The following is a 70,644-nucleotide window of genomic DNA, read 5'->3' on the forward strand; positions in this document are numbered from 1 at the left end:
GTTGAAGTGCGAACTGGATCGGATCTTCAAGTTAGGATGGAGCGCAGTTCTTCCCAACGAAGACCAGAATCTCGCCGGAAAATGACCGGCGAATTTGTCTGAGAAATCGACGAGGTGAAGTTTGTAGATTTGCGCGTACGTGTATTCGAAATGAAGGGGTTATAGTATGCGAGTTTGTGCGCGTCAACTAATGATAATGGAGATACATTAATTCATTTTTACAAGAGAGACAAAAATTGTAAACAATGATTCTTCCTATACAATTAAATTAAACTAAGTCTTCCATTGAAATTGATCCATAATAGTTGGTTTGATTTTAATTTGAGGATGATTATATTTAATTTTTTTCGTAGTTTAATAAATTATATCTAATATTTTTTAAGCTTATTCCCGTCTGTCAAATATGTCCCTTTATTCGTGAAAATTCACTAAATTTAGTGATATTAGCTTAAAAATTGAATGAAAATCGATATATGCCTCAATTGACTTATTACAAGTCAAACAAGTCTTTTTGTGACTAAAATACACTCATAATGGTAAAAATATACTTCCTCGCGTGCATTAACGAGTGAATATGTATAAGAGTAATTTAGTAATTAAAAGTATTTATCTGACTATAATAAATCAATAATAAGTTAATTGGAAGCAAATATGAATTTTTATTAATTTTTTTATTAATATTATTAAATTTGGTGAATTTTGACGAATAGAAGTAACTTAAATCATTTTCATCCTTCATAGTTTAATTTCAATAATTATTTATTCCATTACACACAAATTTGCATGTACAAAAGTAATAGTTTGGTCAAATATCAGTAGATAGGAATAATTAAATTTCCCTCTCTTGTTAGAATAGATGATCATAAAGCCAATTAGATTGGCTATTTTGTAATCTATTTAAGTATTTATTTTCATTTTTGATATATTAAATTAAATGAATAAGAGTAAGTATTCATTTGGCTTTATTTTGTTGTTCTTACTCATGTAATTTTCATACATTACAACAAAGCCCACAGATCACTAATCAGCCAATAAAGTTGGAGTGCGCATTTGATGGCAACTTGAAACCAACTTCCAAGGGTTGGATTTGAAACGTTCCAAGTTGAGAGCTCCGAGAATGGGCATCGAGGGTTCTATTGAGACATGCACTAAATATTCCATCCATATGATGGGTAGCGCATTTTATAGGTGATAGACGTATGACGTCTGTGCAAATTTTAGTGGGTGGTTGACAAACGTTGTCATGCCGAATGAACTGACTCGCAAGGAATCATCATATGGAAGGTCATGAGGCTGATCGATATGACTTGAACTCCTCGGCTTCGATAGTACGGGGTCTAGTCCTCAGACTTGAGGATCTACGCAATCTCATATATAGAACGATTGTATTTAAAGCTTGGTAAAAGATGACCACGTTCTGATGTGGCTATTATAAGCCTTGTTCTAGTACGGTCAGAACATGTATGAAGTTTAGTAAATTCCAAGAGAGGATTCGTCACCAATCATGAGATAATACCAATCCTATGCATCTGATGTATGTTGTGCTTTTGGGCGTCTGTGGCCACAACGGGTGATCAAATAGGAAATTATTTTTCTATATTGATCAAGCGGAGAAACATAATCAGAATATTAAGTATAAATGTCTAGCCCAAGATAGAAATCGATGACCAATTACATGTTCTAGACTAAGATTAGGAGATAACTAATGGAAATACCATACCTGTATTGCACTTGATAGCCTTAAGGTTCACGCTATTTTTTCCTACTCTCTAGTGCCATTGGCTGTTGGTAGACGGCCAGCTATGGTGACAGGTGCTTTCAGATGTAATGTTAATCAAAATTGATTAATTGGATATGATTTAATCAATCTAGTGCAAAAATATTTACCAATTAAATTTTGTGTTGGCAGAAACATAAATCTAATTAGGAGTGAACCTACAAAGTCACACAAAACACCACTCAAGAAAGTAGTAGAATTAATATTGAATTAATTCTAGCAGGCATGAATTAATTTAAAGAGTTTAAATTAATTTGAGATATTAAACGATGTGACCATTTAAATGGGAGAACCTATGTGATGGGAAGCTCAACATTTAATCAATGAGATTAATTAAATTTGGATTAGTTTTAATTAATTTGATTAGATCAATTTTTATTGAACCGGATGAATGAATTAATAGGATCAATTAATTAGAGTTTTGACTTGATAATTTAATGAGATTAAAAAAATCGGGTTAGAATCAATTATTTGATGGATTAATTAATTGGGCTATGGGCTATAATTTATTTGATAAGATCAAGTAAATTTCATTTGGGCTTTCAAGAATTGATTGAATTAATTCTATGGAGGTCAAGCCTATGAGTTTAATTTATTTTTGAATTAAGCCCAATAGGATATATATAGCCCTAGATTCAATATATATATGTATTTATATGTGATATATATATATGAGGTTGTAAGGATGAGGGAGTTATTGCTTGAGTACTTGTGGTACTAGTAGGTATTGTACTGTGGGGACACACATTGTATCTATTCCTGACTTGACATGCAACTATACATATATACATACAACAAGTACATAAGATGTCTATTTTATGATTACATTTCCATCACTCTTTGTTACAATAGCCACTTATTGTATTTCAAGCTTGTTTTATGCTTGTTGAGTGCTAAATGCCTGGGATTAAGGGACTAGTTCCTTTTTTGTTTAAAATTTAAATATGCTTATTTTCATGCTTCCGTTGCGTTCTTACCAAGTTGTGACGTCTATAGGATTTTATGAATAATTTAGAGACTAATTGATAATTATTAAGTAAATTTAAATTTTATTATAATAAATTATAGGATGAAATTTGAATATAATAAAATTTGAATGGAGTAAATTATAGTTCATTATAATATTTAGAAGCAAATTATATTAATTAAGAAATTAAGTCGAACGTAAAGAGAATTTTGGTACTTTTGGTCATTCCATTATCTTTTTAGTTAAACTTAATGAAAATTTCATTTCAAGTGTATTTTTCTCACATTTCGCGGAATTTTTTAAATTGTAATCCAATGCATCTATTTTTTTTTATTTTTCTTCAAATTTCAAAAGTGAATAAATAAAAAGAGTAAATTTAAGCAATAAATTTTAGAAAATAGAAAATAAAAAAATAGATGCATTGAATTACTATTTGAAAAATACCACGAAATGTGAGAACAATACACTTGAAATGAAATTTCCGTTAAGCTTAACAAAAAAAGATAATGGAACGATCAAAAGTGCCAAAAAAATCAAATTTTGAGAATGAAAATTACGATCATAAATTATTTGAAAACTAAAATCACAATAATAACTATATTTAAGAACCAAAAATATATTTATCTCTATTTGAGTGGTCAGTCGTTGGCAGATAATTGATTAGCATTTACTTTCCCGGGCATAGAAGAACCGGGTTTAGAATATGGAAAGCGGCGACCCGGTATCAGCTGCCGGTCCTGAAACCCTCTCGCGTGAAATACCCAGAAAATCCTCAAACCTCACTGTAATTCGGTGCCCCCACTCCCAACACTGAATATCAAGAGAGAGAGAGAGAGGGTGAGAGAGAGAGGAGCTTTAGACATTCGCATTGAGCATTTCTCAGATAATCTGGAGGGAAAATGGCGTCGGCGTTGAGATCCGCTATACTGCGCCACGTTCGGGTACCTATATCCCAGTCCTTGTCCCTGAACGGATCCCGACTGACGGCGGTCCGATCGATGTCGTCGCACGGCGACGATCATCTCGACAAGAAGGAAGTAGTCGACCGAGTTCTCGACGTTGTTAAGAGCTTTCCCAAAGTCGATCCTTCTAAGGTTTACTCTCTTTGTTTCTGGCCTCCCACTTGTTTTGAAGTTTATTTCCCTTATGTTATGTATTTGGATACTGATTTCGATCTTCTATGCAAATGTTTCTTGATTTTTGTCCATGAAATTGTGATTCTGTTTTTGTGAGATTTGATTGAGGGTTGAAAAGGTCTGAAATTATCTAAATAATCCTGGGACTGTCTCTTCCCTCAATTTAGAGGTGTAAGTAGATGCAGATATTAAGTGCAGGGACAAATTCAATTAGAATTTTGTATATTGTACTTACTTGGAATAGTTGAGTGCTTGACTTATATTAGCTCTTAAGGTTTTCTGAAAGGTTGTTGTACGATTGGATTTTGTAAATCTTGTTCCATAAATTTTAATGTTATCTGTGTACATTGAAAGGGAGCAATGGTCCTGTTAGTTTTTAAAGTTGTCTTGAGGAATGCTGTTGGCAGTTGGCACTGAGGCTTTATGCTTGGATACCAGGGATAATGGGGGTGTTGAAACTAGAAAGAGATTGGACAAATGACTTTCTTGTTTTTTTGGCCTGTAATTGGTAACTATGGAAGTCTATGCATCAAATTCTCTTGATTTTTGTATGGGAATGCAGTATGAGTGACATAATTTCTTTTACTAAAGCATGGATTAGAATGTATACTTGCTAGCAAAAGCAATTCTTCTTCCCCTTATTTTATCCCACTATTTCCAATGAAAAGAAGAAGGGAAGAAAACAAAGACACTTAGGACTGTTTATGAAAAGAGAAAGGCTGCTGCACAGCTTTTCATTTATCTGAAGATCATCTTATCTCACTGGATGTGGAGATGTGACCTTGGTATTATTAGTCTGTCATATATATGCACTTCTGATGTTTATAACTTTGCTTTCTGGTTTAAAGACAAGAAAAATAATCTGATTGCTCTATTGTTTTTTGTGCATTTCATAAGTTTAAAGAGAACCTGTCACTAATGTAAAAATTCACATCCTTCACTTGTCTTGAAGGAGGATGCATTTCAAATTAACTAATCAATTGGGCTTGTTTGTCTAATTTGAAGTTACATATATAGTTTAAATTCTTAAGCACCCATTTTGTGGTATTTTCTCCATTATTATTTGGGCCATTTGAAATTTTAGCCATACTTTCCTCGAATTCGAATCCCTTCATTCAAATGCAACCTTAGAAAAGTTAGTAGTTAATTATAAAGTGTGCAAGCTTTACTGAATGTAAGTTACATGCAGGAAAAAAATTGTACTCACGTTCTTAAGCATTTTTATACAGTACTACAGTGTGTTAGAATAATTGCTTTTTCTGGCATTATTGTAGAAATATGATTTTGATTCTGCATGTTATAAATATTAATGAATTATTGGATGTGAGGACATATGAATGCATTCTAAACTAAAGTATTGAATAAGGTCGAAACTGGTTCAAGTTTGCCTGGTCCATAGATGCGCGGCTCAATTTGCCAACATGGTCTCACCTGTTTAATGAATTCGCCCCACATTGATCTTTTGTGCCAAGCTATCTGATGTGGTTGATATGGAATTGGGTGGATAGAAAACACCTGCAGATCATAACCATGTAAGAAAACAAACCTTTAGAGGAGCTGGGACGATTCCGTGTAAAACTCGGCAGGTCTATGATAGGTGGTCAAGTTAGTATTACTGCTCAAAGAAATAGTTGTCTATGATAGGTGGTCAAGTTAGTATTACTGCTCAAAGAAATAGTTGGCTGGAATCACAAATTATCAAGAAATGAAGCAGAACTTACCTTCTTCCCCTAAATGAAGATATTTATATTGCAGTGTAGCCAAAAGTTGTGCTACACCTTTGGTAGGTACGAACTGCCAGAACGCCATATAGTATTAATGCAGTTGCACAAGTACTACAACTACAGCCTGAGGTGGAGTATTAATATTTTACCAGTTCAGAATTCAGCCACGAATTCTTTGAAGTAACATCTAGAGAACTTTTGTATGATTGTAGTAATGGTTGATCCTTTGTTATTTTCATCTGGTTGATATCATATTGATTATTCATCTCTGTTTACATAACTTTGGTGTCTCTTTCACACACTAACATCTTTCTGTAGAAGCTTGATATTGTGCTTTTCTATGGTCATCATTCTGATGTTTCATTCTGGGAATTAGCAGCAGAAACGTCACCAACTTCCGTTCTAATATCTGCAGGTGACTCCTGACGTTCATTTCCAGAAGGATCTGGGCTTGGATAGCTTAGACACTGTAGAGATTGTAATGGCCCTCGAGGAAGAGTTTAAGCTGGAAATTCCAGACAAGGAAGCTGATAAAATTGATTCCTGCCCTCTTGCAATCGAATATATTTTCAACCATCCTATGGCTAGCTAATATACTAATGGTTCACTGTTTTGGGGTTTTCATCTCATTACAGCAACAAGAAATTGTATCCAGTCTTTGCTTGTCTGTGGGATGCCGCAGAAATTTGATCTAGGATGGCAAATAATTTACCCTTTTTGATAATAGGTGTCCCTAAGTGGAGTTGATTGTAAGTCTCTACTTGTATTGTTTTGACAAGATGCTGTTGTTCCTTTGTTTTTTGTAGAACCTTTCACTACAAACTGAAATGTCAGCAATAATCAAGAAATGATAGTCGAATACTTCTCTGGAGTTCAGTTTTGAACGCAATAGTTACGCTCTCCATGGTGTTAATAGATGCTGAAACTTGATCATATGTTGTTTCCACAAATCGAGGACAGATCACTTACGTGAAAAACATACTGACTAGGTTCAATCAGACAATTCTGTTAGATTTTAGATAATCAGATCATGATTCAACATGTACATAGTGATTTCTTGAGGTTTCACCTCAAGAGAAGTAAACTCATCTTGGCAAACTTTTTTGCCTTGGGGGCATTGAAGATCACCTGAACCCTGATGAAAGGAAGTACTCAACTTCAAGTCACTCAAATAGCTGAAGAATTCCAGCTGCACAAACTTTCAAATCAACCAAGACTGATCCATATGCATATACTTAACCAACTAATTAAATCAAGAATGTCAAAACAAGTCATTCAATTCCATTTACAGACCACAAAGAAAGAATATATGACACCTAAAACCTTGCAGCAACAGAACATGCATAAACCCGGATGATTACACTAATCACCCTGATCCTGCCTGAACCATATGCATAACAGAAAGCACCACAGCTGAAAGCTGAAACGTGTCGTTGTTTCTCTTAGTCAAAGGCGAAAAGGCACCTCCCTTCTCCTCAAACCCATCTTCACACGTCGTGGCAGCATCCATGACCGAACTTATCTGCACATTGGCATCATCGAACCTCTTCGCACTATAATATCTCATGGCCTCCTCTACAGAAGAGACAGCATCAGAGAAAAGCTCGAAGCAATCACTCAAACACTGCCTCGTATACAGATCCCATGTCTGGTTTTTCATCAGCTGTTTGATGAAACACCGTGTATCGGTTACGTTGTCACGTGTCAGCCGGATGGAAATCGTGCCGAGGCCTTGGAGGGTAGCGCACCTGCTTGCCGGGGCGGCTTGCAGGGATGTTGTGCAGAAGTCATAGTTGATGTTCGGATCATTGATCACGGAAGTTTTGCAAGTGGAGTTGATCATGTTCTGGCCTTCTATGGCCTTGAGCATGATCAAGAAGGGAAGTAAGAGGGCTAATGGAGTGAAAGATGAACATGGCTTCATTGATTCTTCTTTCTTGGGGGGTGGTGGGGTGGGGGGAGGGGGTACTGTTTTATAGCCTCCTTGTTTCTTGTAATGTGCTATCTGATCTTTTACATGAGAGATGGTGATGTATATATATAGATAGAGATGAGCTGGCTGGACTAGTGATGGCTTGGTATGTGGAGTTGAACTGAAAATGTATATAATATGTAAGGAGAAGATTGGTGATATGGTATGCTAAATCAGACAAATGAAACAACATCTGATTTAATTTGTATCTATTTAGACATATGGGGTGACGACAATATTCAATCTAAAATACTTGACAGCTCTGTATAACTGTTTTGTGGAGATTATGATTGTCAGTTGATAATAGAATGGACTGTTGCTGAACCTTATTATTGAAGGAGATCATGGGATTCTGACAAGGGATAGAGACAGAAATCTTGGAATTACCAGTATTGCCTAATGCAAACATGAAGGTAAACCCTCCCATGATAACTAAAACTAGCCATCCTTTGTCCCATATTACAACATTAGACTTAGTAAATATGTCCGAGCATCGCTAACGACCGATTGCTAAGAACTGAAGATGATTGCATTGTTGCAAGTATCATCATACTTATCACATGATTGATCATTTTTTTTCAATTACATAATACGTACAATACACTACTCGTCTATGCCCAATCGAATCTAAACTACAATTTCATGAAGGGAACTTTTCTTATTGTCCACAAATAGCACAAGTCATAGATGGATGAAGAATTCCTTTTTCTAGTACAAAAGTGAAACCATGAGATAGAACTGATTCCATGAGGGAATTTATTACGCAGTAGTGAGAACTCACGTGATAGAGCCCAAAAAGGAGAGATGCCGTCTCTTCTTCAACCTCTCAACATGTGGGGTGGCCTTGGCCATACCCATTCTTTGAAATAAGTTGTAGTAAAAGTCAAGAGCGTTTAAAAATTACGATAAAAACTAGAAAAGAGATGAAGTTGTAGTGTTTGAAAAAACCATCTTTAATAGTTATAATTTTACCAATAAGATATAAAAGTTTGATGGAATGATTATAGATTTCAGCTTAAATTAATTCAATTTAAACAGTTTAGAAACATAAGCTCTAAACTAAAGAAGACATTAGCAAAAAGCTTAAAAGAAGCTCGTCCAAACACCCTTTTGTTATTTCATTTCGCGACATAGTTATCGTCCACTCATTCGGTATTTTACAGACGGCGACTTGTGTTCTCATCGACAGGTGACATGAAATTCTCTATGCAACGTCTCTAACCCCTTCCTTGAAAATTCTTATATACACCGAGTACTTCTATTGCCATGTCAATTATGAACTTATCTTATACTGACGTGGCATGATTTTCATTGTTAGTGTTGAACATTTATTGCAGGCAAATATTGTCTAATCTAGTGGGTGCCGTGCGATTTTTCTTCAACTCATCTGCATCGATTGCATCAAATACTTGAAAAAGATGATATTATGTTAGTGCAACTTTGCAAGTTGAAGCATGGGTCTCTAAAGTTCGTAACAGAACATTTTTTGTTCTATTTAATATAGAAAAGATATTCCATAAAATAAGTTTGTTTCACTTTTTATTCCATTCATTATGGAATTAGTATTTTTATTTGCATAACTTACAAAAAGTACATTCTTAATCATTATCCACTTTTTGGCTACTTTTTTTAACAATGGTAGTCACATGCCCAACACATTGTCGTTAAATTCTTTTCACTTGAGGGGAAATTGGCATATTAGTTAGGTTTAGAAATGGAAACCTCCCATTTGCCCTGAATCAAAGGCAACTCAAAAACTCTCAAAATCAACCCGCAAAGTACCTTGAAATTCACAACGAAAATCTTGAAAAAAGGTGAGATTCCAATATTGGAGAGGTAGAAAACAACAAGGATTGTTGACGAGATGAACTTGCGAGACCCCAAGTTTCATGGGGATCACCCTCCACTCGGCCTACTTGATTCACTTATGGAAAACATGATTTTTTGTTAGCTTCTATTCACTTCATATTACAATAATACGGGAGGGATGTGATTGAATTTTTATGAGAGAGGAGAGCAATCACCTTTTCTTTCCCTAATTCTCATCAATCTTTGTTTTTTGCCCTCAATGGTAGTTATATTTTCGCTCAATAATGTTACCAAGCTGAAAAAGACGCAATTTTCCCCTCCAACAAAAAGAGTCAACGCTATGTGTTGGGCACGTGGCTATCGACGTAAAAAACTAGTGGAAAATGACCAAAAGTGTTTAATTTTATCAACTACAAAACTACAAGTGCTAATCCCATAACGAATGAGATCAAAAGTGAAAGAGACCTAACTTTTAGGATAAAAAATGTTATTTCTCCTTTAATATATGCATATTACTAGATTTTTTTTAAAAAACAAAATAAATAATATAATATTTATACACGTGATATATATATATATCAAATAAAATAGAAGACGTAGCAAGACCTGGAATACAAAATGCAAAATCCATGGAGCAAAAATTAGTCAAGTCAACTGTATCTGGATGACAAGATTATAAACAATGGAGAAATAGAGAATTGTACTTAACAATATTCTGAACTGGTCGATTTTGAGTCACCCATATCGCACATAGTGTGGGGTATGTAAAAAGAGTAATGCAACTGTAGGATGCATTTACACTGATTTTTTTACTATAAATTTTGTTGCATATTTATTATATGTGTGCATAATGATTTTTTTGTTGTGGAAATAAAAGTTATGTGCGAATTGTGTATTATGAATTCGATACAAGATTTAGATTTTTTACTTTTAAGATATTTATTGTCCTGTTTTGGTGCTAATAGAAATAATAATTTGTGTCCTAAAATACAATGACTTACAATTTCTAAGTAGTAGGGCTACGAACTTCGAGAACTATGAACCAAACAATATTTTGGAGCTTTTTTAATAAAAGATAAAAAAATTTTATTGCTAACACTTTGAAATGCTCTAAGAATAATTTTCAAGTTGATTTAATGAAACAGAATGGGGGAATCTATTTATAGAAGTTGAAACTGTGTCATTGAATGGACATGTCCAATCGAAAAAGATGTTTTTAAAAGGTTATGACTTTTTATCTAAATGGACGTATCATTTCGCCCAAAAGACATACTATTTCACTAAGATGGATGCATCGTTTCACCAAAGGGTTTTATCCAATTGATACATTATTTCAACTAAAGAATACACATACTCAGTTGATTAGATACGGTTGGATAATGATTGGGTATCAGCAATCATCATCCATGTAGCACGAGTTTGTTATCGTCGCACATCATAATCTATCACTTGTTATGATTTAATCGGATCAAAATAAATTAAGCTTAAATACATAAAACCCCCTTATGTTTTGAAAACTCAGCTAAACCCCCCTCCCTGCGGTCTTCTTGTTTGCTTAATTGTAGCTCAATCACTTTTTTTTCGTTAAATATAAATGCCATTAAATTTTTGGCTAAAATGCATAAAACCCCCATGTGTTTAAAAAAAATCCGCTAAAAACTCCCTTTTGTTTTAAAATATAGGCGAAATACCCCTCTCTGTTTTGTTAAACATAGCTTAATCTCCCCTATCTATTAAATCTAACTAACACTGTTAAGTTTTTTATAAAATGATTGTTATAACCTTACGTAATGTATATTATATTTTATTTTAATGATCATTGGATCTTCTTTAATTAAATAATAATCATCAAATTTTAATCAATTAATCTCAACCTTTGGATTTTAAAAAAATAAAAGGCCTAAATCAACAAATTATTTAATTTATATTATCTCCATCTCTGCACACCATCCTTATTCTCAGAAAAAGGGGTCAAAATACATGTAGATAAGGCCTGACTCGATCTTATCAACAACTCACCTCACAACAACATGTTTTTGCCTGGGGGAGGACTCATTGCATGTGAGGACTCCTATTCTGCAGGACTCCCTCTAGGTTTAGGAGTCCTGGGTCTTGGGGGCGCCTCTCTTCTCTTGGATTGTCCTAGTTGGACGCTCAATGTAAGCCTGCGATTTAGAAAGTGTTTACCAGGCCTCCTTCTTGGGTCAGGTCCACGGTCAATCTGGTGAGCTACCTTCTCCTTGGACTGGTGGGCTACTCTCAAGAGGTCTTGGACTCCATCAACTCCCTTTTAGGCCGAGTCTTTTGGGCCATACACATCATTGTGGATGTTGTCCACGACTCCAAGTCGTGGTCTCCATCCACAGCTCGATTTTTCTTTAAATAATTATATCTAATAATTAATTAATAAAAACCATACAATTATAAATTTAAATAATAATTACAATACATCATAATGTTAAAATTGTATTAACTAAAATATTTAAAATGTCCGTTCATTCCACAATTGCGTGTGTGGCGTTGAAGCCGACGAGAACACAGAAAAAAGACTCGTAGGTTTTCTTGACCTATTTGTTATGAGGGCAGGTGTCCTCTATTTCACCAGGAAATTAGTCTTCGGTACGGTATGGAATCAATATGCTGCTTATCACCATCTAAACTAATAAAAAGGCAAAATGCGCTCTTACTGCAAGAATGGCTTGTTAGCAAGAAAATGCCTTCTTAGCAAGTGAATCAGAATATACCTGGAAAGCTACCTCTTGTTGTTCTCAAAAGATGGAGAGAGGGTGGTCGTAGATTAGCTAAGGAAAAGAACTGAACCAATAGACGAGGAAGAATAGAATATGGACAAATTGATGTCTTCTAATTCCTCGCTCACGTTCTGTATTAGCTCATTTTGTTCATTATTATCATCACCATCGAAATTAATGTGCAACCGACTTGATGATGCTGTAGAATTGGACTCCACATTATCACGATGCACTAAATGATAGGAATGGAATTGAAAAATATTATATCCTAGTGCATATGGTTGATTAATGCCAAGGCAAGGTCAAGATCGACATGTGAAGAATAAGCTTCTGTACTGCTTGGCATATATGGAGCCGATTGAAACCAACCATCTTATGGCAGTTGAGGCACGTACTAATCTTGAGGCGATTGAGGCATATAGTAATCTTGAGCGTATATACTGTAAAAAGACCAGCTATATCCACCCTAAAATCATTATTCAACTGAACCAATAGACATTCGACTAGAACTTCTCCTTTGCCTATAGGACGTGGTGGGAGTATTCGAATGACATTGCAATTTGTTGTGGCTAATGTGTTAGCGCTTACTTAATAATTTGTAATCTATGTGCAAATTGATCCACCAATTGGCGGTACCCTTTAATATCTAGTAGTCTAGATTGACAAATTGCCTCAAAGGCATTTACCTTTTGTGTCTGAAAAATATAAAAAAAAAATAATGAATTTTTAATGTAAAAAAACTTTTTAAAATAAAGTATGTGATATTATATAATATACCACAATTTGCAACATAGTTGCATCTCCAGATTGGTATCCATTTTCCACACTCCTATCAGCAAATGACGACACGAAATGACGTGTTATGTTGTTGTACCATTCCCAATCCCCTAGTTTTGTATCTCTTCTATTGGGAATGGGTGACCTTTGTACAATCGTGTTATATCGTCTTTGCCATCTAGTGATGTATTGTACGTGTTTCAGGTTCAATATATGCTTGTATGATTGCAACGGGAGATTTTATGCAGGCTATCTACCGCATCTGAAATATTTTGCCTCATCCCGAACTGGTGAAAACCTATTCGGGATGATGCATTTCCACTGTTGGTGAACGGCGATGTGGTATTTTGACGACCAACATATCAAAATGCATCAATAGAGTTTTGAAATAGGTTTGTCGCCTATTGGTGACTGCAATAATTGAATAATGCTTCAAAATATTGTCTGTATTTTTGTGCCAAGGAGGCGACAATCGTGTAATGTTGAGCAACAGACAACTATTGACAATTTTTGCATGCAAGATGTTCACAAGTTGGCAAGAAAAATCTGTAGAGCAGTCCGCCTAGATCGTTACAAACGCCAGTATGGACATGGACTCAAACCCATATTGTCAAAATTGACAACCGAGAATGTTCATGTGACGAGTGGACTCAATTTGGTATCCCTTGCTCTCGGGCTGAAAAAATATGCGTTGCATACAATATTAATATTGCAGCAATGATTAAGGATTATTATGATTTGATGATTTACAGAAATACATATTTTAAGTCTTTTGAACCTTTGGAAGATTATTGGGATGTCCCGAAATTTAAATTGGTCCACGATACTACTATTCGCAACTCTACACTTTATGGTCAAACCAAACATAACATATTGAGAATAGGATGAATTGGCCGTAAATGCGCGAAAGGCAACAAGTCTAACAAAGAAAAGATTCTTTAAGATGATCAAATGTGTCAATGCAAAGTTATTCACAATAATTGTATTTTGCATTTGTATAATAAAAAAATTATACACATAAATTGTATTTTTTAATTAGTATAAGTTTAACATTACGATTATTATAATTTATCATTTAAATTTTGGAATTGTATGCTTTTTATTAATTATTTATATATTTAAAATTATGTTTAAAAAAATTGGAGTCGTGAATGCTCTACGACTTAAAGTCGTGGGTGATATCCACGACTGGTAATAGTGAATAACATTCACTCCACTCCACGATTCGGCCTTTATTTTTTAAAAAATAAATCTCGCGGTCGAATCGTGGACACACAAGTGTGTTAATACATTTAAAAAAAATATTTTTTCTTATAATTTTTCTTTTGTTTTTTTTTTTATAATAAAATAATAATTAAGCGAAGGAACCCCCTCCTGTTTCTCCCCTTCTGCCTCGTCACTCTCTTCCAAAGAATGTCTCATCCTACTCTCAGATAAGGAATCACACCAAACCCTCTTTCCTTCATATCAAGGAGAAGCGGGACCCAGAAGCAGGGGAGTCGCCGGCGACAAAGATTCGTCGGAAAAATGGCGGATTTGAGGACGGCAATGGATGCAGCATTCTGGGACCTGAATGTATCAACTCCACATGCCCTTGATGGTGTTTCTAAGGCTGTTCCGGGGGATCCCGTACCCCTAGGTGGTGCAAGAGCAAGTAGAGCAATTAGGGTTCAGCAATTATCTGTATTGGGAAATGGGTTCCCGTTGGGCATCATTCCATCTATTTCTCCAACCTCTAATCACAAGGAGCTGGGCTCTTTTGCGCTGCAGTCCCTCCTCGGCAACGTGGATATCGGGGGCTGGTATGGTTCCGAAACTTTGTGTAGGTTGATTTGGTGTGGATATGTGTTCGTGTTGTTGGAATACTGTTAAAAAATTTTGGAGGCAGTGGAAAGCAGGGTTGGAATTTATGCTCTATGATAATCAAGTAAGAGTGGTCAGTGGAAATTTCATTGCGTTTGCATCGACAATTGTTTGAATGACCTCATTAATGTATATGCAATGTGTGACCTCAGTGGTTTGATATGACTCAAGATTAGCATGAATTTTAGTTTCTCTCGTTCAAAGGCATATTTTAATGGCAAATGTGCTTATGTTTTATGTAAATCAGTTGTAACTGTAATGAAATTGAAACCTGAATAGGTAACTGTGGCCTGTGGGGGTGTACAAGTGTACATGGACAAGACAAGATGGTTTCATGCACACACAAAAGAGTGTGTTGTGTTGTGTGCATGTATGTATGTAGTTATGTAAGCATGCATGTCCCATAAATGAAGACTCAACTTTGCTTATATATCAGTTACGACCATTTTATGTAGGTGGGTGGGATTAATTGGGCAATTTCGTCCAAAGAAATTGATATCATCTATTAAAGCTGAAGTTTGTGCTGCAGAAGAGTGGGAGCTGCCTTTGCTTAAAGATGCTGCTAAGCATTTCCTGGACAAATCACTCTATGCTATTGGCCTATGCTCGATGATACCATTAACATCATCATCATCCTTACTTTTGAGCTCTGAGAAGCATGGTGAGAGGAAGAGGAGACAGACCAAAGCCGTGTTCCTTCACGAGGCAAGATTCTGATTTGATGTGTTAGCTGCCTAGACATGTTTGCCGTGGTTTTCCTTCAATTTCACTGCTCAGTGATCCGTACTATTTTACTATTGTTTTGTTAGCATGATTTGAGTTTGTTTTAATGTTTCTTTGTCTTGATCATTTGAGTACTACAGCTGCAGCCTGTAGGTTAATAGGAACTCTGCACTTGAATGATTTCTGCTATAGTTTAACTCCCAAAGTAACTTTAGATGCAACTATAGCTATTATGACCGGCCAGTGCCTTAGAGTTGGTGGTCTTAAATAAACTCTGGAAGTACACAAATTGAGACGAGGCGTGCTTATTTTGCTGCATATTAGAGGACAGAATGGTTAAGTTCTCCATCAATCTAGAGATCTTTAAAGAGATAGGTAATAGCTTAGCTAGTAGCAGGAGCTTAAAGAATATACTACAAGCTGTTGGGCTGAGACTTTTGCAACAAATTCTGCAAAAATGCTCACAGTTCAGAAGCAGGATTTTTGTGGATCCTTTGTCTTTCTCATTATGAAGGGTGATGGACTTTTAGGGGCTCTTGAATAATTCAAACATAATCTTCTGACTTGAGCAATTTGAATTATAACTTATAAGATATATAAACAGAAATAGAATGAAATTGTACCCAGAGCTTGGATTCTGTGTAGCATGTGATTATTTATGATCAGAGCAACCGCATTTGATAAAGGTGGGGGGGAGAGGGAGAGAGGGGTTCCATATATTTCTATCTGTGATGAGTGCATTGCATAGCTAATCAATGGGAATCGTATCTCTTGTTTTACATACATATAAAATTCTTTCAATTATTATTTCTATAAACTACATACATTTTTTTATAATATTTTGACATGACATCACTAACAATTCTAAATTAATAAAAAATATAACTATTAATTTCATTTGCATAAAAAATGTTTTTGATTTAACACCACTAGTGACACCATTGACAAATAAAAATGTAACTATCATTTTCATTAAATAAAAAAGTACATTGATTTGACATCACTAACAAAATGAAATACAATCTCATCAACTAATCCAAACATTTTCTCCTTTTTCCATGAAAATCTAGACAAAATTAACAATATACATTTCTCACTGAAAATTGAAAAAGTAAACAAAACCAAACATGACCTTAGACTGTTAGCATTGAGAAACCTGTTCCAGTAAAATCGAAGACTTCCTGTCCGTAAAGCTGTTCTAAGTTGTCTCAACTCTCAAGTTGACAAACTTGAGACACAATAAAGATAGGGCCTGCTTAAATATATCAATTCTTCAAGCTGCTATACTTCCCATGAAAACTGATTTGATTACTCATGTGCTTGAGCCTGGTATTTTGATCTATTTAAACTGAATCTTTGTGAAAAGCTGGATATACTTTCTCTCCAACTGCAGTTTCCAGATCATGATATCACTCTAGAAGCCGCATGGCCGCAGCTGTTCATAGACCATAAAGGAAAATACTGGGAAGTTCCAGAATCTATATCCGTGGACTGTTCGTCCCTCATCTCTGACTCAGGGTTGCGATACCGTTTTGGCATACATAAAAATAGTGGCCTTCCACAGTCTGTCGATTCTGTTAATGCTCAAAACCCAATTGCCTTATTGCCTGGTCTATGTGCAAAAGCTGCCTTTTCTTATCAGAAGTCTAAGGACTTATGGAGGCAAAAGGAAACAAAAGAGGATGTTATAATAGAGACAGAAAAGGGCCAATTTTGGCGTCCCTCATATGATATCCGTCTCAGGGAGCCTCACGCAACAATATCTGGAATTATAGGTATTTCTAGTTTCAACAATGTGCTATTGCTACTTCTATACTTTTTTGTCCTCTTAAGTTTTTTCATTGTTGTTCTTCCATTTTCTTTACCCTTCAAATGTATGTTACCACTTTCGCATATGTACATATACTCCCATTATTGGGTGCATATGCTATAGTTAAATGCTTCTATTAAAGCATCATACTTTTAGTAGTAATACTGCTGGACAATATTTGCTTGCTCTGTTTTATTATAAGGACTGCTAATTCAGATGTACATCACTGTTAAGTACATGCACGGATGTTTATACAAGTTTTCTTTACGTCAAGAATAATAAGCTCTAGAGTTACATCGTAAAATGTTCTATTATTCTAAGGTGGGTTCTGTATCTGAACAAAACATTTTCTCTGATGCTCCTTCTGATAAACGTTGATAATGAATGCCTTACAGTTCAATTTTTAGCAAACATAATGCTTCTTCTGGTGGTAATGATGGTAAACTCCTGATCTATGTTGTTTGTTGTCAGTGCATATACTTTACAGGCAGCATTTCTTACCCAGTCTCCGTCTTGTAATGAGATTTGAATTATTTATGCTAATTCTCTTTTCCATTTAGGGGGTACTTGCATGGCATGGGCAAGTGCTGGGAGTGGCTCGCTATTTGTCAAGCCAACACAAGATGTGGAGAGGAGTTCTTTAGGGGCTCATAATAGAGTTCGTTTTCGTGCTGATTTATTTGGTTCGGTATGCTATACTTTCCAACATGGGAAATTCAGAAATTTATTTGGAGACCTCACCAGGGTAGATGCTCGCTTGGATATTCTGTCTGCTTCAGCTTTAGCCCAAAAGGCGTCCAACCTTTTTAGGAGTGCACAGAGTAATCGACCATCAAATGAACTGTCTTCTCCCAAAATCAATCTTATATATCAGCAGCAGGTGAGCTTTATATTCACTACATTCTTTGCCTTCACTATGTTTTTGCTGTATCTCATATGGACAGTCAAAACTGGAGTTCAGACTATTCTCTCTAGGGAGACTATGGTGAAAATTGATTCCTGCTTTAGTGGAAGTTTGTCATCTCCTTTGAAGTATTCTCCTTTTGGTTCCGTGTTGGTTTGAATGTGTGAACAAACACATAACTCATACTAACTAGATCAAGAAAATTTATGAACATGATTCTTTTGACCTTGAAACTAAGTGGCAGTCTAAAAAAGATTGAAATTCTTTTTTGTGATTGCTTAAATTGTTCAAAAGAACAAATAGGAAAGGGAAACAGAAAAGCAGCAGTATGTTTACATACCTCGAGGCTTTCAGTCAGGCAAAAACGAGGTGTAGCATTTTCTTGATAATTGCTTCAGTAGGTAACATAGTAAAGGCAAAGTATTCATGGTTTCTAGATTGATGCAGGTTGCTGGTCCTATCGTTTTTCGTGTGGATTCCAAGTTCTCCCTCGATTTGTCCCCAGGCAGACACGGGCCGCATCTTGAAGATCTGATATACAGCTTGAATTACTCTCTGAGGATCCTGATTTCTGGGAAGGTAGTAGCATGGTATTCTCCGAGACGAAAAGAAGGTATGGTTGAGCTACGGCTCTTTGAGTTCTAACTTCGGCTTCTCGTCCGTCTGTACTGCAGCAGTAATCAGATTCTGCTGCCAATTCTTGTTTTCCTTTATCAAAAAAAAAAAAAAAATAAACAGAAAGAAGAAGAAGAATCTTAGGCTGTCTTCGTTGCTGCAGGGGAAGCTGGAAAAAGCTTCTGTATGGATTTGGGTTCAATTTTAGATGAAACGAAAGAAAAGTTAATTTTACTCTCAATTTTGATGCATCTGCTCTTCCTGTTTGGTTAAATAATGAAAACACTATAAATGAGTATGTTAAAATTTGGTTTACTTCAACCAATTCAGAGGCCCATAGCTTAACTTGTTCAGTGTGAAGCTAAACACCCAATAGTTATAGGGATATTTGTATAAACTTTTGCACTTATGATGGTAAAGACTAATCCGTAATCTCAAATGTTAATCAAAATTGATTATTCAACTAATCAGTACCAGAAAAAAGATCTAAACCCAAACAGAAGACAGGTCATTTGCATCCACTGGGAGTGTACTTTGATCCAGGATGAGACTTAATTCAAGACCGAACAAGAAACTACAAAAAGTGCAGGTGGAAGTTTGTAATTTTCATGAATGGGAAGTTCATTTAACACAAACATCACATTCACATCTCTCTCATCTTCCATAAACAAGAAACCTATCCTCCCTATTATTACTCTTAACAAAATGCCAGCCATGTTTCTGTTCAAGAGGTTTACATAGCAATAATGGTATTTTTACTCAACTACAACACCCCGTGCGATCTATGCGTGTGGACGTATAGCAATCCATAATATCATAGGCCTCTACTCGACCACAGCCAGCAAATCACTTGCTTTGCAGAAACAATGCCTTGCATCTGTCCCCAAGTCAACCTGATAAACCATTTACATCACTTGGTAAGATGGACACATTATGTAGAGACATAGAAAGCTTAAAAAGGTACGACATGCTTTTTTTACTACTTATGCAAGATACTCGGCCAACAGTCATGGACGTAATATTTGAGAAAACTGGCAGAAACTGCTTAGCGCAACAGATTCACTTCCTTCAAATGTGCAAAACACCATACTGCAGCTCTCACAATTTATTAAAGAAAAAAGTTTGAATATAGCTGCAGCTCTTTATGAAAACAAAGACCGGTCAAAGTCTATCTTGTCTTTACCCTTCGTTTTCGCTTTTTTACCCTTACAGGCACAGGAGACCTGGGTCAACAAAGAAGTCCATCTTCTGCAACCGTCAGCTTCTTATCACCCTGGAACTTCCACATCTAATGACCCGTAGCCGATTGCTTACTTTACTCCTCTCCCCTTATTAATCTTTCTAACTCAAAGGCAATTAGTTTATTCTCTAAATGTAGCATCCCGGCTAAGTTAATTACATAATAATATATATATATAGATATGCATACAGCAAACAGCAGTTTGACTTGTTTACACTCATATGGGTGCAAAGTTGCACCTGTGAGTGAAATATTGGTGCATATCACTTGCATTCATTTTGGTCCTGTAACACCGTGACGTATAGTCTATTTACACAAACCACCCCCGTCTTTTCAAAAATTATATACACCCGCCAGAAACGTCAACATCAATACAGCGACACCCCATCTCCTAATTTCTGGCCAGAAATTGATGACGTCAACAAAAAAATGCCAATGAAAACCCAAAAATGCCCCAGTTGACCAGATCTGACATAAATATGATTTTTCATGGATAGAAATAACCTTTTTTTTTTTGGGGGGGGGGGGGGTTGTAAGTACCAAAAGGCACAGGGGTGTCAAAAGTAATATTTGTGGAAAGAAATATGACTCCATATAATTTTCCATTATTATACGAATTTATAATTGAAAACAAAATTTCATAACATTGTACTTTTTAATCTCTAAAAACTTTCAAATTAAATTTTCTTGTGAATTATTAATTAATAAATTTTAAATGAATATAACTACCCTGTTTTACTAACTATTTTTTTATATAACTTCTATATAAAATTACACCCTTTACAACTGAAATATTAAATATTTTTTGTTTGTTAATAGATTAGTTACTAGGTTATAAATTTCAATATAAAACAACCTCAACTTGTACAAATTATATTTTAAATTTTAAAAATTATCATTTAAACTAATATTTATTTATTATTGATTATCTTCTATTTTTTATTTATAACTAAACTTTAAAAAAATAATAAAATATAATTTAAACAATTTTGCATTGATAAATTATAACTAAACAAAATATAGTAATTAGTTCAAAGTAAAACTATTTTTCCCTTTTTCCTTCTTCCCTAGCCCTCTTCCCCCCATCCCACCGCCACTTCCTCATACTTCACCTACTAGCAGCTAGCACAAAAAAAAAAAGAAAAAAGAATGGGGCACTCCAGCATTGTTCATTAGCGGCGCTAAATTGATGCGGAAAGAGGAAGAATAGGGCACTCCAACATTCGGACGGATTTTATGAACAATGAAGAAAACCTTTCGGCACACTACCCCTCCCTCCCGCAACCCCATATCTCTTGCCCTCTCCTCGCCGCCTCCTCAACGCCTAGGCCCCTCTAGATAAAAATGTGCCAAGAAAAAAATTCAATTCATTTAAATTTAATTAACTTGCGGAGGCATATGGTCCTGCAAGTTATATAATGGTGGGAGGGGGAGCCTCCCCGACTTATTTATAATTTTATTATTTAAAGAAATTGCAAGTCTAACCCAAGAATATGGGCGACTTGCAAAACTACCATGAATTGTCATCTCAAAAGACGACTCATAGTCTTTTTGTTCTTTTTTAATTAATTTCCATGAGTCGTCATTCTTTTTTAAGCAAAGGAGTCATTATTTCCCATAACGACTTCATTGTTATTTTTAATTAATTCTAGTTGATACTTTATTAATGTTTCATAATTAATCATTACTTTAAATTATAATTTAATAATATATTAAATACTTTTAATAAATGAATGATATTAAAATTTTATTTAATCATAAAAGATTATTAAATATTTATTTAAATTTTAATGATTCATAAATTCAAAATTTTGCATAATAAAAACGTAAGAAACTATATAATATTAGTGATAACTTTAAATATTAATAATGACCGCCCACCTACAAATGCTCGTTGGCTTTGATGATGAGGTCTTCTTTTTTCCTCATCTACTAGGTATGATTGACATTGAATTGGTAAGATATTATATCATGATGCGTATCTCTGAGTAATTTTTTATTTTATTTAATTATGAATTTGTAATTAAATTTTAAAGGATTACTCAAAGATATTCATCAAGATATAATATTTCACCAATCTAATTTCCATCATTTAGTTGCATATCGTGATCAATTGGAGTCGAGTTCCACAACATTATCAAATCAATTTCACATTAACGCAGACAATAATGATCAAGAACAAAACAAGCCAACAGACCCAGCAGGTGAGAAAAGAAGACGACTTCCGCACCAACACCAACAGAGCACTTAACGGACAGGCGATCATTTATAATATTTACAATTACCACTAATTTTGCAATAGATGATCATATCTTTTTTACATAAATTTTCAAATTTATGAATTGTTAGCAAAATTAATATATTTTAAATTATTAATATTTAATAATTATTAAACATTAATAAAAATTCAATATTATTTTTTACTAAAAATATTATATAATTTAAGATAATAATTAATTATTAAACATTAACTAGAATTAATTAAAATATAAATTAAAAAAGAATCAACTAGTTATTTCCCATAACAAAATAACAGCTTGGAATCATTATAGAAAATAACAAGTCCCTTGGTTTTTTTTTCTTAAAAAAAAATCTCATGAAATTAATTAGAAAACAAAAACCATGAGTTATAAATAAGCCGTGCTTCTCCTCTCCCGCCATTATTTCACTCACGGGCTGCATATCATTTGTTCACTGACTGGTGCAACAGTACACCTGTGAATGAATACAAGCAAAGCCCTTCTTTGCATGCATGCAGCTTGCCATTTCAATTCAGAATTTATTTTATTTTTATAGACACTGTGGCTTCTTCAAAAAAACCTTTCTTTTTAGTAAACTAAGAGCACCACGTTTATCAGACACAGTTCTCTAACATTTTTTTTTTTAATATTTAAAAGAATGGCAAAACCAAATTTTTGAACAAGGTTCTGCCTAGAATTTTAAAGGTTTGGAAAATACGGTATTTTGGTAATCTCTTTCTTATTATCATTTTGACAATTTTTAGATTATTCTTCCCAATTCGTAAGGATGCACAATTTGGTCTATACATTAAGTCGCTTCCCAATTCTTTGGTGCATGTAAAAATCTAAAAGGGCATCACTCTGGAATCTTTCAGCACCTAGTTTCTCTTATATTTTAAAGATGTCTAGAGAGACACTCTAAAGATCGAATCATATTTGTCTAGTAGCAGTTATGCCTGCCTGCGAAATACTAAAAATGTAACAGAATACAGCTAGTGAACTACCCATAAACTGGAAAGATGTAAGGTTTAGCTGTGGATGTCTCCCTATGACTCATGGAACATGGAGATTCATCAATTGCATCCAGGCTTAACAAAAAGACCATGTTCCCATAATCAAGCCCATTGACAGGATTCACTCAAATATTCAAATAAAATTAGCCCTCAACCAAGAATAAGCTACATACCTCATATGCATTTATATCAGAGAAAAGCACCTGCACAAAAGAAATTTCATCATTGGGATGCAACACATGGGGAAATGGGTACAATATAACTTGTAAGGCACTGAATTCAACTGCATGCTCGTGTACTGAAGAAAGTGAGCGTCTTTTCACACGGCGAAAGAACCAAACTTCTAGCAAATTTACCTTCTTTCCCCTCTCCAATTCCCCAACCTCTGCACCAAGAGAAACAACCTGAAACAGAATTATTGATTAAGACAGGAAAATACAAGGATGTATTTTCTTGTATGAACATTTATAAAAGAAGATATGCCATGTGAATGAACACTTGACGAGGACTGGTTCCTCACTTACCTCTCCAACAAGGTACCGCTCAAACTTCACTGCTGACTTGGGCAGTAAAACTCCCCCAGCTGATTTCTGTACTAAAACAATGCCATATTATCTAAAATGGAACTCTTCAGAAAAATAAGATAACAGCGAGGCATGTCTAATTTGAACATATAAATTTATGCAAGATGGATTTCATATGAAATTGTTCAAATTCTAAACTAATTTACAAGCTAAGTAAGGTGCATTCGATATAGGAGATAATCATTAGCAACAAACATGATTCCCAAGAATGACCAAGAAATCCACAAAGACTTTATCAATAATTCGACCCTCCATGTACAATTGCAGAGTTCACATGAACTCAAAGCCAGCAAGTTTGCTCAAAAGTAACCAATTGAAAACAGCATCACGGATGTATTTTCAGAATCATACAAGCATTTACACCATAAAACATGCGTTTAATTCGACATCAAACAAGTAGCATGCTTCGTTTCATGGCATTACAGTGGGAATTTATGGAAAGTTTTCTCTATATCCAAAAAAAAAAATCCTTTCTAACCTTCCTAAACACATCTAGTAGCACAAATCAAAACCAGAAGAAGAACAAAAACAGTACCTCCGGCAGCTCTTCGAGGCGAATTAAAACTCTATCAGCTTGTGGCACAACCTACTCGCACACCCCACAAAAACACAAACAAATAAATTCCTTTCACCATTTCAAGTTTTGCCTCATACCCACCAAAAAATAACAAACACACACATACGTATATATATATATATATATATATATATAAGAAATTATAGTTTCACAACCACATACCGAAGAACAAACACCAACATAAGGAAACAGAGGATTTACCTTAGTGGGTTCATACTTCTTGACAATTGCATTGACTCTCAAAGACCTCCTCTGGAAACCTGTTCACAACCCACAAACCCAAAACAAGAATAATGTCAAGAAACACGAAAAAGAGGGCCTAAATTACAATAACAAGAAATGTGGGAGGTGGGGAGCAATTTCAGATGAAGAAATTAACCATTTGGTGTTGTATTCGAGAGAAGTGGGATGTTTTGCTTGTGAGAAGTAAAGGGCTTTGCTAGGGTAATGAAAGACGACGCCATGGATAAGGAGGAGAGAAGCCAAGGTGTTGTACTTTACGCTGCTTCAGTCCTAAACGCTTGTACCAGAGCAAACGTTGTGCGACTTTAGTTAAGCTGAATTCTATTGGGTTCTAGATGTTCTAGAGACTTCCAATACTTGACCCAAATACCCGATACATTTTACCCGTAAATCATACCTATTTTTTGAAATAATATAAATATCAAATTTTTACTGAAAATTCTATAGGAATATCGATAAAAATTAAAATATATATATACATAGTAATCATAAAAAATATCTATTCTTTTTAATTCAAGCATATTTAATTTATTTTTTTATTATTTATACCAAAATAATTTATTTTTATGCAGGATAATTATATATATATATATATTTGGAGTTATTTTTTGATGTAGTTGCTATTGAAACTAAATAATAATATAGTATGTATTTCTTTAACTATTTTTTATAAAATATTTTTATTACATATATATATATAACATTACTAATTTATATATTAAATTAGTTTCATTAAATAAAATATTTATGCATAATATAAAAATTTATATATTTGTAGCTAAAAATAAGAATTAAATATTTCGTTAAAATATTAGAAAAAATTATTTGTGTGGAATTTAAGAAAAATAGATGGAAATGTTTTTATTTTTTTCAATAACACTAAATTCGATAAGTATAAATTAATGTACCAATTTATTAGATAAAAATAAATTTTATGTGTATTAGAAATAATTTTTAAATAATAAAAAATTTGTATATAATTATATCAAATTTTATAGGATAGCGATGTAATTATCTTTATATATAATATAGATCAGTAATTGGGCGAAATGATAATTCCATCATTCTTACTATAACTGGGAACTTATAGGTTTTAAATATTTTTTATTATTAAAAAATAAAAAAAACATATCTAACATAATATATATATATATATATATCCACGACTTCACAAAAAAAAATAATATTAATACAAAATTACGATAACGGGACATCAATTAACAAGTGAAGGCTATTAGGCCGACACTCTTCACTATTATACACAGAATGCTAAGAAAGAGGAATATGAAATTCTGAAAAATTTAGATCAATTAAATAAAAGGTAAAATACATTTTGTCTATGTGAACTATTCATCATATAACAATTATCCCCACAAAATAATAAATATAATACTTACCCCCATAATTAAATTTTTAGATAATATTGTCCTTATATTATATATATATATATATATATGTATTTAGTTCAAAGAATTTCTTTTTTTTTTTAGTAATTTTGTATTTTAAGTTTAGTAATATTTTCTTAATTGGAAAAAAGATATTTTATTTATAATAAATTAAATATAGTTAGTGAATTAAATAGTTTAAATTTTATTTTTTTTATAGACTCAAAGTTAACTAATAAATGAGCACAATAAACATACAAAAAAATTTCATGAAAAGATTTTATTAATTTGATGATAAAATTAAGTTATTAACTATTTATTCTTTTAGATAAAAATGAATAATGAAATATCAATTTTCTTAACATATTTTTTTAAAAAATATGATAAAATATATTTATTCATTTTTTTAAATATTTCAATCCTAATATTATTTACAATCAATTGTTATAAATATTAATTATAGTTAGAAACATATTTAATTTTATATATATATATATATATAATATTTAAATAATAGTATATATAGTATTAAAAATAATAATAACATATTATTTACAATCAATTGGTACAGATATTACAATGAATGTAAATATTATAATATAGTTAAATTTTTATTTCACTTTATGTAAGTTACCTGACAGCCTTCACTTGTCAATTGATATTTGAGTCGCGGATGCACCCGCAAATTTGTATTAATATTTTTAAAAAGAAATTGTGAAGTCGCGAACTGCTATATTTACATTGTATGAATTATTTTAGATATATTTTTATTATTTTTTTGTAATAAAAAAATAATTAAATCGAAATTCATATATATGTACGAAACTTCCGAAAGTTAGGATAAAAAGAGGCGAGTAGAAAGTTAGGTTTTGAAACTCATAGGGTGGTCTAGATTTTAGTGGTTTGGACTCAAACTCGTCTCGAACCTATCTAGATTATCTTTTACGTTTTTTGTATATATATTATATATATATATGTAGAATATATTTGTACGTATATACAATATCTATAATTTATTTCTACTTATATATATTACATAAACTTAATATTTTTATCAATTAAAATAACGATATAAATAGTTTATAAATGTTGTGATTTTTATATAAGTAAAACATATTCTAAAAACTTTAATATTTTAATGTCTAAAACATACACATATAAATCAATTCAAAAATTATTAATCCTTTTAAAGCTATGGTAGCATTACCTTTTTAAATATATATTTTTAATATTTTAAAAATATTAACCGGATCCAACTTGAAGGGTCATGAGTTCGAGGTAGATCCAAATCCAAACTTTTGTTAACGGAATAGATTCCAAATTTTGACAGACGCATCCCAAATTCGACCGTTGCCATTCAAAATGTTATGAATTTGAATCTCATTAAAATATATAGTTCCATCACTTCATATAAATGTATTATAAAATAAAATTCATCCATTTCTATAGTTGTATAAGAGAATAATGGTGGGTGCAATTCTTGATAGTTCAAATTCTACAGAACAAATAGAACTCGTCACTTTATCTAAGTGCATCATATGACTTATATGTCATATTTTTAAAAAATAATTAAATTAAACTATAATTGTATCTATGTTCTTAGTTCTCCTTCTTGGCGAAGAGGGAGAAGAGATGACTAGACTAGTCAATTCAGCTATTACGTTCGCAAGGGGCAAACATTTAGACCTGATCTGTTGTCAATTAAGACCAAAGGGGCCTTTCATTGCATCGAACAGGGATGTTGAGAGGCCAGACATGATTGTGCCCTTCGACGGAAAGTTTTGCCGTTACGGATAAGAAGAAGGTGGATGGAATGAAGGACAAGAATCAACAACCGATATTACCATAGATCCGCCAAGATCCTGCTTTCTAGTCTCTCTTTCAGCCGGAAATAAAAAGATATTCCCCTTTCCCCTTTAGCCTATTCGGTTCGAGAAAGCTCCTCTCCGTATATTCTTATTACATATGTAATAACGCTTGTCGAGCTGATGGAGCTATCGAATTTCTGCAGCACACATCTGCAGCTAGGTTGAGTCTCTTCCTTCATGGTCGAATGGCTTTCTTCTTTGATCGCTAGACCTTTGGGCGATCCCCAATCTCTTAACAACAGCCTAAAGCGACGCCTTAGGGCGGCTCAAGATAGAATAAGAAAAGAGAATGGTTGACCTATCAAAACGAATGAATAGATTGAAGCTAACCTCAACCAAGCTACTTTGTTCCTCACTCAGATTGTCAGTCTGTCCCTCAACTGAGGAAGATCTAGTCAAACTGTCTGGACAAGCATGATCAATCGTCTGACCTGTGAGTTGCTGAGTTTAAGGGATAGCTAAAGCGAGAGAGTGACGAAGTCACGAACGACAGAATACAATTATAGTTGTAGTGACTGACTGTCTAGTTGGCAGACAGAAGCGTTTAAGCAAGGGAAGGAAAGTCCTTTCCTGACCCTCGCGATTTTCCCGTTAGCCCAAATAAAAATGAAATCATATATAATAGATTTGTGTGTAAGGTATCATAAAAGAACTTTGACTTTAAAATAGGACTATATTCAAATAACCTCCTTAAATATCATGATATATATGTAATGAATTCATCAAGAAAAATAAAATTAAATTAAGTTCCGGAAAGCCAGCGAAATAGTTCACTGATTTCCTCTCCGACCCGGTTCGCCTCTAAATCCCGTGGGACGACGGCAGCGTCGCCGCGGCGGCTGCTGTTGCCGGAGAAGAATCTCCCGGAGCTTCTAAACGACATCGCACGGGACGAAAAAGAAACTGGCGCCAGCCTGTCCACGTACTCCCTTAGCCAGTTTCTCCCGCCGGAAACCTCCGCAGCCAAAATATCCTCACCAGGCTCCGGTACCGGAGTTCGGACCGATGAGTCCTTGTCATTCTGAGTGGAATCTGGAAATCCTCTTCCTTGAGTTTGGCAACCAGCTATGGAAACCTCGTATTCGTTATCATCCACAATGTACTCGAAGGAGCCTACTGAGTACGAGCGCTGCCCAGCTTCCGCGGCCGCCTCCTCAGATCCGCCGCCGCGACGACTGATGCTTCCGATTTCAATCCGATAGCTCTCGCCGTTTCCGTTTTCGTTTCTGAAGCTATCATTACTAGAGCAGCGGTTACCGCCGGAGAGGATCTTATCGAGTACGTCCGAGCCAGAGGGGAGAACTGGGGACCTGCAGAGAGGACACGTCTGATTGGAGACAATCCACGTATCGATACACGCGGTATGAAATGCGTGGCAGCAGAGCGGCAGCAAACGGAGTTCATCATGCGGCTCGAACTTCGACAAGCACACCGCGCAGTCCCCTCCGGCGAGGTTCCCGGTGACGGACTGGAAGGTGAAGAACGGGAGGGAGTCGAGCAAACCATTGAAAGCCACATGGCAATGCTGCTGGTTCCAGTTCCGGTTAAAAGAAGCATCCTGCAGCATGACGACGTCGTCGGCAGCAGTGAAGTTTCGGCGGAAGCGTTTGGAGAGGAAGCGGAGGATGAGGTAAATGGAGGCGGAGACGATTACGACGGAACCAATGATAATAACCACTATGATAATGGACGAGGAAGACCCGGAGGAGGCATATGGCGATGAGGGGTCGACGTAGGGTGGTGGCAGTTGTGTGAGGAGGGCGGAGGGAGCGGTGGAAACGGTGGTCGGAGGCAGTTGTGGGAATGAAGTAGACATAATGTGAGAGAAGGTATTAGAGAGAGAGAGAGAGAGAGAGAGAGATGGGGAGAAGGTTTGGGTACTTCAAATGGTGTGTGCTCTCATCTTTTTGGGTTTGGTTTTGTTGAACTGCAAATGTTACTGCTTCCCTCATTGCCATCATCTTTTTTCATTTGTAGGAAGGAGTCGTCATATATATATATATATATATACAACATATTGAAGTGGGTATAGAGGTGGTTTAGGTGGCTACGAGTGTTTGTAATAACTTTTATTTTTATTGTGAAAATAAATTTTAAAATAATAATTATAAATTAAGTGTGTGAAAATAAGTGTCACAAGTAAATATATTTAAAAATTTGAGTGATTGAGAAAGTAATTTAGAATTCATAATTTTACCAGAAGTTGATGGGAGAGTTGTTTATAATTTTTAATTTAAATTAATTTAATTTCAATTAGTTTAAAAATAGAAGATATGAGGCAGAAACACTTCTTTTTTTTAAAAAAAAAATAATTTATACAATAAATTGATAAATATTTATTTTGAATAGTTGTAAATATACAATAAGTATATTTTTTTATTGAATATCAAGATTAAATGACTTATAAGATGTTTTAAAAAAATAAGTTAAATTAACATCTTTTTAAAAAGCTTATAAGATTTAAAAACATCTTAAGCTTAAAATTTTATAAGTTTTTTAAAAAAAAAACAATTTTCAAGAAGTTATATGTATATATATAGGTTATAGAAGAAGTAAGAACCTAGTTATTTAGATGGACACATATTTTGTGGGACAAAGGGCCCTCAAAGTACTCCAAGAAGGTTTGATCAAAAACATGTTTGTTTCACATATGTTCCATAACAACATTGTCAACTTTTACACTATTTTATGAAACCCCAAATAGAATAAAAAAAACTTAAGTCATGCACAAACAAACAAACATGAAGCCCAGATCTCTCCTAATAATACTCACTTTTATTAAGGTTGCAAGAAGCATTGATGTTCATATACACACAGCCAATCCATAGTACAAGTTCATATGGGACTGCTGCTAACCTCGCAATCTTGTGGAGTATCAGGAATAATTGCAGTAAAACCCCTGAAATTTGAATATATTGCAAAAAATGCTTCCTTGATTTCGGAAGATTACACTGCACTCCTTGCAGTCATGTTTTACGTTCCCTTCTGACCATCTGGTCGCCCACGGAAACTCTTAATCTGTGACTGCAGAGGGTGTCAGTGCAGTTTTCTGAAATCGATGGATCTTTTGTAGTATACCGAAACTTCAGGGGTATTAATGTAATTATTCTTTGCAACAACGGAACGTAGAGAGATAAGCAATGCTTACATCTTCTTGAAGGTACAAACACAGCATGTACCTTGCTATATATCTAGATATATACAGTTATTGTGATGACAATTGTGTGTTTGTGACGGAACATTCTCTAGGGCCTTCACAAACGTTGTGTCGGCAAAGTGGACATACCCTGGTGAAAAGGAGAAGTGAGGAAACTATCATGATCATCAGACGGGATAAACAAACAAACAAACACACACACACATGTTCGTGGAGAGTAAATTTCTCCAAGAATACCTATTTACTTCTTTGAGCCACTTATCAATGCATGGCACGTGGTATTCGTGATTGCACGGTAGAACTCTTAATTTGTCGCCCTCTTCATAGTCGGATAAACAAATGTAGCACCTGTATATATCAACAGATAAAATTAAATACACATGAAATTAAGGAGCTTCTTAATGTAATTGAACATAACCTAATAAAACGAACAGATTTATGAATTATTATGCAACTTTTTCTCATATTTTTCCTCTTAAAACCAACCAAAGGGACATGTTTTCTTCTACGTTGAAAAGAAATGCAATAATAAGCTTAGGAAATATTTACATGAACCTCCATGTTTGTAGTATTATAATTTTCCCGAAAGATCAACTTACTGTTGAACGTCATTGGGATCACTGTCAGCATTTTTTATTTTTCTGTGGTACTTGAGAGGAAATGCATCCACAACAGATTCAGGAGCAGGGAGCGAAAGAGTGGACAGCGAAAGCGACAAAGACTGATGGTGAATTTCATCCAAAACCTGAGGAATGGATATCAAGTGAACTTACTACGAAAGCGTGTAAGAAAATAAATCCAAGAAAGCATAGCTTGAAAGGACATAAAGAAAAGTGTTGATAGACGTGCTTAATATTTTCTGGACAGAGCCCGTAAAAGCAAACATTTCTTACTTAACAAACTAGAAATAGCCCGGACCAAGTTTGGTGGAAGCAAAGTTAATCACATGATCAGTACATTACAACTTGTCATATGCATATATGCATACAATCTAAGGAGAATGATCAACAATTTAGCAAGTGCAATAACTTGCAATTTGATTGGTCTAGTTTGGGCAAAAGAATTTCCAACCAAGACTGGTAAAACTTCAAAGGTGGTTTGTTTTCATAGGATTCTTCAAAGCGCTATGCATTTGAACTAATAGAACAACTTATCTAGGACAAACAAAAATATGAACATGAAGGGGGAATCTACTGATCTCAAGGATCTACCTCGAATAATGCCTCAGCAAGCATGATTATTCGTGAAATGCTTGCAAGACTTCTTGATTCTTCTGCTGTAAAGAAGGAGTCACATGAACATGTACCATCCAGATGGAGTCCAGATGCACAAAATGTAGTTTGTCTGTCTCCCTCGTTAAGGCCACCTAGAAGTCTCTCTGAGACCTAGAAGCACAAATGTTGGTCCAAGGAAGTGGTCACATATAGTAGACAGTGAATAAAAAGAACAAGAACTAACGGAAACCGACAGAATGTCAGCAGTTATATGTAAAAACAAAAAGGTTCAGTAACAATTCTCTAACAACAAAAGTGCAAGTCGAGGCATTAGTATCCAACATCCAAATTATCTTGCCCATAAAAAAACAAGGAACATTTACTCATGATATGGAGATTCAGGCAGCCAATCACATGACTGAAACATATGCATAATGTTTTGCCCTATTATACATCGATATGTGGACCATATATTTATATATTGATAAATTGCATAATATCATGCTGATGATCCCGAAAAAGTTCTTCATGGTTGTGGCCATACATGTACTGGATGCAAGCTTAGCCACATGGTCAGAGTATTGAATACAAGAGTCACGCACATTCAGAGCAAAATATTAAATCATAACCAATTGACACCCAAAAAGAAACTTGGAGGAACTGACATTGATATCTCCATATAGGCTATTTAGATGGGACTTATAGACAATAACCATTTACGTGCATTATAAAACATTTCTCTATTTTGGCAACTACTTCTGCTGGATTGTACAAAATCATTAAACTGTGGATGTGTGAACCAGTGCCCCCCCTCCCCCCAGAGAAAAAGGGAAAAGACAAAGAAATCAGGCAGCAGCATCATATTCTCCTACGGAGAAGACACAACACCTCTACCAAATAAAAAATAAAGAACCAAAACAAGGAGAAGGAAGAAGTTGTCCTGGGTTGCTTCATCTCGTTAAAGGGTTCAGCATAAAGTCTTGCATAAACCATCATAAAGGGACTATCTGTCCAGCAATGTGTTTCACGAATAGCATTAAGAACAACAGTTCGTATTTTTTTGTAAAAGGGTAAAAAAGGGTAAGTAGATAAGTATCTAACTTGTTTTGAACAAGTAAACAACTCCGTATCTCACCTCTGATCTCAATAACCATCTCCTTTCATTTATGTGATCATGACCAGCTCCATTGTAATGGAGATCGCCACTGAAATCGAGAGGCCATCTGTCATGGGACCCCAGGTCATCAGCAAGACCAGTGGCAAAAACAATTGTTGGAGAATCACTATGCCTTGTAAAGCTGCGTCTCGATAAAGCATTCCAAAAGAGTCTCCTACTGTTTCTTCTTGATTCCCGGCTATTTATTTCAGCAATGCTACTTGACAAGAAATTGGAAGAGATACTCACCATATCAAGATGAAGCAGATCTTCGCTTCTCAAATCCTGGTCACTATCAGAAACAAGAAATCCTGAACTAGAAGTGGTTGTCACGTGAGCATCGTCATCCCCAGGAAATCGGAATCTCGGTAAAGAATCAGAAGCAATAGAAAGAGACCTTAAATCAGAATCATTATAGCCCATAATTGCATCTTGGCTATGTTCGAGATCATTTGACCGAGAGCTTGAAATGGCAGGCACCCTTGCTGGACCGGCTGACTGATCATGATCCGAACAACTGAAAGTTGTTCCTTCTGCCGTTGCATCATGAGCACCAACAACTGCAGCAATGCAATCGATTGCATTTCCAGAATCTGATTCTTGAGTGGGCTGTCATATGAAGCACCCGTGATTTCATGATTAATAGTTCCAGTATAAATCCATGCAACCACAATGAGTATATACCTGGTGTGGAAGTGGTCCAAGATCTCTGGTTGTTTGAACATTTAACGAACCAGATTCAAGAAAAGCTTCCGCATTAGTGCTGCTATTTCGTTCAGATGAGTTCCCATTGTCGTGTACGAATCCTGTATCCCCGGTTTCGGAGGTGAACACTGAAGAAGATTCTACTATGGAGCTTTGAGAACTATCAACTGGAGCTAAGTCTTCTGCACAGCTAATAGATGAATACTCGTGATAATCTTCCAGCTTCTGGAAAAAAAGGCATTAATGTCAGTATTCGAGCAAATTTTGTTAAGTATATATCAAGATAAAATCTAGCAAGATGATGTTATATCAAAAAATCTTGAAAATAATGCTAGAAACATCTAGTTTCTGGTTGCCCAAAAAATCTCGTGCAATGACAACTTTGATCCATGAATGAGTTCTCAGCCAAACCAGAGATCTTTCATGACCACAATGCTCTGAAATATTAGTGAAAGTAATAATACTTTATATGAATTAAGGTATTTCATACACTTATCAGGTTCTTTCACCATGAAATAATAATTCTTAATCATCTAAGCAGCCCAAAATTTGAAACCTGACCATCAACGTCACAGCAATACACTTCAGTCAATCAAGAAAACCACGATCACAACAATCAAAACCACTACATCCACAGAAAAACACTAAAAAAGAATCACACGGGCTTATCCACACTCCAAAACCATAAGAGAAAAGAAAATGAGAACAGAAACCCAAGATTATACCTCAAAGGTTGACTTTGTACTAAAAACACCACAAAATAGAGAGGAAAGCTTGCGCTTGGCGCGGCTGAGGGTTGACCCACCAGGCCCAGACAACTTTCTTGACGACGACGATGATGATGATGATTCCGAGGAACCCAGATGACTGCTGGTCGAACCCATTTTTCCTCCTCAGAAAATTTCAAGATTTCTTGGGGAGTTGAAAATTAAAAGGGGATGTTGATGTTGGAACAAGGAAAGTGCATTAGTGTGTGATTGGAAAGTCGTTGGCATGTTAACGTGTGATGGCTGTTGGGCCCTGCTCTCCCCCATTCCTATTCCTAACTCCAATTTTCTTGTTTTCTTTTTCTAAAAGTTTTATAGAGGGTTTTCGGGGAAAAAAAGCTAAGATAGTCCGAATTCAAGATTTTTTTGGTGTTGAGCTTAAATTTGGATGAATGTGTTACTATATTTTGTGTGTGCATAAAAAAAACAAAAAAAAGGAAGAAGAAGAAGAAACTCATGTGGAGCTTCTTTTACTTGGATTGATAGACTTCAATTTGATGAGAGTATTTGGAAAAAAAATTAAAATGACTACATATTAAAAAATTTTGAAATTTCATCATTATGTAAAAGCAAATAGCTCAAATTTGATAATTTTAGAATTATTAAAATAAATATAAAGAATTTGTTATCAAGAATTGAAGAGGAGGCAGCAATAAATTACCAGAGCGAGTAACATTGCCGACATTAAATCTCCCCATTGTATAGTTTGAATCTCCGCCTTTCTTGACATTAGACACAAGGTAGAGACACTTAATTTTAAGTGAGTATCGATATACTGTTACAAATACAACAACAGACTCAAAATTGAATTTTTCTCACAAGTTAGTACTTTTTAAATCAACTTACCGTCGTTTCATACTTACGGTTATTAGAAGAAGTTACTAAAAAATGTGCCACACACTAGTAATAATAAAAGATTCAATAAAATAAATACCAAGAAGAGATGAAAAGTACCAATAGTATGTGTTGTGGACTTGAATTTGAATTCAGACATTTAACTTATTAAATGGTTAAGAAAGGGAAAAAAGTCATAATCATTATGAACGTTGGAATTTTTCAATAGCCATTCGCAACATCAGGTAGGTAGTCTGATTGTAATAGGGACGGCAGACGAGTCGAGTCAGTTCAATTTGGAGGTCGACTTGAGTCAACTCGAGTTCGAGCTCAAACTCTTTTGTTCATAAGTTCACGAGCTTTTCAATTTTTTTATATATTTAACTCCATACTCAATATTATATTAACTTTATTTTCAAAATTGACTATATAATATAATTATTAAATAATATCACATATTTTATATTTAGCTAATGATAAAATATGGTATTTTTGTTTGTATGTTTAATCTCTACACAAAAATAAACTTAATCAACAAACTAGTTAGTTCATTATTATTACTATACATTTTATATTTTATACTAAATATTGATTTTTTTTTCAAATTATCTAATAATTGAAGAAAGTTAGGAACATATTTTTGTTAAAAATAATTTGAGCTTGTCAATTTAATAGAATATATAAATATTCTAAAATAATTTTTATTTTACTTATAAATAAAGCTCGAGCTAAATGTTTTGTGCTCGTCCAGCTCGAGCCAGGATTTTGTTGAGCTCGACGAGCTTGTTTACACCCCTAGAGATCTAGATTGTAATTAGATTTACAATAAGAGAAGTCTAGAAATGGACATACAGAAGTTTCACTTTTGATTGTCATAAAAGAGGAAAAATGTTCTCTATGTTCGGCAGTCCCTCAAATTACATGTAAGATCAAAGTAAGTACACGAATACAATGGAAAAGAAAATCTACTCACTTTGTCAATTGAGTTTTTTAGATGATCCCAGCTATAAGTCTGAAGAATCAATGTATCAAAATGATATGTCTTAGTTGCCAAATCCACGAGTATATCATTCCTAGAGCACAGTATATAGAAATCATCATAAGTGGTAAGAATGGAAGCCGATCGCCAAGAACCATGCGATGCACAAACTGTCCCCATATCTCGACAAACAATAAGCCAAATAGGCAGGACTTGCCGAACCACCCAATGTGGAAAGCAGGAGTTTCTGATGTCTTATCTCTTCCCTTCACGACAGCACCTGCTGTTGTAGCACTTCTTGCAGGAAAACGTGAGGAGAACCCAAAGAACATCAGTATAGTGTGTAGAAGCAGAAGTACAACTTTAATTGGATATTCTTGGGCTTCAAACAGAAGAGGGAAAAGCGAGTAGAAAGAAACTGCAGAATATACAAGAGATCCATGTTAGCTCGCAACAGTGTTTAGATCGACATAAAATACCACCATTATAAAATAATATCTGCATGAAGTAACAACATGCACATGAAATAATCTCACTCTTGTATGAAAATGCTAAAAAAGAAAATTACAACTACAATTCTCTAAAACCAGTGAGCCACAACACTGCTAGTGTTGCAGAAATAATTGTGAAATGTTAAATAAAGATGTTAAAAGAAAGCTTATTAGTTAGACGTAGCTGGATGTCGGAATTGGAGGTGGAACATTAGTTATTGCTTGGATGAATATCTGAATAAACTCTGAACAAGACAGAAAACCGTAAGAAAAAAATACCAGTATATTTTGGTGGACGAAAATCAATTTTGAAGGGCTCCATCCAGAACCAAACAAAGTGGGCATATGATCATTGAGTGACAAAAAGGATGCAACAACTACTTGAAACAGGCTTAAAAATGGTTTTGCCCAGCTTACTGACACTTTATATACAGACAGATCCACACATAAACACACACACGCCTGGCTTATAGTCATTGCTAGCTTGTGTGGCTAACTTGGCTAATCATGCTCCCATGAGAATTATTGAGTGCATACTCACTTACAACAGTCATCAGAGGGCAAGACGTCAAAGTCTCAAAATTTCAAAATTCCTGAAATTATTATATAAGATCTCCAACTAGGATCAAGTTCCCAACACCTTAATGTACACAGATCAAGTTCCCAACACCTCAGCAATCAATATCTTCCATACACAATACAGTTCTAGAATTATCATTTTAGAGAGTCACAAGGTAGTTTGAAGAAATAGGTGACTTATAATTCATGCATCAGCACGGCTGAACTTGAAATTGTAAATATTTTAAATGTAAATTCAAAATCAGTATGCTATTTGAGAGGATAACAGATTTGCCTAATCAATGTAGATCAGGCTACCATTCATATCATAAAATTGGAATAGAGTTCAACCCTTAAAGAAAATAATACTAATTTAAATCCATACCTTCACAGTACACTATAAAGATGAAAATTAATTATATGCCTAAGACAGATTAAAGAGTTCCCCTACCTATGGACAAAAAGAAGTAATGCTTAGCGTCCTCCATGCTTGTCAAGGCTGTAGAGGCAAGGGGAATCACGAAGTGAAGTGATGCCTTTTCATGAACATGCCACCCAAATAAAAAGCCACATGTATAAGCATAGGATACCCATTTAGAAACCATCCTTGGTTGGGGATTCCTCCAAGCCTTTACAAGACAGGGAGATATTGCCAAGAGGACGGTGATGAATGTAATCAGAGGTGTGATCTGCATTATATTATTTCATGAATCAAAAACTTACTCTCGGCATTTCACATAACTATCCTGCAATATATTAATAACTGAATCGAATATCACTCTTTACTAACTCATACAAAAACTCAAAAATATCACCTAATCACAATGTTACAACAAAGATATTATACTTCGAGTACACTCCAGAACCTTTTGATAAAGAATATAAACATGACAAAAAAACTTGAAGCAAAAATAATCCTGCAAGTGGTCCGAGTTTCCAGAGATCATTCTTGTTGCAAGATTGATGGACTCAGAGAGTGCCAGGTATAGTAATATTCCTTGACAATGACTTGCTTGATGGTTCAGGCACAACAAAAGCAACTAAATGGAAATAATAAAAAATATGGTTACTTATGATAAGAGAATGGACATTCTTACAGTGGGTAATACAGCAAAAGGAGAGGAATCCCCCACTAGACCACCAGTGAATGAAGCTTTTGGTGCTTGGATATTGAACCCTAGTTTCACAAGCCAAAAGGCCAGAAATTTATCCAACATTATGTAGAATACCCAGAAATTCGGAGCCCAGTAAGCATGGCAGAGTCCCCTCCCAAAAGGAAACATGCGGCGGAAAACTTCTTGCATCTGCAAGGTAGCAAGTGAAGAGATAGCCGAATCTTTAGATGCATGTTTGTAACATACTTGAGAGTACAAACTTTACAATTAGTTCCACGTAAGTACAACCGCTAATTACATTCCATCTGGGATAGTGGAAATGATTTTACGAACAAGATAGAATGATACGCATGTCATGAACATGCCACGCTCTTGAAAACAACATGTGGAACTACCTGCATCAATTAATCATCCCAATCTCCAGCTCTGAATCTCTACTTCAATACAACATCACATTTAAACATAAATTCACAACATAGAAACAAATAAAAGCAGCAACAAATCAGATCACCACAAACACATAGGTAAATAGGAAATTCAGACAACATTCAAGAATCTTCCTAAAACTTAAAAAATACTTGAAGAAAAGCAACAATTTTTCACACATTCTAACAATCAAAATTAACAAACATGGGACAAACGTTTACCTGCCCATAGTACAAAAAGGGGCCGTAAGCCGCAGCAAAAACCACCAAAACCACACTCCCTATCAGCACCAACCTCCCAAATCCCTTAACCAACCCACCCCTACAGTAATGCCTAAACAAATAAACAAAATAAACCGGCGCAGCCACAGCAAATAGATGCTTAAAACAAAGCAAAACAGCGAAGAAGAAACCTCCCACCAAATCCTTTCCTTCTTCCAAAAATGAAATGGACAGCAGAAGCATCCCCAACAAAAACCCATTGTACTGAAAATGCAAATGATCCACAATAAACAACCCAGGCGACCAAATAACCAATGCCCAGATCAAGAATCTCTCAAAACTGCTGAAATTTCTATTTCTAGTCAATCTATAAGCAGAGTAGACCAAAACGGAGTCCGATAATGTGACCGAGAGACGCTGGAAGAGGATCGTACGTTCAGAGGCGTAGTTGAGGCCGTGGTGGAGGTGGGTCATAGTCGGGTCCACTCTGGAAGCAAAGAAAGAGAGGAATTTCTCGAAGTAAGCGAAGAAAGGGGGGTAATCGAGTGTCCATTGGCTGGTGGTGTCGGAATACCATTGGGAGAGTGGGAGCGAGTGAGTGAGGGCTAGCCAGTTGCGGTGCACTTCGAAGTCGGTGCTGCGGTAGGCTGGGATCAGGAGGAGTTTCACGACGGTAGCTACCAGTGCCGGCCACCATATCTCGCCGTCGATCTGGTGGCGGGAGTTCGGAGGTTTCTCCATTGTTGCGGGGGCGTGAAGATTGATTAATTAACCATGCAATTTTTAGGGTTATTTCCTTATTTATTAGAACTCCTTTAGGAAAATATCTTATTTTATCTATTATAACTATTTATATATATTTCCTCTAAAAAAAACTATTATATATATATATATATGTCTTAGTAAACAACCCTTATATCAATTTATTGCAGAATTATTTATAATTTCAAAGAGTATTTATAATTTTTCAAATAACGATCCGTATTTGTAATTAAAGGTTTGTTGGTGAAAGAAAAAGAAAAGTCAAAAGTGGAGAGAAAGTGAAAGGGGAAGGGAAGAAAAATAATAATGATTTTTCTTGTTTAGTATGAGTAGAATGGAAATAAATCTTAAATATTTTTCATTGTTTGGTACGGGGACAACAAATTCAGAGAAAAAGATTAATTTTATAATTTTACTGAATAACCATTCTCTTCATTTTGTATTAGAAATTATATAAATTAATATTAGACTAATATAATTTTAGTATATAAAAAATTTTAAAATTTTATTAATAAAAATATTTATAAAAAAAGAATAAAAGTACTTTTTTATTAATAAAAATATTCAGCGAAATGAGCATTGCATTTATTTTAAACTATTTAGTTTATATAAATAAAAATTAATAACAAAATTGTTTACCCGATTGTTGACTTCGATGCAGTAGCTTTCCAACGATTTTGTTATTTTTTCTTTGGTAATTATGTACGGTATTATCAGCGAATGAAAAAAGAATTGGAGAGATATATTATGTATAATAGATACATATGGGTAATAGAGTAATAAAAATAAAAACTGTACTTTTTTTTGTGTTATACTTTCACTTTTGTACCCAATTTTGAATGAAAACAAAATTGGAGTCCGAAGGGGTTTAATATACATCGAGTCTTACGTCACTTAACATTACTTACCATTAACCAAACACCAAATTATCTCTTATACATTCATTTTTACTTGCACTTCTCTTATACTCTCACTTTTCTCCCCGACCAATCACACTCTAAGATAAATTAGAGTTCTCATTTAAAGTCACTTCAGTCTCTCAAGTTTATTTCTTGACTTTAGCATCTTTGAACTTTAATTTTTTATTTCAATTTGGTCCCTCTGATCATTTTCTGGCAAAAAATGTGTTTGGAGTTTGACTTTTTTTAGGTAAAATAGTTAATTTTAAGTTTGATTTTATCACTTTAATACCTTAAATTTACAAAATTATTATTAGTCCTTTTTTTAGAAAGAAAATTATATTTTTTATATTTTTATATGGTGAAAATGATGCAATTGTCTTGTATGAAAAATGAAAATTTTGAATTCTTGTGAACATAATATTAACATACTGCTTAACTTAAAATAAATAATTATTTTTTTATTATTTTCAAAAGTGACAAAAAAATCAAAACTATAAATAAGTTTTATAAAACTTATCTAATAAAAAAAATATAAATCAATTTTTTAATTTTAGGAGTTAAAGATATATCTAATAAAATTAAATCTTAAATATTAATGGCTATGATTTTGAAGAAAAAATTGGTGAAATATACTTTTAATTAGATTATTTGGTGAATTTCAAATATATATATATATATATATATAATTCATTTTAAGAGATTTTTACAGATATTTTTGTATGGAAAGTTGAGTGGATACTATCCTTGAATGTCCTAAGGAGAATGAATCTTAGACATGGTGTCTCTTAAGACAGTTGCTACACCGTTGAGGGAATTCAGAGGGTCGGAAGTTATCCCTCTAGGAACCATGACAAAGTTGAAAATTTATCAAAAGATCAAATCGAGACAAAAATTAAAATTTATGGATATTAAAATCAAGAAATGAACTTGAGGTACTTAATTGATTTTAAATAAAATTTTAAAGTACCAAATATAGCATTTATCCTATGTTTAAAGCTCTAAAATGATTTTATGCACAAACTTAATGACTAATTATATGATTTTCCCTTCATATGAGTTAGATTTGACTGCTAATTGTTGGGAATTTATCCCCAGAGTGAGCCCACAAAGGAATGTAATTATTATAGTGGAATACAAACCAATACAACAGTGATTACGGATTAGTAGGAACAGTGAGAAGAAACAGAAACGATAAATAATTTCGGCTCAGAGAGCCGGATCTGATGGGGAAGCCCACAGCCACAAAGGACGGCACCCCAACCACCGGTTGCTTAAACCCACCAAGGGACGACAACCACCAAAGCTATCACACGCCACCAAGACAAACACACGGCTACCAAGGCATCATCTAACCACTCAGGTTCACATCTCTCTTTTATTTTTCCTCACTTGTTTCTCTCACTCTTCTTCTTCCGGAAGGTAGTGAAAATAGAGAAAAGTCATTGATGATGGCGCAAAACATCGAGAAAGTGGGAGAGACAAGGAGGGTGAATAAATTCGATCAACAAAAAAGAATAAAAAGGCAAAAAGGTTTCAGTCATCTAAAAATTGAAATGGGGTCAGGTAATGGATGGATCGGGTTGGTGGGTTCCAGGTGGTGGATTGGGGTTGTGGTCTTGGGTCTACCAAATTTGGTCATGAGCCAATTTTCCAACACTAATATTTTTTCCAATTGCAAACCAAGGAAATCCAAATTTATTAATATCTATTTTGGACATCTGAGTTTTCCGCATCCTGTGGTAGTGTTGTTTTACTAATATCCTCTACAAGTGTTCATTTGATACACCAAAATGTTATACCAAATATCGAATTGAGTTAGTGGTTCGATTTTGATACATCGATTCAACATTTTCGGGAATCAATATTTTTATTAAAAAGTAATTTAATATTAAAAATAAAGATTATACTTTATATTTGTTTTTTTAATTTTTACAAGTAATATAATAAAAATCAGTTAAAATAACTAATAAACATAAAAATAGTATTTCAATATGAGGTACACTTTGGTAAACTGAATTGAATACAAAATTTTAAGAAAAATAAAAGTTGAATACGAAACTGAAAAATGCAGCTCGATTTCAATACTTAGCGAGTTTGTTATTCTGATTTGGTTCGATCGATTTATCAAACTGTGGATACTCATAAATACCATTCTGAATCCTCAAATTGATCAAACACAACCTAAAAGAACATTCATTAAATTAATTTTTTTTAATTAAAGTCAGTTTTTTTCTTAATCTGTAATAGCTTTATGCCTTAATATATATATATATATATATCATTTCACTTTTATATAGCTTTTCGACCCCTATAAAATTAAATAATTCGAAATAGAATAATTCAATGACATGTTAGTTTCATTTTAGGTGAATTCGATTGAGTATATAAAAGATTGATATAATATTGTACTAATAAAATATAGTACTAATATTAGATATAAACGTGAAAAAATATTTCAAATATGACTAATTTGAAAGAAGAAACAAAAGGGAAAAGTCCCTCTATATATATATAACAATAAACCAATATTATTTTTGACCCCATACTTTATTCCTCGTGAAAAACTAATTAGATAGTGTCTCAATTTACTTAATATTGTAAGTTCAAACAAATATATGTAAAAATATTAGCAACACAATATATTAACAAATTAAGATATTACTTATAGTAAATTAATATATAAGCAAAAGAAAACATTTTGGGCATTATTGATATGTAGGAATAAAATTAAGTGCGGATCAAATAGATATTGGGTATCAACCCTTTAATAGTAGGCTCAACAGAAAAAGAATTATAACTCAATTATTACAAGAATAGTGGGTTACGAAAACCCTTAAAGATTACAGACCAATGTGTAATATAAACAGATCTAAACAATATAAAGAATAAATTTACAGATCTATTAACAATAATATGGAAATAGTAAGAGGAAAGGTAAGGCTCAGAGAGACAGATCCATTGAGGTAAAGCCCACGGCTACAAAAATTGGCAGTCTCTCACGGTTGCTCAAACTCAAACGTCAAATAGGCCACACGGACCCATTTAAAAAATCGCAGAGTTTTTCCACAAACTTTGGTTCACAAAGAACTTTTCAAGCGGAGTAGAGGAAGGAGAGGGAAAGGCTTAGCAACTGTTACTTCTCTAGAAAATCAAAAACCATGGAAGGTTTTATAATGGTTCAGGATTGAAGACGAAGGGATAATGAATCAGCAAATGAATAATTCCAAAGCAGCAAATGAATAATTCCAAAGCCACAAGAATAAGAGAGAGAGAGAGAGAGAGAGAGAGAGAGAGAGAAACCAAAGAGACGGTGGGGAAAAGACGATGGGGTAGAAATGAATTAGGGTAATGGTTAGAGGGTTTAATATAACACCAACCGAATCGGATGACCCGTGGACTGGAAAGTAGGCTGAGCCAACGAGTGGATCGATTGCCGGAGAGGGCTGAGCCATTCAGGTGAGAAGAAGGCCAAATGGGCTTAGGCCTACTAAAGATCATGGGCTATTTTTCCAACAATAGATTTAGGAATGGGATAAAAAAGAAAAAGGAATCGTATTGAATAACATTCCTATGATTGGTATAATAAATATAAATTTAGAAGATAATAGAATTGTCATTCCTTAGCTCCTTAGTTGATTCCATTAACATAATTGATAATTAAAAAATAATGACTAGTAATAAAATAAAATTATTTTTATGACAAACTTTTTCTTTAGTAATTTTAATAAAAAAAATATTTATTCATAATTTATTGGGTATGTTGAATTCAATTGTACAACAATAGTACATATTTTCAAAATTGCTTACAAAAGGTTATAAGAAATTTATAAAACATCTCATACATTGTTGAAAAAAATATATAAAAAGTATTTATTTACATAATAAATAATTTATTGACTCGCGTTAAGCATATAGATAATCTTTTTCAGCCAAAATAAAAAAATTGTTTCGAACAACCAAATGGATTAACGTATTTAATCAGCCCATCTACCATTATTTGTTCGATAGTCAGTGAAAGACATTGTTTGAACTTATAAAAATAATTAAATATCAAAGTAATTACTTTTTTCTTACAATGAATATATAATTATTTCTCACTACTAGATATATAAAGTACTTAATTTTAATTACAATTAAAACTAAACACTAAACAAATACCAAAAAAAGAACCCAAAAAAAAAAAAAACAAATCATTCCGAACGTATTGGGAATAGCTAATACCATATTAGTACGAGGAATCAAAATAAAAGTTCTTGAACCTAAAGCATACCAAATCAAAGATATAAAAATGATCTTGAGAATGCTCGTTTCATTCTCGCTCTATTTCTATATACCAAAACACACCCTTTAAATATAAAGCCTTTAAGAAGGAAATTATTTAAAAATATAATTTTTTAAGAAAATAAAAAAGATATCTTTACAACAAATTCCAACTATTTTTTTGTCCTTCACATTTGGTTTCAGGATCTTTTGCTCTTTCTTCAAATTCCATTGTTGAGTTTTTTCTTTATTTAAGTTTATATTTATAATGCATTTTTTATTTTTATTATAAATGAATGAGGATTATTTTTCATTCTTTTAAAATTAGGGGGTTCTCTTTTAAAGGTAGAAGGGAACTTTTATGCCATTTCCACATTTTTAAGGGGGCAAAATGAAATTTATAAGGAAAAATAGAGAAAAAAGCCAAAGTTGTAGCTTCACTTCTCCCACCATCATTATTAATATAATGCGGCATATTCGATGCATGTGTATAAAAAATTTAAAAAGTATATTATTGTAGAGAAATTGATTATATGAAATAAATGTGGTAAAAAATAATTTTAAAAGAGAATATTAAAATAGGAGAAAGAAAAAAGAAAATATTAATTAAAAATAAATAACAATTTATTAATAAATAATTTTGACCACTTTTGGGCAGTGGAAGAAATGGAAAAGTTAGTGAGTGAAAAAGAAAAAAAGAAAAAGACCAGAAAAAGGGAGACACCAAAAGGGTGTTCGCCCTTAATATATAGTGTTGGTTGAACGCGACACATTCAATGCATGTGCATAAAATAAATTATAATAATTAAATATTATTTAATAAAAAAATTTGTAGTAGAAAAAATATTAATACAAAATAAATATTTTTATAAAATATTTGGAGGAGAAAGAGAAAAAAAAAAGTAATTAAAAATAACTAACTATTTGAAAAAAATAATTTTTACCACTCATAGACAATGAAAAAAATATGAAAATTAGTAGATGGGAAAAAAAAAAATAAGAGAGACATCGAAGAAAAGTGTTCTCCCTTAACATATAGTATAAATAATCGAAGAACAATTATATTATTTAAATTTTAAATTAATTACACACACGTCTGAGTGTGCTACATATGCTAGTACGTACATACAAGTAGGGTTTTGCTTGATATATAGGTTAGGTTTTGGAAATCAATTTTCCATCATGATGTTGACAAATTTGCTCTATTTATAAGTGAATTTTGAATGTCCTTTTCCTAAAAACTTTGGTGAATATTAATTAATATTTGGAATTTTTTTTTTGGGCTTATAGAGTTTAGGGTATAGCATTGTCAACTCTTCAATAATATTGCCAACTATTTATTTATGATATTTTATCATCAAATAAAAAAAATATTGTTGTTATACTCGTGCACAACGCATCGAACAATATTTTATACACGTGACGCGTTTCAATTGTATGAAATAATTAAAATGAGCATATATATTCTATGGTGGAATTTCTTGAAATTCAATTATTCTTATTTTAAAAAATTGATTCAAAATATATACTCTAATTTCTATGAAAAACAGTTCTATAGTTTTGGTATAATCGTCACTAGGGCCATCATTTTCTCGAACAAATTATTTTTCATGGGAATCGGACTCATAATTTTTACTTCAGTACTGCATGCGTACTCCTAAAAGCTTATAACTGCTAGCGATAATACAATTTTAAATTTTAAATTGCACAGCAGTTCAAGCATCACGTCAGAAGAGCAATTACCGATGCATGGGCTAATAATCTGGATTTTGACCTTTTTTAAAGAAAAAAAATTACAATAAGCTCCCATGAGATTTGTCATAATTAAAAATATTTCTCATTATTTGAAAAATTCTAAATACCTCTGGAGTTAACAGTCATATCCTTTTGTAACAATCCATTGTAGGGAGTATTTGTTAGACGACCGTCAATTTTAAAAGATATTTATAATTTTTTGAATAACGATGACATATTTATAATTATATAAATTTTAGGAGAACTTATTGTAATTTAATAAAAAAAAATCACCAAATTTTGGCACCACTAGGTGATGGCGTAATCGGTAGCAAAACAAAAGAAACGTGTGGTAACGTAAGCGCTTTCTTGTTTAATGGCATGTGACGACATAATCACGCTTAGTCAACAGTTTGTGAGGTAATATGAAATGGGCACATGATAACATGACCATGACTCGGTTCCAGCTACTTTTTGTGTTATGATGATCATATCAACTACAAAAAATAAAATAAAATCCATTTACGTATCATTTTTTGTCTCAACAATGTAAATTTGGTTAATTTATTGGGTAGAAGACTTTTTATTTAAGCATGTTTAATAAAAGAAGAAATATCGAAATTATTTAATATGAATGGAAAAAAAGTCGGAAAAAAAATTAATTTTCTTATATTTTATACCAATTTTATTGGAATTTATGATCCGAGTTCAGGTATATCGAAGTTAAAGACGTATTTTGGCTGAATTTATAAGTTTTTTAAAATATTTTATAAGATGTTGTGAGAACGAAATCCCAGCTTATTCGTAACTATATCAGTTATAATGTTTTATTAATTTAATATACTTTAATAATTTATTTTTATATTGAAGAAACCCTGATACGTTATAATTTCGAAAGTATTTGATTAAATTAAAGAGCTCTAAAATTAAATGGTTCGTCAATAAAACCTAATTTAGTTGGCAAAATTTTAAGCCATATGACCATGAAGTTACGGGTTTAAATTTCATTAATGTGTGGGTGTTGACACTGACCCCCCTCATGTTAGATAAAATTGCACAAGCATCTCCTATTTTTTTATAAAATTACAGCTACACCCTCTGAGGTGTCAGTGTAATAGCTTTCACCGAGTGTTTGTTTAATAAGTTTTGCATTTAAATAGAGGGTGTAGTTGTAATTACAACTAAAATTCTAAGGATATCGTTGTAATTTTACAGAAAGTAGGATAATAGTGTATCCTCGGCCTAATCTCAAGAAAAAAAATTAATATATTGATTGTTGATGATTTATTGGAACATAATTAAACTGTAATTGTTCCAAATAAAATTGTTGGTAGTGGTCATTGTGCATCATTAATAGACAGTGCCAAATGTGTGCTGATTGATGGGAATGGGAGAAAAATAGGACAGCTACTGAAAATGAAATTGTTGAGCTGTTGATGAGATATAAAGATGCAAAATTATTGAAAAATATTCAGTTAAGGGGGGCCGTCACGATGTATTAATTAATTGATAAATTCCGAGTAAATATTAAAATAAATTATAGTTATATCTTATGAGTTTCAACATAATTATAAATATAAATTCGTTATTTATAAAATTATAAATACTTATTTAATTGAAAAATAATTATGTAGACCCTTAATCGGATGCGAAAATTATTACTTTACCCTTCTGATTTATTTTTTTTATAAAAAATATTTGAAAAAAAATATAAAAAGAAAAAAGAAAATTGAAGATCTATTACTCCATAAAAGTATATTAAATTATGATTCATAATTTAAAATGATATTTTGGACAGTTCACCGTAATATTTGGATGGAATTGGTTTGTTATTAGGCAGTCGTTAAAATCAAGAAGTATTTATAATTTTCAAACATCGAGGATGTTTGTGTAATTACACTTAATTATATAAACACCTCTTTTTTTTTATAAAATTATAAGTACATCCCTACAGAAGGTGTCAACATAATTTAACTTAAGGGGCGCACTTGTGAATTTTTTTTTTTTCGGTAAATGTGAATTTCATTAAATAAATGATAGTACCTCTATACAATACAACAAGAAAGGCTAGACAGTCACCTCGACAGGCCAAGAAATCCGCCATAAACGAAAAAGTGCACAAGTACTAATAGAAGGAGGTAAATCAAACAAGTATTCATTGTCGGACATTTTCAATAATAAGTTTTCCTACGGAAGGTACCCCGCATATTCCTCCATCAAATCGTCGAAAATTGCGCCCGCGCCATATGTGGTATACAAGAGAGCCCAATAGTGCACGATAAAAAGCCGAGATACAATACTTTCCTCGCCACATTTTTGCTGCTCACAGAACGTCGATAGTCCAGTCACGGTGGGGCCAATCAAAATGCAAGGTGCGCTAGATCACCCTCAAGCAATGTCTTGAGTAGGGGAAATGAAAGAAGAGGTGATTGTATGTTTTGTAACGACAACTATAAGCTCAAAAAATATAATTTTATAAAAAATGTGGGGTATTTTTATAATTATACCTAATGTTAGGTGATGTTAATATAATTTAGTTTAAATATTAATTAAACAAGTGGTTTGAGGAGTTGTCATGGTGATCTAATAATGGTTTGATTCGACATTTCCTAAGTATTGATTTGGTGTTTGGAATTTTGTCACAAATAGTCGAAACGTATTGAATGTACCTTATACAAATATATAAATGTATTTTTAGTAAAAGGGGGTGGGGGACAATCAAATCGAAGTTACATTAAAAGGGACGTGCATAATTTAAATTTTTTATTAAATTTATTTGATTAAATAAAATAAAAAATAAATAAAATATAAGATAAATAACTTATAAGAGTTGTTAAAATATTTTAATTTTAAATATACATTAACATAAAATTATTGATAAAATCAAGTGATTGATGATATATATGACCATTTTGTGGGGAAAAAAAATAGAGTTTAGGGTATTTTAGTAAAAACATATTTTATCGACGAAAGTTAGTAATATTAAGACCATCGCAATTAATAAATTGTATTAGCTATTGAATCACATTGGATGCGTACATAATCTCGCTCGAAATATGCAACCTCGAGTGGTGATCTTGATGATGGCCACATACTCTCCCAAGATTTGATATTTGGGTCCTGAGGATAAAAGAAGAACGTGAGACTCGTCGAGTTCGTCCCCGACAACGACCCTTCGACGCTCAAGTTAGTTTGATCGAGGTGGAAATATTCGAACTAGAAGAGATAGGTTGAAATTAAATGACAGAATATCAGTTACCTCGCCATCCACGAGGTAGGGTTCCAAATCGGACGGTCTAGCTTATATCCATCATTCGGATTCCAACTTCGGGTACCGAGCTGGGTCAAGTGTTGGATAACCCGCCCTGATAGAAAAGGACCGGATCTTCACTTATAATTACGAAAATACCCTTCATTAAGGGTAATTTTGGTATTATCACCAGAAATTAGGGTATTCCCGTCAGTACATGTAATTTATTTATTTTAATTTTATTATTAATCAAGTAAAAGAAAAAAAAGTTAAATAAATAATTGATCAACCCGATATTTTCTTAAACAAATTTTCTTACTTTTAAATATGCATAAGTAGAATATTTTGATAGAGAAAATTCAAATAAAATAAATAAATATGTTGGAGGGTGTTTTAGCCGGTGTATATTTTGTTAATCAAAGGTGATTACTTTAACCCTTCACTCTTAATAAATAATATAGAACTCCTCCAATAATACAAAGTATTCTTTTTCCAAAAACAATATTTACAAGAATGAAAATCATAAAAATAGTAAAGTATGATTGCGCATGCACCTTATGTGCAGGCTAGAGTCCCTATAACTGACCTATTGTCGATAAATACTACATACGTGTGATACAGAAGAAGTCCTCCAATAATACAAATATTTTTTTTTATTTATTTATAAGAATGAAAATTGTAAGAACAGTAAAGTAGGAGCGTCACATCCACAAACTCGTTAGGAAGAATTGCGAACGTATCTTATGTGCTGGCTAGAGTCGTTACAGTCAAATTGTTGTTCCCAAGAATTAAAATCTAATCACATAAAAATCAATACGTACACTTGGCCATAATCTTTATAATAAAAACTAAAATCTAATCATGTAAAAATTAGCACAGAAATCCAAACGCTAAACCTTACTCTACTATCTCAATTATATATATATATATAGAATAAATAAAAATATAATAAATGATTATTTTACGTTTAATTTCAAGGTCATGGGAGGGACCAACAGTATAAAATTCTATATTTTTTTTCTCAGAAATATTTTAATAACTTTTAAGATAAAATGATCATCATTAAAATTTTAAAAATATCTTTATACGTTGTTATTATATTCTAGGTTACGTACTCTAGGTATAAAAAAAATAAGAAAAAAAGAAAGAAAATTAATATTTGTTTGGTATACCAGAAATTTCATCATTTTCCTAACATTTTCTCACCTAATACCCTAGCTCTAAACCCTAAAGCACTATCTCCTGCGTCTACTCTAAACCCTAGCTAAGGAAATATCCCACTCAATTATTATTATTATTATTATTATTATTCATAAAAAATAAAAAAAAAACAATCCATCTACTATGCATATATCTCACAATGATGTTCTTTGTTATTGATGTTCCTAAAAACAACAGTAAGATCTCTAGGTTATTTTAGTGAGTGTTTAAGGTATCTATTCTTTTAAATAATTTCTAAAAAATTATCTAAATCTTGCAAACTAAGATAATTTTAGGGCAGTGTGGGAAGGGTTTTTGGCGATGGTTATTTGATGCTTAAATCAGTTTCAAGAGCCTCCAAGCATAAAGAGTTGGGGTAGCAAAATTCATACCTGATGGGAGAGAGCCAATATTTATACATGCTGGTTAAATTATATGATTTCACGTACAATATTGATTTAAAATATGTTTAATGGTGTGCAGTGGGCTGTAAATGCCATAAATGAACAGTGACTTTGTGGTCTTAACAGACAGGACAATGCATTTGTCAGTCGAGGACGCATGTCCTTTTCGTCAAGTACGGAGCTCTAGCAGATGTCTCGTGTACTTAGCGAAATAATGTACCATCTGGTAAGATTTTCTAACATACTGATTTTGGAGATCTCCTGTGGAGTTCTCTATAATAACTCAAAAAACATAAAGATAAATGTTAATCTTGAAGGTCTCTAATGTGCTGTTATAAATATCCCCATATCAGGTCTAAAGTTATTTTCTCCACCTTTATATGAAAATCAATTTTCAAAAAATAGAAGGAGGCCTTGAGATTATAAACTGCTTAAACTTCTTGTTTATAGCTAACGTGGAACGCTTACCTACATTAACAATCCCTCAAATGAGTGGCTCAAGACGAACACATAGCCCTCCTACAGACAACATCAAATTATGCAACTTGCGACTTGATTGGTACCCAATACTTTAAGTATTGTTCATTCTAACTTCTTATGAGTCTTACAATTATGCCCTATAAGAAACATCACTGAAGAAAGAACGCCATAAAACATATAAGTTGTTGAAAATTATTTTCTGCAATTAATATGGGATACTAGTCTATATCAAATAATTTTGTAAGCAATTCAATTATTTTCAAGATATATTGATAATTCGAGTGGTTTTCATTTTTCAGTTTTAATTTCTAAAAAAGTAATTAAAATAAAAATGTTTATTTATATATTTTTTATTGAAAGTATATTAATTTAATACAATAATTCGATGTAAAACAATCTCATTGACTAATCTAAATATAATTTTATTTCACACAAAAATCTATACAAAATTAATTAAAAACACATTCTTAATTGAAAATTGGAAATAAAAAACAAACAAACAAACCCTTAGGGAGCGGTGTGTGCCAAACACGGCATAAGAAGAGGAGCGGTGCAGCAGACTGCAAACCCTGGGCCAATAATAGAGGACTCATGCGTGGTATCATGCGCTGGCTGATCTAGGCCGTAGATCTGATTGACCTAGGGATAGTGACACCTCCAACATCGTAGATCGAGAGCCACCCCTACGGCGAGTCTGCCCATCAACGGCCGCGTGGCACCTCCAAGTAATTATTAGCTGCTTCGCTGGTGGTATCTCGAGGCCTCACGTGTAACGGACAATTCTAGAAATAAATAAATAAAAAAATAAAAAAAGAGGGGGTGGAATATTACAATACTACAAGCTGCCCGCGGGCAACGGGCAGAGAGTTGGGGGCAAGGGGGAGACAATGGCCTTGGAATCTGAGCCCGCATGTACCCGATGGTCCCCCGGTGGGCTCCACCAGTGCATGATTTTTTGTAGGTTTTTATAAAGATATGGGACCCGCTTTAGTGGGAGGTGGGACCCCCATCTGACGCAGCTCCAAGGTGGGGGTATGGGAAAAGGACAAAAGCTGTGGGGACCTCCTCTAATTATGATGACATTTTTGTGTGTTTTCGTAATTTTATTTTTCCAAGTGCTTTCTGCAAAATCAATGTGCTTTTGTACTATCCCCTAATATTTTAATGATATTATAGTTTTGCCCCAATAGATCTTTATTGAAATCGACTTACGGTTCGTTCTTACATGTCAATTATCAATATCAAATATATATATATAAATAAAAATAAATAATAATAATTTTTTTTTATATTTAACACAATTATAAATATTTTTTGATTATTTAAAATTTTTTAAATAATGGTGGAATATTTATAATTATACCGAAATTTCAAGAGAATTTATTATAATTTATCCTATAATTGAGCAATAATTGTTATTATAATAAAAAAAATAACTAGTTTTAAATACCTATATATAAATAGGACTCGAATGCATAATCTCTCGATCATGAAATCTTAATTTCGCCAATACTGATTGGCTACGTACAAGAATAGTAAGATTTATAAAGAATAAAAATATGTTTCTCGCAAGATTGCTTAAATTCTAAAATATTACCACCCCAGAATAAATTTCATTACTTATTTTGAAAAACTTAGAGTCGAAGAAAGTTGCAGGGAGTACACAAATAAGTCGAATTAAATATAACAAGAAGTTAGTAGACTAAAAATGAATTTCCTCAAAAAGGAGGGGGCAAACTGCAAAAAAAGTAGTACTTAATATTACTACAAAAACCTTTGTTGGGCAACAGATGCAATGTACTACTCCTGCCACAGGATTCAACCCCTTGGATTTGGGGAAACTGCCAGTGGTTTTTATTTATCGATTAATTATTATTTATTTAATTCAACTCAAATCATTTTCCTGTGGTCCAACGGCCATTACACCCGCAGTGGTCTAGCCAATAAAACCCGTCACTTCAAACTTGTGAACGTTTTGATTAGTTGCACTTAATGGTCTTTGGTGGTCCAGGCACCACCTCATATTTACTCCTCCCACCCCCCTTGCCCCACTCTTTCACTATATAAATCCACCACCACCTCCTCCATCAGTCTCTCCTCCCACAATCATAACTTCTGCGCTTCAGATCACAAACTCACCACCACCTCGCCGCCGTGAAGTACCACCCACGCCGCCGTGAGCCGCCACTTCGTCCGCCGTGAATATGAGGTCAGGCGGTCCATACTACTCTGGATGTGAGTATGACAAGCAGCAACCCCATTTTCTTGATTCTTGCTTCCTTTGCCGGAAGCCACTCGGCAAGAACAGTGACATCTACATGTACAGGTTAGTAGTGATTTAAGTCCATGACATATTACGAAAAGACCTCTGTACTTTTGTGAAATTAAGCTGCAGTCCTCTGAAGTCATGTTTTATGGTGATTGTGGGGTCATAATGTAATTTTGGGAAATTGATGGGGTCATTTTGTAATATCCTTGATTGTTTTCATTTTTTTGTGGGATTTTTTGTATGTGTGTATTTTCAAATGGGATTTCATTTTCTTTAAAAATATTGGCTTAAATTATTTAATTTAATATATTTTAATTAATTTTTTGCAGAGGGGATACACCATTTTGCAGCCAAGAATGCAGGCAAGAACAGATTGAAATGGATGAAGCCAGTGAGAAAAGATTGAAACTTTCTTCTTCATCATCATCATCAAAGAGATCAAGTGCAGTGAGACAGAACAAGGATTCAACAAAAGAGTATGACACCAAGAAAGCTGTACGGACAGGCACAGTGGCTGTGGCCTAAAAAAGGGAAAAAAATATTTAAAAAAATATAAAATATCAAGAATCTACAAAAAAAAATGGAGGGGGAGAAAGAAAATAAAAAGGAGATGAGGGGGCATTTTGCAAATCTTGAGGAGCTCTAATGATATCTGTAAAGAAAGAGGTGGGCAGAAGGAGAAAGGAGAGGAAGATCCACCAAACAATTTTGATTTATTTTTTTTTTCAAATTTTATTTTATTTTTTTTGAATTTAGATGGCATTTCAATTAGTGTCTATATGAGGAGGGCCCTCAATTGAGATTGCCATGAGATATAAATCTTTGTTAAATGATATCTCTATTTGAATGCTAATCTATGAAATTAGAAGCATTATTATAATTATTAATTTTGTCTTTTTTTAATGTTTTAATGGAATTAAGTGTTTTCTAATTATGTTGCAGCTTTTTGTTGTGGAATGTTATTCTCTTGTTAGCATTAGAGTTGGAATATAGTTTTGGGATTTTTGTATTAGCTTAAAATAAGTGTTTATTTAATTTATTTTTTTATTAGTAACTTTTGTTTAACTTTAGTTAATTTTAATCAAAAGCTATTGCAAGTTTTTTCTCAATTTTGATCTAAATAAAGTAATAAGAGTGTTTTATTTTTGAAATTTACAAAATTACAACGGGCTTTTGAGATTTGTCATATTTATTAATATTTTTTTGTTATTTAAAAAATTATAAATATTTTTTAAAACTTTAAATATCGGTATGAGATTTGTCATATTTTTTTATTATTTAAAAAATTATAAATATTTTTTAAAATTTCAAATATCGGTATGTAATTTTAAGAGGTATTTGTTATTTTTAAAATAATAATAAAATATTTATAATTAAAATAAATCTCAAAAAACTATTATAATTTACCCATAAAAATTTGATATCAAGTTTAAAATTATTGATATTAATAATTGCATAGAGATCTATGCCCTTTTTTTTTTTTTTTTTTTTTGTGAAATACACTGAGATCTATGCTAGTAGATTTCTCCATGCTATACTGGGATGCCAAATTTTGGTGAGGAAAATATATAAAAAGAGAAACAAGTTTTATAGTATGAATTTTTGTGAGGAAGATAATAATAAAAAGGGACAAAATACTAAAATTCCTTCAAAATAATTTTGTATATGTAAAATTTATATAAAAATATATATTTTTCATTTAAAAAAACTTATACCATCAATTTCTCCTACTTAAAAATTTGCATGTACAACGGACAATTCGATCGATGTTTAAATTCATAATGTATTATTTGTTCGGATTTAACGAGTCTCAAAAGTTCGTCTTTGAAAAAAACGTCTCGTTAGATGAGTCTATGGATCGATTGTTTTGGACAAAAAGGTACGTTGATGAACTTTTAGATATTACAATTCATTTTAAAAATATTATCTAATAAAAGGAATTTGTATAATTAGAAAAATCGAAATATAATCACAAAAATGACATATTTGGGCAATTCAAACTTTTTATCATGAAATTCTTTTAAATATATGTAAATATATATATATATAGATTAATAATTCGATTTTACATTTACGACGTGTATGTATTAAATAAAACATGAATATTTTTGTTATAATATAGTATCATTTTATTATAAATGACTCAAATTGTATATGAATAAAATTATGTCCTTTTTCATGTAGAGGTTTTTTAGAGTGTGCTTTTCTAGAGTCATATTTTGAAAAGACTTTGTGGGGACCCATGTGAAAAGGATGCTAAGATTTAGGGGCAAAATTGCAAATAATTAGAATTAAATAATACTAATAAATGGGGAGGAAGCTTCTTTGAAAGTTCAAGGAAACATGCCCACAAAAATTGCAGAATTAATCTAAATTTAAAATTAAGTAAGTACTGATTTTATTGCAGAGATTAACTGTTCAAAAGTACTAAATTGTCTTAAAAGTTGTACTCTTTTTAAATAATAATCTATTGAAATAAAAATAAAATTATTAGATTCTTACAAAGGCCAATCATGTTGTGAAAAGTAGTTGTTGACAACTATATTTTTATACTATTATTGTAATAAAATATAAAGTTGTCTCATTTTTATATTAATTTCTATGTGTTTGTTTTTTTTTTTTGTATGATATTCTTTTTTTTAATTATTATTGTGAGAGTGATGAGTTGTGGGCTGCAATATTTATTTTATTGTTCGAATTTATTTGAATTATTATCAAATTTGAAAATTGTATTTAGATTTAGTCTGATTATTGATCTGATCGGGCTCGAACGAGTTTTTACTTGAATCAAAGTTGTTTGTTTTGTTATGAATTCTTATGTGATATTCTTTTTTTTATTATTATTATTCTTAGTCGCCATTTGTTTTGATGTATAATATATAATATTTTTGCATATTAAAATATATTATAAACAAGAAAGAAATATGTAAACTAATAAATCACATTTAAAAAGAATAAAATGAAAAAATAACTTAAGGTGTTATCGACAAAGCCAAAAATTATGATATAATGGTGTTAAAATGACGTTTAGTTGCTTTTATTAAAAAAAGAGTAATTATGATTAATTTTGATTATAATTGTCATATTTAAAAAGTAGTGCGACGGTATTACTAACCATCTTTTGTGAGTGTATAAGATCTTTTCTTTTCACATCGATATATATTGTGGGAATGATGAATTGTGGGCTGCAATATTTACTATGTCATATAAATGGGGCTAAAAACAAATCCGATCGGATCGAGTCGAGTCGACTTGATTATTATTTAAGTTTATTTGAATTGTTATCAAGTTTATTTATTTATCCTAAGAGATTTAAATAAAAAAATATCAAATAAAATAATGAACAATTAATTTAAAATTTTGAAATAATTCGATCGTTTTGCACATACTTTTGGGTGCTCTTCTTACAAGAAACGAAAAAATATCGAGAAAAAATTAAATTTTATTTTATCTAATAAATGAAAATAAATAGGGAATAGAATCAACAATTGAATAAGTCATGTTACAAAAAGATTATCTAAAGAAATAAGTTGGTCAAAAATCGAAATACATAATTAAAAAATCAATAAAAGAAAACATAAAAAAGAGGGAATTTTGAAAGAATTATAACCTAATGTTGATAAAATCACAAAACGAGCAAATTTTTCTTGTTCGCTAGGTAGGAATCATGTAGTTCTAACTCATGGAGCGACAGACAGTAGGGATCATGAATAAATTACTTTTAAATAAGTTAATATAAATTTTCATTATTATTTTTTTAATGGGCAAGACAAATTGAGCCTTAGGGCCTATCCGAGGCCAAGTCCTATCGGATGCTAGTTGAGTAGCCAACTCGACTAGGCACCCTATGGCACGTGTGCGCCCAGTGTTGCCTTTACAGAGTTCTAAAATTGATCTGGTAATTTTGGTATGCAACTTCAGAATTTGGAACTCATTTTATATCAAAAGATAAAGCTGTTAATATTAACAGAATAAGCACGAGATGACATTATTTTAAAGATAAAGAGTCTAAGAGAGTGTTTGGTTAAGCTTATAAGCTCCTAAAATCATATTATAAGATGTCAGAGAGCTTATAAACTAAAATAAAATATTTGGCTAATTTTTTCTAAAAGGGTTTATAAAATATCAAAATAAGATGTTTTAGATCTTATAAGCTCTTTAAAATAAAAGTTAATTTTTCTAACTTTTTTTTTTATAAAATCTTATAAACTATATAAAATTAATATGTCATAAGATAAAAATATCCATATTCATACACTCGCACACTCTCCTCTCTCTCTCTCTCTCTCACACACACACACACACACACACTTTCTCTTTCTATGGTTTAAAAACATTTTTTACTATTTAATTTTTTTAATATTCAAAAAAGAGAAAATACTCAATTATTTAATAATAAATTATTATTGTAAATAAAAATAAGATTGGTGCTGATATTTACTGAAAAATATAAATCCAAAACATTATAAGTTACACGACTAGAAATAATAATTGCATTAACAAAGAAAATATAAACTACATTTCTAAATCAATATTCGACTAGCATGAATTCACATATATATTTATTTTTATTCAAAAATTTAGGTAATAATTTATTTTTTTATTGTAAAAAGATTATATATTAAATTTTTATTTTGAATTAAATTAATGTGTACTATTTATAAAACCGTTTTAAAAAATATTAAAGCAAAATATATTGAGAAATAACAACTTATTTGATTCTAATAGTATCATGCCCAATTTAGTCATCTTACCAATAAAAGACCTTATTATGCCAAATACCTTGACATCTTATAATATATTTTCACGTCTTATAAATTTTAACATATGATCTTATCCAAACACTTTAGGTGCTTATTTTTAAAATAAAATTCAATATTTTATAATAAGCTCCTGAAATATTTTATAAAATTTTAAGAACTTATAAAATATTTTAAAAAAATTTAGCCCAACACCCTCTAATTCTTACATTAATTTTTGTTATTATATTTTTATCAACAAGATGCTTTTAGAAATTATTTTTTATTTTATGCCTTCCAAATTGGAACTTTAATTTCTTTACTTTTTTTTTATGGCCTCTCCAATATTTCACTTTCTCTTCTTCATAATAATTTTTAAATTGTGCTCTATTTTTTTTTATTTAATGAAATAAAATCTTGATTGACTATGAAGAACTGGAAAGTGAGTGGGCAGTGGAAGTTTCCCCCCCCCCCCCACCAAGCCACATATAATCTTTTATTATTTTCTTTTAATTATAAAAAATTTTGGATAGTTTCGATTTCGATCAACATCGTAATTCTAAAGCATAAATAGCTTAATACAAATTATATGCCAAAATAATCCTTACGTCAACAAAAGAAATTGAATCCACAACTATCTAATTAAAAATATCTTGTGTTATTAACTAAGCCAATGGGTATTAACAAGCCATATGTAATAGGGACACATAATATTGATACATAAAGTTGGGATAATTACACTGTTCATTTATGAGATTTGGTGTAATTACACATAATTTTTTTATGATTTGAAAAATAACATCAGAACCCTTGATATTTGATTCTATCTAAAATAGATCCTTCCGTCAGTCAGAATTCACTGAATCTGTTGATATTAATAAGAAAAATTAAATTTAAATTCATTTTTATTTTCAATTGACTTATTAATGACCACTGCATGTAAGATAAATCTCCTCTGAACAAAATACTCTTGTACATCTTCGCACGCTAATGCGTGTGCAAAGCTGTATCTCCACCCTTACAAGAGTAAGCTGGCCAGAAAGATTTGTTTAACCTGCAATAAATGAGTAAAAACTCAATTGGGGTGAATATAAGTTTTTATGCAATTTTTTTTACTAATATTGACATGTTCGATTAATTTTGGCTAACAGATTTATCTATTCGTTAGACAGAAAAAAAAACCCATCAGAGATACTAAATATAATTACCAAATTATTGAAAATTTACGTATAATTACATCAAATTTTAAAAGAGAGCAATGCAATTATCCTATAGATTTAAATAAAAAATTGTAGTTCTAGAACACCAACTTTTGTTTATTGAAGTTAGGTCCTGATAATTAACTTTTATTTAAGCTTTTGGGCAGCAAAACATTACAAAGGATTTGTGTTTATTTTTGTCATCTTTTTCCTTAACAATAATTCTAAAACCAATCTAATATGTCATTTCAAAGACATCTCCTCCAATGACAGCATGCAGTGTTTGACTTTGTCTGTATTTATTACAAAGTTGACCTTGACTTCAGGTCTCCCACCAAAACTCTACCAACTAGAAAAATAAATAATACAAAGAGAATATTAAGAAATAACAATAAAAATAAATAGGAGATATTTACATTTACATCCCCTAACTTGTTATATATTTACATAAATCACTCTTTCTTTTTACATAATTATACAAACCACCTCTGATAGTCGAAATCAAGAGTAATTTGTGGAATAGTGTTAATATTTTCTAAGGGTATGTGTAAGATGGTCTGTATAGATGATGTTAATATTTTTAACAGGTGCATATATAATTACTAAAATATAAGAGTGATTTATATAAATAAACTATAATTTAAGGGACGTAAATGCAATTATTCCAGATAAAAGAAACCTCAAAGAATCTATACTTTGAGATGAAAATTGGGGCATGATTATGTGAGATATTAGTGATAATGTGGGGCTGCCCAATGATATTAGGAATTTATATAAATGCCTCCAAATTTTCCAATAATTATACAAATGGCCAAGATTCGTGAATCTCAAATTCGAAACATACTGATCTGGCCCAACGCAATCTGAACCCAGATATGTACAAACTCTTAATGATCGTCCAGTCAATCTTGAATCAACAGTTTATGTAAACAAATACAATTCAAAATATTTATAAATACTGATTCCCTCTACACCATAGGTTTGTTCCATATTTACTTCCGTACAACCACACTAACTTAAACATCAGAGAATTATAATTGGGGCCTTTCCAGCGTTGTTCTGATATATTCCTTTCTTACAGGATATACAGTCAGATTCCCAGATTACACATCAAGTGAAGAGGGTGTTTGGCTAAGCTTTTCTAATACATCTTATAAGTTCTCACATCTTATAAGATGTTTTAGGAGCTTATAGGATATTGGATCTTATTCTAAAAATAAGTTCCAAAAGTGTTTGGATAAAATAAGATATTAAATCTTATAAGATGTTAGGGTGTTCGGCATAATAAAGTCTTTAATTGGTAAAATAACTAAAATAGACATGATACTATTAGAATCAAATAAGTTGTTATTTATTTGTAGAATTTTTGTATAAGTGGCGTGCATATATATTAAATAAACATAAAAAATGCAATAAAATTCATTTCTTGTTATACTCTTTTTTTTTTTGAAAAAAAAAAGAAGCAATTTTAAGCCAAAAAATAGAATTTCCTAAAAGCGTGCTTTTAGATATTTCTAGCTGTTTTGAACTTCTAATGAACAAACATGATAATTTTTGAATTGTTTACGCCCTATATATGAGGTAAGTACTGTTTCTTTATCAAATTGATCTCTTCCTAAAAATCATTTTTTCCCAAACATTTTCTGTTTATTTTTTCCTACATCTAATTATTTTTTTAGTGGTTTTTTTTGCAAAACACTCATTTTACTATCAACTCCAACTTTCTCCACAAATTATCACTTCTCTAAAAGCAAAAGCTACAACAAATACGGCTATAAAACGTCTATAAACTCCGACTTTGTGCACAAATTATCACTTTTCTAAAAGCAGAAGCTCGTATGGGCACTCCCATACTCCAGTGTTGTCCAGTAGAATCTCTTCCCAACTACTAGAAAGATGAGAATTCCATTCCCACAAAAAGAGCCTATCAACACTTGAACATTATTACAATTGTCTCTTTCTACAAAGTCTTCAGAACAGGAGCTTGTAAGCTGATCAAACAACTCAAAACCTGGTCCCAAAAACCCAAAAAAAAGTAAAGGAGAGAAAGAGAGAGAGAGAGAGAGAGAGGAGAAGAAGAAGAGAAACACCAGTACAAATGCATGTATTTCAGCTGCTGTATTTCTACCATTGACAACCTCAAAAGGAACCATACTTGTCTGTGCAACTAAGGCCTAATGACTGAAAACCGACCACCTTTTTTTATGTTATTTTAGCCCTCTGCATGATCATAAACCTCCTCCTGCTTACTCCTCCAATGTGTTCGCTTATCTTGGCCAAGTGTGCCATACGTCTCTTGGCTGACTCTGAGGCCCCCATCTGCTTCGTGGGCTTTTCGTCAGTCATTTTATCTTCGACTTCCTCAACGAATTTTGTTGGAGGGCTGGCTGTGCCAGAAACTTGAACTATTTGCTTCAACGTTTCGACCACCTTGCTCATCTTTGGCCGGTCCTTTGCGCTTTTGACCAAACAACTATCGGCAAGCTTAGCGATTTTACGAGCTGCATTGAGAGAGTACTTGTTTTCAAGTCTTGGGTCCATTATCATGGCAAATTTCCGACTATCAGCAGGGTACTGTTTAATCCACTCCAACAGTTTCTGCTCTGATCTTGGTCGGTCCCTTTCTAGGGACCGTCTGCCGGTTAAGATCTCGTACAGGACTACACCAAAACTCCAAACGTCGCTCTTTGAAGTTAGATGTCCTGTCTCTATGTAGTCGGGAGCAGCATATCCATATGTTCCGACAACCTACATGCCAAAAACGGGCTATAAAGTCGGACTCTGACAACATATACATGACAAGAATATTCAGAATACTTACTCTCATGTTCGAAACTAAAAATAGATGCATGTAATGTTTCAAGGTATTGGTCCTAAGTTGAATAAATCTTTGGTTATGTTCACATTCCCTCAACTATGATGGAATAACATAAACATGCAGTTCAAATAACTTCTCTAACTACATAATACAAGAATTAGTTGCGATATGCTGCATGCATATGTCAACCAAAGTACTGAAACATACTGCAGTTGAAACATGAGTGTGACCAGCCGTAGGACCCTCTCTGGCAAGCCCAAAATCAGAGAGTTTTGGCTTGAAATTATCGTCCAGCAGCACGTTCGATGACTTGAAATCTCGATATATAACCTAACATTGGAGCAAACAACAATAAGCATCAACAGCCAGTAATATTTCTGAGTTAGAGCTCTGCACAAAGATCAAGGTTAATTAGCCATAACTCATTTTTGTTGTCATCTCAAAAGAACCCAAAAAAGCATAATGCAGCTCGCTCAGATACAATATGCTAAGTTGAAAAATTAGAAAAATGAAAAGATGGTATTAATGCCGTGTGCGTAAAAACCTGGATCTCTAGTTCTTCGTGCAGATAAGCCAGTCCCTGAGCTGCCCCGAGCACTATTTGCAATCTACAATCCCAGGACAGAGTAGGGTAAGCCTTGTTGAAGAGATGATCTTCGAGACTTTTGTTCGTCATGTATTCGTAAACGAGTAGCCTCTGGATACCTCTCTCTCCGTCCACGGCACAGTATCCAATGAGTTTGACGAGATTTGGATGTTCTACAACACCTAGAAACTGCACTTCTGCTACCCATTGTTTATGACCCTGAGAGTGATCATACAAAATAATTCATATTCCTGTTGGCCCGAAACCTCTAATGTTGATAAAGCACGTAGACTGGGAGCTTGACGAAGATAGAGTAGCTTAGTTCAGAGAACAGAGCTTTCGACCAAATATTTGAAAATTCATAAGCATAGGACAAGATTTCAGGATTGACACACCACATTCAAACTGTATTACAACTGCATGTAATAGCATATCAAGATTGAGAGATCAATCAAAGTATTTGATAATCATCTGATTTCAGTAAAAAAGCATAGATGAGATATGAAAAATAAATTAGCTAACAAGCTGCTAAGATATCTTGTTCATCACAAAATGTCGTTCGGCAACCTTTTCTTTCTTCCAGCGATGCAGCAATTTCACATCATGTTATTCTGCGTCTAAAGGGCACTGACATATTCAACCAAATTTGGTGGTTTAAACATAAGGCTCTTTCTTGCTACTTATTGATTCCCGACGAAATCGTTGCTCAACTTGCAAAGTGGAAGATGCACTTTTAAAGATTTTCTGATATTTAACTCCAACATAATTTGCGACGAATACTAATTACTAAGGATCAAACCTCAGCTTGTGTCGTTATAATTCAAAACACAAAACTTGTGCCTTTTAACGTATATGCCAATCTCATCACTCGTGCAAGAACAACATCAGATGATGACCTTGAATGAATCCCTCAAAGCCAAAAACACACATACATCCTAGAAGGAACTGAATTTCATCTCCCACAGACACAACTTCCAAACTGAAGAGAGTAAGACAGTAAAACAACATAAAGAGAAGACGACCAACAGAAAATGACAGCTTATTTGACCAAATTCAATCTAGAAAACTCAATTAAGAAAGAAAGACAAAGCAATCCAAATCAAAAGTGAAGCCAAATCTTGAAGCATAATAATAGCCAGACAATTTTTTCAGAACATTTGACTTCATCAAAATATCAGGACAACATATCTCCAAACAAGAACAGTACCTGATAACCATCCCTATTGAGTTTCTTGATAGCAACCAGAAGAAGGTCACCCTTTCCATCAACAGGCTTGATGGTTCCCTTGTAAACACATCCAAAACCACCCTCACCAATCTTAAGTAATCTACTGAAATTATTAGTTGCCTGTCTTAGCTCTGAGAATGTAAAAACCCTCAAATTCTGAGCTTTCTCCTCATATAATTCAGGTATACTGCGAGGAGAAGTAGCTGAACAAGAACTCTTGGTAACCCTGTCAGTTTCTGATATATCAGATTTGCTCTGGCTGTTCAGAACTGGAGCTGATTTCTGTACTCTACTTTTGTTTCTATCCTTGAAGTAATAGAAACACTTCATTTTTTTTTCTCCCTTATATGCCAAAAGGAGTCTTCAAGATTCAACTTTGAACTCCAGAACAGCCATAGGAAACCTGCCACAAACCAGAGTCAATAAAAGAAACAAAAAATCCAAGAACCCTTCAAATATTGACAAAAAAAATTTCAGATAATTGTGGCAATGAAATTTAACATAAATCAGAGGGAACCCAGTTTGTTAAAAGCAGAAAGAACTGCGAAACTGAATCAAATGGGGTAATTTTGTTCAAGAACAGAACAATAATCAGCATATAATAGAGAAAAAAAATAGAAAAAGAAAATGTCAGCAACAAGGGAGTCTCACTAGCAAACAATAAAAACTTAACCAAAAAAACAAAGATTGAAAAGAACATTTGAACTAAAAGCTTCAAGAAGAACCAAAATTACCCTTTGCTGGGGGGGAATAGAAAATGGATGAAGAGCGAAGGAAACCTGATGAATTGTTCAAGCAAGAAATGGAAGAGAAGAAGTGATTGAACAAAATGAGCCGGGAATTTAATGCAAGAAACAGAGAGAGAGGTGGAGAGACGCTGATGGTGATTAATAAATGCTAATTCTTTTGTTGTTATCCCATCTCATCTACCTGTAAAAAGGATGAATACTGTCTACTTCAATGCATTTGTTCCTGGTTTGGCACAACCCTCTTGGACTCTCTCTCACTCAAAGCCTTCGACTTTCAACACGGCTCAACACTAACTTAAATGCATGTGAGACTTTCCCATTAAATACACAGATGGAAAAAAACAAACATAAATAAGTGTGTTAGAGATAGTATGTATGTTTGGATTTATTTTTAGAGATAATTTAAAATAAGTATTATATGTTTAATGTTGTATTTTGGGAGACAAAAATTACTATTTATTGTCAAATTATGTCTTTTTTATATATATTTATATATGTATTTATATTAAATCAGTTAAAAATAAAATATTTTTAAATAATGACAAACATTAAATATATTTTGAGTTGTATCAAAAATAATTTAGAAATGAAAACAAATATAGTGCAGGTTTTTTTCAAGAAAAGTCTTTGATTTTGTAGGTAAGATGAGAAGGGATGCGAGTTGATATGCCCATAACTCAAAGATGAGGGAGCCCACTTTGAAGGATGATTTTCCTAGTACGCACAATTTACTCACGCAGATCTAGAAAGATTGTGAAATTTTTCATGCATAGATGGTGGGTGGGGTGGGGTTGTCTTTGCCCAAAGAAGATGGGGTGGAAACAACAAATATCAAACTTGGAGAACTTCCTACATGTTTAAACAAGAAATTAGGACACCAATGAAATGAAATAAGACAAAAAGATGTTTAGACAATAATGTTCTTGATTATCATTTTTGAATGATTTGATCATCCATACATGTTATTAGTGTGTAATGTCTGTTTCGCCTAAATCGTGCAGGATGCAACTGGTATATGATTTTAGGCTCGTAAAATATCTATTTTCCCCATGGATAATTGCATGTATACTTTATAATCTATGATTTATTTATACAAATTATTATGCACGACTTATTGAAAACAACAAATATATAACTTGACTATTTGAATTGATCTTAGTCTATTTTTTACGTATTATTTGGGCATGTTTACAATGAAAAACACATCTAGTTTGAATTAATTGTTTCAGTGGGACCATCCAGTAAAAAATAAATTAAATTGACTTTATAGGTAATAATACATTAAAAAATTAATCATTGCAAATCAAGATATCATATATATACATATATTATTCTATATATAAAAATATAGTATACATATAATCCAACATTTCTTAATAAGATTATAAATGTAATTTTATAGTTAAAATAAAAAATAAAAAGCATGTGTATTAAATGAAATTACGTGGCGATGGTATTGCTTAATTTTTAAAAATTTTAAAAAATATTTTTTAATAAAAAATAATTTAATCATTTCTAACAGTATCATATGGGGTAAGTTTCATTAAATTCTATATTGTTATTTAACTTTTGTGAGTGATAAACTTGACAATGATACCTCCTAATTTTGAAGTAGACCCACTAAGAATGATAACTTGTCAACCAAACAATAATAACATAATTTAATAATATTGATATAATATTTGTTAGTATTGTTGGGTTGGGGGTGGGGGGGAAGGCGACATGACTCGAAAGTCCAATGTTGAGAGATTTTGTTATTCTTGTCGTGTCCTTGAATTCTTGAGTAGGTAGTTTGCAGAAAATGGAACTTCGACTCCGCACGTCAAACACCTCTTTCCTTACTTCTACCCCATTACGTATAATTAAGGGTAAGTTAAAAGCTCTCTCCTCATCGTATTTGACATAATTATGAATATTTATTTATTATTATAAATATTTATTTTTAAATTATGCATTTTTGTAAATGGTGATGTGCAAATTTTTACTTTACCTTGATTGATTTAAAAAGAAAAGGCCTGGGAAAATGTAAAAAGAAAATGAGGGTATATAAAGTAAATAATTCGTAGCACGTATTAGTTCATAAATATATTTTAGAAAATTTTAAGAAATATATAAAATTATAACTCCAGGAATTCGAAAAGGTACTTTTTAAGAAAAAAGGGTTGTGACAGCTGGACAGTGGATAACTGTGAATTGCCAAGGTCGTGGTTCTGCATTGAGAAAGATGAGAGCACTGATCATCCATGGGCTTTTCAAAACAACAGAAATGTTAAAGCTGGGGGTCCAAGCTAGGCATAGACCACTGCTTTATTTAAAGCAGGAACAAACTCAAAAGTGAATCAGATTGATGGACTGTAAGAGAGAAGAAAGCTTATCAGTTTGCTGTTTTGATTTCACAGAGAAAGATGATGCCGGGTTAGTGAGATTGAAGAAAATCTCGTAGCATTCTCCTTGCCGCAGGCCGGGCCAATCCACAACAATTCCAAGCGATAATCTTCATTGAAAGTTCACTCCCGTGACCCCGCTGGGCCCTTGACAGAATTGGAAAAAATTGAAATCTCATCAGCATTAACTGGGCAGTGTAGGACTTCAGCTTCTTTTTGGCTCCCACCAAGGATTTTGTATTTGTTTCTAGCTTTTTCTTTCATTCTAATAATCTTTCTTTCTTTGTGAACTGTTGTTTTCTCTTGCACCAACTCCAGGATGAACTCAGGATTTTTGTTATGTGAACTGGTACTGTTAAGCGAGAGAAACTCAGGTGAAAGAAGAAGGACATTCATTTGGCAGGAAAGCCAACTTTCAGATTGTTCATCAGTTTTCAATTTCTTGGATGTTGGGTTGATTTCCAATTGGTGGTGGGCAGTCCTTTTAACAGTCATCTATTTTTATTTTTTTGGTGGGCTGGTTGGGTGTTTGTTTGGGCTTGTCTGGAGTAGAATAGTTTTTGTTTCTTTTGGAGATTGGACTGGGCTCATATGTTTTTTATTCAAGGCAGTGGGAGTGGAATTTTGGGTCTTGTCGAGTTACTAGAAATCATTTTGGGTTGGTGGTTTAACGAGTGGGTTATCTAGGATTAGCCCATTCCAAAGGTGGTTAAAGCTGACTTAGGGGAAGCAGTTGGGCTTTAAGGGGAAATTGGGTTTTGGGTTTGTGGGTATGGGGACAACGGATCCGCATGTTGATTGTGGTGTGTCAGGGGGTTTAGGACAATTCGGAATATTTTTGGTCTGTTATTTTCTTTTCGTATATCATCTGCCAAGTCAGGTTCGTTTTAGGTAAATTTTGGGTTTGCATCCTGGGGATTGGTGGGTTTGTAGTTTGGGTTGTCTTTTACAACGAGCTCTATTTATTTGGATTCAGTGGCTGCAAGTGGTTTCTCAGGTGGATATGGTTCCAAACTGGTTTTGTAGATGTGTATGAATGGATTTGGGATGGGGGGATTCTTTGTTTTAAGCCAGGGATCGAAATGGAATTGGTGTTTCGATCTATTTGTTGGTTTTGATTTAACAACCCAGGAATTGATTTTATGACCCATAGTACCACAACTATGAAAAAAATCACCTAATTGCTCATACCTAACTTCAAGCACCAATTTCCGGTTTTCTTGACAACTAAAAATAATAAGATCTTGGAGTGGTTTCGCCACATCAACTTATGTTTTGATTCAGAGTGTTTTTCTCCATCGGTGACTATCTGTAGCAAGATCTGCTCCAATATACTTCCAGAGCAAGTTCCTGATTTTCCTGCCACTTTTTGTTTACATTGATAATGGGGAGACCAAATACTTGCACTCAAATTTGGTATTTGTTGAGATCCACTTCTGCGAGGGCTTCTTTAGGGTGCCACGATTTTGAAACAATGAGATTACCACATAATGACCATGGGCTGAGTTTCCATATACGCCTGCTGTCATCTTCTTTTTCAAGGAGAAATACCAGGGTATTTTGGGTGATGACATTAATTGTGGCTTTTGGAGGGATATTCCAAGTTTGACAAGGGTCGATTTTATGGATTATGGAGAGAGAGACAGAGAGGGGACTCTTTTATACCTGTTGAGGGGTTTCTCACATATGGCTTTAGCGACGATGGGTAGTAGGAGGCAGGATTTGGGTGTTTAGGTGGGTTTTCGTCATCTGAAAGTTCAAGGTGAATGGTTTTGTCAAAAAGACTTGCTACAACGCCTATTTCCTCCATAAGATGTGGGTAGTTGACCAAATAGTCAAAGGATTAAAGGGATGAGAGAAGGGTTTCGTTGGTAGATGAGTGAATGGGGGTTAGAGCGAAGGAGAAATGGCAGATGGACAGACCAGGGGTGGAAAAAGGGGAGATGACTTAAGCCCTCACTCTATAAAGGGAAGGAGAACCCTTCAGTTTCACCATGGGAGTTCCACTCTAGAGAGAGAGAACAGTTTCCTCTTTACCTTTCTACTCTTTGGCATCGTAGATGCCATATATAAAGTAGGG

At 33.1% G+C, this 70,644-nt stretch overlaps 9 protein-coding genes and 1 pseudogene across 13 annotated transcripts in view; 3 read left to right on the forward strand and 7 right to left on the reverse strand.

Annotated features, from left to right (window-relative positions):
• The window catches only part of RAB6A (Ras-related small GTP-binding family protein), a 3,768-nt gene extending 3,574 nt beyond the window's left edge, over positions 1–194 (reverse strand). The window contains exon 1 of the mRNA XM_011095178.3: positions 1–194. This exon is cut by the window's left edge and continues 134 nt beyond it. The gene's annotated coding sequence lies outside the window, so the exon portion shown is untranslated.
• Positions 195–3,524: 3,330 nt separating this feature from the next.
• On the forward strand, positions 3,525–6,480 carry MTACP-1 (mitochondrial acyl carrier protein 1). The gene is made up of 2 exons (XM_011095179.3): positions 3,525–3,838; positions 6,020–6,480. Exons 1-2 carry the CDS (start codon positions 3,644–3,646, stop codon positions 6,194–6,196), a joined length of 372 nt encoding a protein of 123 aa, XP_011093481.1. The 5' UTR covers positions 3,525–3,643; the 3' UTR covers positions 6,197–6,480.
• A 323-nt stretch (positions 6,481–6,803) lies between these two features.
• On the reverse strand, positions 6,804–7,991 carry LOC105173446 (putative invertase inhibitor). Its single transcript, XM_011095180.3, has one exon. The coding sequence runs from the start codon at positions 7,526–7,528 to the stop codon at positions 6,971–6,973; it is 558 nt and encodes a 185-aa protein (XP_011093482.1). The 5' UTR covers positions 7,529–7,991; the 3' UTR covers positions 6,804–6,970.
• Positions 7,992–14,278: 6,287 nt separating this feature from the next.
• LOC105173447 (TRIGALACTOSYLDIACYLGLYCEROL-like protein) lies at positions 14,279–19,068 on the forward strand. 3 transcript variants are annotated; one of them, XM_011095181.3, is made up of 5 exons: positions 14,279–14,714; positions 15,231–15,480; positions 16,892–17,273; positions 17,869–18,188; positions 18,660–19,068. In XM_011095181.3, exons 1-5 carry the CDS (start codon positions 14,440–14,442, stop codon positions 18,855–18,857), a joined length of 1,425 nt encoding a protein of 474 aa, XP_011093483.1. In that variant the 5' UTR covers positions 14,279–14,439; the 3' UTR covers positions 18,858–19,068. The 3 variants fall into 3 exon arrangements, with proteins under 3 accessions (XP_011093483.1, XP_011093485.1, XP_011093486.1); XM_011095183.3 differs by having other exon boundaries at positions 14,459–14,714; positions 15,305–15,480; XM_011095184.3 differs by having other exon boundaries at positions 14,700–14,839.
• A 343-nt stretch (positions 19,069–19,411) lies between these two features.
• Positions 19,412–25,027, reverse strand: LOC105173800 (10 kDa chaperonin 1, chloroplastic). The gene is made up of 7 exons (XM_088875551.1): positions 24,861–25,027; positions 24,683–24,741; positions 24,440–24,490; positions 23,845–23,910; positions 23,677–23,724; positions 23,494–23,523; positions 19,412–19,720 (listed from the first exon to the last, which is right to left on the reverse strand). The coding sequence occupies exons 1-7, from the start codon at positions 24,943–24,945 to the stop codon at positions 19,652–19,654; spliced, it is 408 nt and encodes a 135-aa protein (XP_088731677.1). The 5' UTR covers positions 24,946–25,027; the 3' UTR covers positions 19,412–19,651.
• A 3,553-nt stretch (positions 25,028–28,580) lies between these two features.
• LOC105173801 (E3 ubiquitin-protein ligase ATL4 pseudogene) lies at positions 28,581–30,598 on the reverse strand (annotated as a pseudogene).
• A 134-nt stretch (positions 30,599–30,732) lies between these two features.
• LOC105173448 (uncharacterized) lies at positions 30,733–35,256 on the reverse strand. Its single transcript, XM_011095185.3, has 7 exons — positions 34,935–35,256; positions 34,189–34,434; positions 33,484–34,113; positions 32,346–32,519; positions 31,734–31,879; positions 31,372–31,482; positions 30,733–31,264 (listed from the first exon to the last, which is right to left on the reverse strand). The coding sequence occupies exons 1-7, from the start codon at positions 35,091–35,093 to the stop codon at positions 31,183–31,185; spliced, it is 1,548 nt and encodes a 515-aa protein (XP_011093487.1). The 5' UTR covers positions 35,094–35,256; the 3' UTR covers positions 30,733–31,182.
• A 1,403-nt stretch (positions 35,257–36,659) lies between these two features.
• Positions 36,660–40,397, reverse strand: LOC105173449 (ALG6, ALG8 glycosyltransferase family). Its single transcript, XM_011095186.3, has 4 exons — positions 39,601–40,397; positions 38,936–39,142; positions 38,290–38,527; positions 36,660–37,207 (listed from the first exon to the last, which is right to left on the reverse strand). The coding sequence occupies exons 1-4, from the start codon at positions 40,339–40,341 to the stop codon at positions 36,831–36,833; spliced, it is 1,563 nt and encodes a 520-aa protein (XP_011093488.1). The 5' UTR covers positions 40,342–40,397; the 3' UTR covers positions 36,660–36,830.
• Positions 40,398–54,668: 14,271 nt separating this feature from the next.
• Positions 54,669–55,631, forward strand: LOC105173450 (senescence-associated family protein (DUF581)). Its single transcript, XM_011095187.3, has 2 exons — positions 54,669–54,918; positions 55,191–55,631. The coding sequence occupies exons 1-2, from the start codon at positions 54,797–54,799 to the stop codon at positions 55,384–55,386; spliced, it is 318 nt and encodes a 105-aa protein (XP_011093489.1). The 5' UTR covers positions 54,669–54,796; the 3' UTR covers positions 55,387–55,631.
• A 7,054-nt stretch (positions 55,632–62,685) lies between these two features.
• On the reverse strand, positions 62,686–66,490 carry LOC105173451 (putative serine/threonine-protein kinase PBL19). Of its 3 annotated transcripts, none has more exons than XM_011095189.3 (5): positions 66,362–66,490; positions 65,411–65,834; positions 64,162–64,422; positions 63,825–63,947; positions 62,686–63,547 (listed from the first exon to the last, which is right to left on the reverse strand). In XM_011095189.3, the coding sequence occupies exons 2-5, from the start codon at positions 65,759–65,761 to the stop codon at positions 63,002–63,004; spliced, it is 1,281 nt and encodes a 426-aa protein (XP_011093491.1). In that variant the 5' UTR covers positions 65,762–65,834; positions 66,362–66,490; the 3' UTR covers positions 62,686–63,001. The 3 variants fall into 3 exon arrangements, with proteins under 3 accessions (XP_011093491.1, XP_011093492.1, XP_011093490.1); XM_011095190.3 differs by lacking the exon at positions 66,362–66,490 and adding an exon at positions 66,211–66,355; XM_011095188.3 differs by lacking the exon at positions 66,362–66,490 and adding an exon at positions 66,166–66,355.
• Positions 66,491–70,644: the final 4,154 nt, after the last annotated feature.

Source organism: Sesamum indicum, linkage group LG11, assembly GCF_026168435.1.
Source record: "Sesamum indicum cultivar Baizhima isolate 11 linkage group LG11, ASM2616843v1, whole genome shotgun sequence".
Classification (NCBI taxonomy): domain Eukaryota; kingdom Viridiplantae; phylum Streptophyta; class Magnoliopsida; order Lamiales; family Pedaliaceae; genus Sesamum; species Sesamum indicum.

Excerpts from the sequence above, each read along its gene's own strand:
- LOC105173448 (XM_011095185.3), bottom strand. The coding sequence starts at position 35,093 with ATGGGTTCGACCAGCAGTCATCTGGGTTCCTCGGAATCATCATCATCA. Across the intron at positions 31,483-31,733 it reads GATCCCAATGACGTTCAACA|GTGCTACATTTGTTTATCCG; the intron begins GTAAGTTGATCT and ends TGATATATACAG. Across the intron at positions 31,265-31,371 it reads TGGCTCAAAGAAGTAAATAG|GGTATGTCCACTTTGCCGAC; the intron begins GTATTCTTGGAG and ends CCTTTTCACCAG.
- MTACP-1 (XM_011095179.3), top strand. The coding sequence starts at position 3,644 with ATGGCGTCGGCGTTGAGATCCGCTATACTGCGCCACGTTCGGGTACCT. Across the intron at positions 3,839-6,019 it reads CCAAAGTCGATCCTTCTAAG|GTGACTCCTGACGTTCATTT; the intron begins GTTTACTCTCTT and ends TAATATCTGCAG.
- LOC105173800 (XM_088875551.1), bottom strand. The coding sequence starts at position 24,945 with ATGGCGTCGTCTTTCATTACCCTAGCAAAGCCCTTTACTTCTCACAAG. Across the intron at positions 24,491-24,682 it reads AGAAGTATGAACCCACTAAG|GTTGTGCCACAAGCTGATAG; the intron begins GTAAATCCTCTG and ends GTGTGCGAGTAG. Across the intron at positions 23,725-23,844 it reads AGCGGTACCTTGTTGGAGAG|GTTGTTTCTCTTGGTGCAGA; the intron begins GTAAGTGAGGAA and ends ATTCTGTTTCAG.
- LOC105173451 (XM_011095189.3), bottom strand. The coding sequence starts at position 65,761 with ATGAAGTGTTTCTATTACTTCAAGGATAGAAACAAAAGTAGAGTACAG. Across the intron at positions 63,948-64,161 it reads ACGAAGAACTAGAGATCCAG|GTTATATATCGAGATTTCAA; the intron begins GTTTTTACGCAC and ends CTCCAATGTTAG. Across the intron at positions 63,548-63,824 it reads ACACTCATGTTTCAACTGCA|GTTGTCGGAACATATGGATA; the intron begins GTATGTTTCAGT and ends TTTGGCATGTAG.
- LOC105173446 (XM_011095180.3), bottom strand. The coding sequence starts at position 7,528 with ATGAAGCCATGTTCATCTTTCACTCCATTAGCCCTCTTACTTCCCTTC.
- LOC105173449 (XM_011095186.3), bottom strand. The coding sequence starts at position 40,341 with ATGGAGAAACCTCCGAACTCCCGCCACCAGATCGACGGCGAGATATGG. Across the intron at positions 38,528-38,935 it reads CTTTTGCTGTATTACCCACT|ATCACACCTCTGATTACATT; the intron begins GTAAGAATGTCC and ends AATATAATGCAG. Across the intron at positions 37,208-38,289 it reads TTACTTCTTTTTGTCCATAG|TTTCTTTCTACTCGCTTTTC; the intron begins GTAGGGGAACTC and ends TATATTCTGCAG.
- LOC105173447 (XM_011095181.3), top strand. The coding sequence starts at position 14,440 with ATGGCGGATTTGAGGACGGCAATGGATGCAGCATTCTGGGACCTGAAT. Across the intron at positions 17,274-17,868 it reads AACAATATCTGGAATTATAG|GGGGTACTTGCATGGCATGG; the intron begins GTATTTCTAGTT and ends TTTTCCATTTAG. Across the intron at positions 18,189-18,659 it reads ATCTTATATATCAGCAGCAG|GTTGCTGGTCCTATCGTTTT; the intron begins GTGAGCTTTATA and ends AGATTGATGCAG.
- LOC105173450 (XM_011095187.3), top strand. The coding sequence starts at position 54,797 with ATGAGGTCAGGCGGTCCATACTACTCTGGATGTGAGTATGACAAGCAG. Across the intron at positions 54,919-55,190 it reads AGTGACATCTACATGTACAG|AGGGGATACACCATTTTGCA; the intron begins GTTAGTAGTGAT and ends AATTTTTTGCAG.